The sequence below is a fragment of the Haliotis rufescens genome, unplaced genomic scaffold (genome assembly GCF_023055435.1).
Source record: "Haliotis rufescens isolate VD_foot unplaced genomic scaffold, xgHalRufe1.0.p SCAF_1, whole genome shotgun sequence".
In the NCBI taxonomy this organism is placed as follows: Eukaryota; Metazoa; Mollusca; class Gastropoda; order Lepetellida; family Haliotidae; genus Haliotis; species Haliotis rufescens.
This window is the reverse complement of record NW_025963779.1, coordinates 33,223,973-33,296,061: the sequence shown is the minus strand read 5'-3', so window position 1 is coordinate 33,296,061 and position 72,089 is coordinate 33,223,973. Positions and strand designations below refer to the sequence as shown.

Sequence of the window (72,089 nt, the reverse complement as noted above, 5' to 3'; positions counted from 1 at the left end):
GGAAGATGCCCCATCATATGACGTTGTTAAACACTGGCATCGCCAGTTCAAGTGTGGTCGGACATCTGTGGAAACAGCTGCCATTCCTGGTCGCCCCTATTCGGCCATTGATGAGGACACTATCCATCAAGTGGAGACCGGCATTTTGGCAGACCGACGTATAACTGTTCGCCAGTTAGCACAAGATGTCAAGATCAGTGTAGGGTCTGTGGAAAAAATCATCCATGACAATTTGAACATGCATAAGGTGTCTGCACGATGGATTCCCAGGTTGCTCACACCTTTCCAAAAGCAGGAATGAGTCAATTGCTCAAAGGATATTTTGGACATGTGCCAAAATAAACAGGCAAACTTTTTTGACAGACTTATCACACAGGATGAAACATGGGTCCATCACTATGATCCTGAGACTAAAGTTCAGTCGATGTAATGGAAGCATGTGGAGTCACCACCCCCAAAGAAGGCACGTGTCCAACCCTCTGCAGGCACGGTGTTTTTGGACCAGCACGGAGTAGTGATGATGGATTTCTTGGAAAAGGGTACCACAATTACAGGAGCATATTATGCTTCACTGCTGCGGAAATTGCGGGACGCTATCAAGCTTAAGAGGCTTGGCATGCTGACCAAGGGTGTCCGTCTCCTGCAAGACAATGCTCCAGTACACAACTCTCATGTTGCCCAGACAGAAGCGCGGTCCTGTGGCTATGAAATCCTTCCACATCCTCCTTACTCTCCTGACCTTGCACCATCTGACTTCCACCTCTTTCCAACCATGAAGTCATTTTTGAAGGGAAAACGTTTCACAGATGATGAAACACTGATTTCTGAAGTCATGTCCTGGTTTGAGACGCAAAATGAGGGCTTTTACAAGCGAGGTCTCCATAGTTGCATAAAACGATGGGAGAAGTGTGTAACTCTTGGTGGTTCCTATGTGGAGAAAGACAAATACCTATGCCAAGTTTCATTCCACTAGGTCCATCGGAAGTGGGTCAGGAGAAATCTTTAATGAACACCCCTCGTATATCTATTCCATGCGATGTCATGTATGGTTTGGTGAAAATTGTAATTTTCTCTTCCCTCTATCTTGAACAATGCTTCTCAAGAGTATTCAAGAAAGAGATTTAACCACTCACTTTAACAGTATTTGGTGTCGGGATAGTACGATTGGGTTAGTACTCAGATTAGAGTTCACTTATATAAATACTCTGAACAGACTTATTCAAAAGGACTGGATGCCTCAGGCGCAGCAATATTAAATATTTTTTTTGATGGGACGTGCTGTGATTGTTTTGATGTGACCTTTACACGATATTCGACTTTTTCCAAGGACGACATGTTGGTCACATGGCCGCGAAACTGACGTTTATAAGTGTGTGAATGACACATTTTGACGTTCATACATTTTTCATGAGACATGAAATGACGTAAACACTGACGGACGACTTCTACAACCCATGGACATTCCCCAGCATGAATAGTTGCAGGAGACTTGTTTCTGATCATTTAGAACCTTTAATTTTGGCCATAGCAATTAAGCATACATTAGGATAAATCAGAGAGTGCCCGTCAAGAATACCCTCGCTCCTAGTGAACAAAGTGAAGAAATGCACACCAGACCATGGATTCGATCCGTGTCTATACTGACAAGTAACAGTAAGTCTTTACAGCAAACTACAAAATTACCTTAGTATCTATTTGAAACTCTATAATCACCTTTCACGGATCCGCCAAATGTTCAATGATGACTGGCACGTGTATACGTCACAGGTTAATGAACAACTTCAAAAATCTCTCCCGTGAACATTTTCGTGTCGGCCATTTTGACGTCCTCTACTTGATGTAAATGTATTACTACGCGCTGTCACTGTGGCCGACTTACTGAGGTAGTTCTCAACAGACCTGTTTCATGTAATGATGATATTGTTTGAATCTATTTGCTGTAACCAACCTACAAAAGCTGTTCTTGTAAGGCAAGTTGAGCATATATAACCTCTCCTTTTGTGGAACTATCTTACTCTGCGTTATAGTTTGTTGTCCGTGTAAACATTAAGTCACGCATACTAAATGACTTTTTACATCAATCGAGATATAAAATAGTGATATATAAAATTATAAGCATAATCTTTTACTTTGTTCATTACAGTATTAAACCTTAATAGAGTGAGGGCCAAACTCTGTATTCGCGTCGTCTCCAGCTCCGACTTTCAGGCAACTGAAAGTCAATTCTTAAATGGAGAAAATAATAATCATAATAAATGGTGAACATGGAACACGTGAGCTCCGTCTGCATTGAATGAATTCGTGTCAGCGTTCTCGAGCATCTTCTGTCGTCCTTGTGAGACCTGTAATACATGCATGACATCAGCGTTTCCACATTGAGCAATGTCTTGACCCTACTGACCCGACGTCTCTAGCAATTAACCCAAATAACGTGTTTCAGTTTCTTTAGATAATGTCTGCTTACCATGAACATGCCAGGTGTAAACGTTGTTCACATGGTTACGACAAGACCCAGCGGGCACATGACATTGTTTCAGTGTTTCATTTGGTTGATCTGAGGTTAATACGTTTAACGCTATGACTTAAACATTAATTTTACTTTACATATATATTTTCTCTCTGCAGTTGGTTAAACGCTTGTCTGGAAATACTCCTAACTGGTTGGGCTTACCTGGATGGAGAATGACGAGATCTCGTGATATCGCGAAAATTGAAACTACTAGGCCCGGTAACTACGCATAGAAGATGGAGATCACCCTGCGGGAATCGGACAGACCACTAGTGACATCGGACTCTCATAAAAAACATGCATGGAACGGGTCTCCGGTGTGGAGAAATTGACACGATATGAAGCGGGGACCTCAGTCAGCGCCCTCTAGTATATAAGCAGATGCAATTCAGACTTGCAGTAGAGTTTGGGAGTCAAGTTGAACATTACAACTTTCAAATCAACCAACAATCAACGTCATTTCTACGTTGAATGCGTTTCATTGTTTTAACATTGATATCGGATGTTGTTTCCACGTCGACATTTGAACATCATCACAACTTTGAAATCCAACCAAACATCAATGTCACTTCAACAGTGAAGAGCAGTATTTTTTCAACATTGATATCGGATTTTGAGTCAACGTCGACATTTCAACATCATCAATGTCACTTCAACAGTGAAGAGCAGTATTATTTCAACAGTGATATCGGATTTTAATTTAATGTCTACATTTTAACTTCATTTAAACTTTCACGTCCAACCACAATTCAATGTCCTTTCAACATTGCAGCTCCATATTGTTTCAACATTGATATATAATGATGATCCAATGTCGACATTTCCACATCATCACAACGTTCAAATCGACCAATAACCACTCTTATTTCAACGTTGATGGGGCATTGACCCAACATTGATTCAACATTGTCGTGCCGACTGGGGATATTCTATGGAGGACAAATTCTTTATTCTTTAATGATGCGACATTCCGGTATAGATCATTGTACCGTTGTGAAGCAAGACTAAAGTAGGACAGCACAGTACCGACTATATACATCCAATAAGGATTAACAAAAATAATAAAACGGTTGTAAGAACACAAATAACAAACGATATAGCTGATTAATATTGTAACCCAAAGAATGAACTGTTCTGATCTTGCTTGATAACAGTGCACGGGTTTGTACCGAAACGTCGCATCATTATGGGAATAAGGAAGTTGTCATCCATAAAATATCTTGTCTTCACTGTTACACTGCAAACACGAAAACGTCGTTTTTTTCCGTATATGGTCATTGGACGGAAAAACGACTAAAAATTCATTAAAATTGATTAATTGGTGAGCGTCTAGAAAGTGTGCAGAAAAGGGTCGAGTTTTTCAAGCGTAAAATGGACGGAAAAACGATGCTTTTTGCTCCGCCTTGTACAACTGTTAACGGCCAATCAGATGGCGCTGGTCCCCCGACGCACGTGATTCCTAAGGCTTCCTTTCGAAAGCTTTAGGGTTCGTATTTCTGGCAAGCCTTGCTCTAGTATCTGTCGCGCGGAGTGCAGCGAGATTTGCTGATAAGCCAGTTTTAGGATATGTAACATGTTAATGGAATTCAGGCACGCGCCAAGATGTCAAACCAAACAATGTTACCAAGTTTATTGTGGTAACATATCCCTCGGCTATGAACAGTTACCCCTATCGGATAATGGGTTGTGTTTCATTTGGTTATAATAATAACTAATTTTTTAATGTGAAGTTTACAAGATATGCGGCTAGGACGAGAGGTCGGTCACGTGACTGTATTCTTGAAATGGCGTAAACACTGACTACTTCCACATTCCTGGGGAAAACCATTGGAATTCCCTGGTACGAATTCATACAGAAGCGTGGTTGCATGCCCGTTTAAGGATACCCTCGCTACAATCCATCCCAGAGAAAAAAACAAACGAAAAAAACATCCAAACTATCGTAGTGACAATCTACAGCAATCTATGAATTTACCTTAGTATCTATTTGACACATCTTTACAATCACCTTTCAACGATCGGCCAATTGATCAGTGATGACAAAGGCTTGAAATAGCCACAGATTAATTAACAACTTCGGGAATATCTCCCGTCACGTTTATCGTGTCGGCCATTTTGACGTATTGTACTTGATGTAAATGTATTACGGCGCTCTGTCATTGTAATTGACTTACTGACGTAATTCTGAAAAATATCTTCTCATCTAATGAGGATATTGTTTGGAATATATTTCTTGTAAGCATACTAAAACATGGGGGGGGGGGGGGGGGAACTATTTTATTCCGGGATGGCCTATTAAAGTTAGCAGTAAGTCAAGGCACCATGCGTGTATATGATCTGTTATTATATGTGTTTAAATTACGGTTTGGGGCGTTAATAAAATACACTGACGCAGGTATATTCTATTCAAATCAATTGGATAATTGAATATGCTTTCTTTTACATATTACATAACAGCACTGCACAACATTTGAACAGTTGCAGTAACACACTATGCGTATATATATACGGTAATCGCATTAAACACCATTTTCAACTCTACAGTATTTCAGTATTTCAGTTATATCACGGTGTACAGACTGGTGTGGGATTAAAATCCGAATTGGTTCAGGCCATCCAACGGGTGTTCGGGAAAAGCTGAGCGTACCCTGCCACACAAGTGGCACCCGTCACAAACACATGCAAGGACAAGTCAATTGTTCACCTGAACAAAGCACGGAAACACACAATGATGCCCGTCCTCACTTTTACCGAGCATGTAAATTATATTGTCCGTCAAAAACATGGACGAGTATAAACAATATGTTCATTCACGTAATACATGTCATACATTTTGACAAAATTATTAGCATTATTGTTAATCACAACGTATAGACTCGGCATGCAGTTGAACTCATCACCCATCCCATTATTGATAATACTTCTTGAAGATCTATGAAATCAGAAGCTGCAACACTTTATCTTTTAATTGGCATGTCAGACTTCTATTTCATAACTCAGTTATATTTGCACGGATCATCATGGAAGGGACATTGTCGCGTTGTCGCATTGTCGCATTGACGCCCTTACAAAAACAAGCAAAACGTGTCAAAATTAACAAAAGCGCGACAATTGGCCATTTGTCGCATTGTCGCGTGTTTGCATTGTCGCTCTTTGAATAATCCTTTTCTTTATTTTACAAAAGGGCGACGATGCCGTAACGCGACATTTTCAAGGTCAAAATATGTCTCGTTGTCGCATTGTCGCCCCATCACAAATGTGTATAAAAGGCGTAAAGTTTAGTTAATGTTACAGTTAGGAAGCGGTGACCAAGTTACATCTGTCGTAGAAGTTCAACCTGATACATGTAAGTCTTGAAATGAAAACACAAGTCCGTCCGCGAGTCCATAACGTTTTATTGTGAGCTCTTCTCTAAAAGTGCTTAGTGTTCGACTCCCATTTCCAAACACGTAGTACCTCATCAACAATCCACATACCTCTAGTGCAGTGGTCTTCCGGAAGATCTTACTCTTGACCGCATTAGACAACTGACGAGAGCACGCCTGACCTGTGACCTCGTTGCAATCCTCATGAGGTGTTTGCCGAAGGGAGAGGGGTAGGAAATGTGTGCTCCAGCCCAGCGCAGAGCTCGCGACACACTGTATACTGAATGTTGTATACAGTATATTGCAGTTGATATACTGTATACTGCATGTGATACTTATTAGCGGAAATGTTACAACTTTCAAGATTCAAGATTCAATTTGCATTTATTTCATATACAACAGACCGCCGTCATATATCACTGGAATACTGCTGAGAGCGGCGTTAAAACAATTTGTTTTCATAATGGAGCGCTGCAGTCATTTAAAATAGAACCGTAAACATATGTAGTACCAGAGACCATATAATAGATTATATGGTCTCTGGTAGTACCAACTCACTCACTCTGTTTCGAATATTCAGCAGAAAATATATTATTAACCAGGTCTTTCGGAAGAGATATCAGATTTTTATAAGCAGTCACAGGGATGATAAAGGACCCCTCGCTGATTAGGTTCTTGTTTACTTAAAAGCAGAGTTGGCCATGTTAGATGATATAACCAAAATCCAGGAGCTCCGGCGGGGGGCAATCTGGTCTTGTTAGTGTATGGTATGAGCTGTGGCGTTGACCCAAGAGAATAATGTAAAAAATGAGACCAACTCAAGTCTATAATGATTGGGAAAGTCTAGATTTCCACAGCCCTAGCCTGAAATTAAGAATTGTTCTAGGCTTCATTTTAATTGTATTATGTTCATTTTGTAGACATGGATGGACCAGCCAGGAGAGAAATTGATGGAATATTAATATCACATGTTACCACTAAATCCAGTAAAATTCATCACACAATAATATATTAGTATTTGACATTACGGCATTTGATTATTAGGGCATGATCATGTACATGTTCACTGTAGTAATGTACACACCAGTCAACTTGATTATAATTTTTATTATAGTGTAGCGCGGCATCAACGATTACTTTATGATATCCTCACTTGTCATCGATGTATTGACATCGAACAATGGACGACAATTCGAAATTTTTATAAATAGCTTCAATAGGAACAGCGCCGGTGTCGGTACAACTTTCCTAGTTAAAAATATGTCTCTACAAAATATAGTCTGAAGCAGCCAAGAACAATATTTTTTTATTAATGCTTACTTTCATGGATACAATTGAGGCAATCTAGGCTTACCAAATCGTTCTAGACTTGAGCTGGATTCCTTTTAAATTTATTCTCTATGGTCTGGGAGACGAACGGGCGTCAGTATCGCATGGAGAACTGGGACAGCCTGAATCAGTGTAATCGGATATGTTGTGGAGTTTCGGTTTTGGGCTGTTTGCTGAATAGAACAAGGGCTCACGAACAAGGGCACAATGTAGAGATTAAATCATTACCACCTCTCTTTATATCAGATATGTTATTGTGATTTGAAATCTCTTTTGGAGAATTGCGAGTTATGTATACTCTGTATTCTTTCGTCATGGTAGCATATATATTTTCTATGTTGCTTTTTGAATTATCCACGAATAATGATAACTAACAATGTAAACCTCTCTTTGGAGATATACAATAATACGACTGAAGGGCATATCTGAAAATTGGTACTTATCGATAAATATTTCTTTCTTAAATACTACCCGTTACAGGCATTCTGATCATTATATTATACTTTGTACAGTTTAAAAGTCAAATAATGGCAAATTGTGTATCTTTCTACATTTTGAATTAATTATAATTTCTGCAAAAAAACCTGAGCATCAGATAGTGATATAAACGAATATGATCTATACTGTGATCAATGAATTATCAATTTCGTATTATGAATTAGATAAACAGAAATATGATAGTAAAACAAATTATTTTAATCTGTTCGTGTGAGTAGGTAACGAGAGATCTAGGCAACTCACTAACGTAGCCATTTGTGAAAAATGAAATATTAAAAGTTTAGGGGGTTGAACATGTACATTGAATGACAGGGAAGAAAGCAACGCAATAATTAAATTATGAATCAAATTATGTTATAAATATAACAGAAAATATAGAAATATGAGTTTAATTTATCATTGTTGGAATGTGTTTAATAATAGAATTTGTTTGTTTGTTGTTTAACGCCGCACTCAGCAATATACCAGCTATATGACGGTGGTTCGTAAATAATCCAGTCTGGACCAGACAATCCAGTTATTGACATCAAGAGCACCGATCTACGCAATTGGGATACGATGACATGCATGAACCAAGTCAGCGAGCCTGACCACCCGATTACGTTAGTCGCCTTAGTACAAGCATGGGTTGTTGAAGGCCTATTCTAACCCGGATCTTCACGGGTATGTTTTCAATAATAAGGTACAATGAAATTCTGTATATGTCCATAATAAGTGTGTATAAGTAAATGGATAATATATCCATACACGCCAATTAAATGGCTGCATATGGTTCTTTGATGAACTTTTTTACAAGTCTATATTTCAAGACATGTATTTGATATTCATTATAACTCCACAATAGCTACACAATGGCGACAAAACGGTACCAGCATCACAGATATCTATATAATTACTTTTAAGTTAAATCATGTATCTAAATAGTAAATTAGAAGGATTAAAAATATACACTTCCGACATTTTTCGGGTTTTTTTTCGTTTGGAGAGAGGAGTAGTGACAGTAGTGACTGGTATCTGATGGGTGCAACAGGTGTCGAGTGGCTGTCTCAGATGGCTCTAATTTCGTTTCTCTAAAGATCACGACGGCGATACAGACCGTGATGTAGTTTGTCTCACAGTCCCTGAACCATATTATTTTCCCTTCCGCCCAGGCCTTACTGCAATGCTGTAGCCCCAAATGAAACAAGCCTAGATGTTCAACGGGTTCAGGCTGAAATTTCCATCTCACTTGGGCTCCTTTTAAATTTAAATATAGTTTCTCGTTTTAACCAAAATAATGTATTTTCAGAGACTAAGCGTTTGTCTAACCGTGAAGTACAACTATCCAAAAGATCCCATGCATGTCTATATTTCTTCAGACCAACTCTTCATGGTCATATCTATATGTATCAAAAGACAAATGAATTAAATATTACAGCACTGGTGAATAGTTTATATGCGCATGTAAGCGTCGATCTATAATATCCTTTGCGCAAAATACATATATACTGATGAATTAACGTAGTAACACTACGCAAATATATGCCCAGATGTATACATAAGTTTCATCTCGTGATCTTTATTCGTGCTTTTAGCCCTTTTTCTACATTATATTATGGGGTGTTACATCACACCAGAAAGCCAGGTCCAAATTCAAGTCATAATGTCATGGTCCGTCTTGTATGTTGGAAACCAATATCGCAACATGGCTGAACGTGGTATTTACCCGATTACTCACATAATTATTCTATTTTCTTCGCGCACGTTCTACAATCATCTACGATCACTATCTATAAGGAGGTATATCTATATTCATCCAAATGTACATACATATATGTCCACATACATATGTATTAAGCAAGTCCCACATTCTTACTTAAAAGATAAATGCTAAGCATTTCCTCTGTATGTATTTATATATGTAAAAATCGTTTTTATGTCAACGCTGATGCAGTGAACGTACCACAGACCTGATGCTAGAATAACATCTAATCTCTAAAATGAACATATTTTACAGAAAAAACCCAGTTGTTAAACAATAGTTATAAAGTATAACAAAAAAGGAGCCAAGAGACTTTCTTCATTTTGCCAAATTTTGGGCTGTATTGGACATATTTGTTTCGGGGTCTGTATGACAGACACACTTATTCTTTAAAGTATAAAGATAAGTACATGTAATTATAGATGTGGTATATATTCAAATATGTTTGTGATTAACCCGACCTTGAAAAAATATTGAAGGGTGAGTGGTAACTATTTATGTTATTATTTCGAATTAGAATGATAGCACATCAGAAAAGCATGGCACTTTAATATACGTATCCTGTTAGCCCAATAGTGTTTTAAGTAAGAGCAACATGTATATCGAGAGTATAGGTTTGGTGCGTGACTTACCCCACATTACTGTCAGAAAGTGTGCATGCTCTGTTTATCGGGAATAAATGACGATTCATGCGGGTAAATACGATCTACTTCAGAACTAGTATAGATTACTTTAGGTTAGGAGGAAATGTAAGCAAGCTTCGTGCTCAGGGGGTTGTTTGGGCGGGCTTAAAGGATTCGGGTCTTGGCTTGGTCTTTGTATAGGACGTGTAGCTGGCAAATCCAGGTTTGACGTATCAATGACCAAAATGATGTCTGATGCAATTCTCTATTTTGAGTTGTACCGTGTGTTTCCGTGCCTTTTCGGGTGAACAATTGGCTTGGCTTTACATGTGTTTGTAGCGGGTGCCACTAGTGGATCGGGATGAGCTCGCCTTTTTGCGAGCACCCAGTGTCATCATTTTATAAGGTAAATAATGAAACATGCATGCTCCTGGTGTTGTCGGAATCGTGCAGTTGGCGCTACTTTTGGCAAGGGTTTCTTGAGATGATGGAACGGCTTATGTCGTTTTTGTCAACTGATATAATCAACTCTGATATAATGTCAGGGTATATGGTCATGTAATTAAGAAACAAACCGCAAGTGGGAGTTGTTTATTGTACGATAAACAACGACCACGACTCGTTTATTTCTTATATGAGATATCAACATTACGTACGACCGCGGCAATGCCAGATAAATCCATTTTATGAACAGAAGGGTTTGAATTTGGTCTTTCCCGCATATTCTCACAATTTTCTCGTCTGTACCTTTTCACCCAATACCGATTAACATTTCGCTCTCACTTTCTGATGCGTTTGTTCGGGCATTGCATTTATCTACCTTCCCCTGCTACATCTATAAGGAACAACTCACTGGACACTTCCCTCTCACAAATAACATCAAAGTTACGACGTCCTCAAGTTGCGAGTGCATGTTCGAATCTCCATAAATGATAGAGCAAGGTTTTATCGTGAAATAAATATCGCTTCCTTCTTCTTTGTTCTTTGCGATTTATCGCGTAGCTGTCATATATCATCAAATGTCAATTTCTCATTGCTTTATCATGAGGTATCCGTGTCATAACCAATCATGTAGCAATAGCAAACACAAATATAGTTGACTTCGACATAGAATAGTGTCATGATATATAATTATCCTTTGGTGTGCAATATTTCCGGTTGATAAATCTAACATATGCTTACTTTTAAGAATAGCGACTATACATTTTTATATTACTTTATAAGGTCTCTGTAACATATGCAAAACAAAACAAAATTAATAATACAACTGAACCTAAATGTATGTTGTAATATCCTTAAGTTTGCTGAGTGCGGCATGAGACCATAAACAAAACATAATATCTTTCAGAATTATGTTAATAATGTCGATGCTAAAAAATAATCTCAACAATATCCATACCTCTTTCTCTATGTTTAATGTGAAACATAATAACTCTTTTTAATGATCTGAAGGAATAATAATGACAATAATATCAAAATAATATCATCATTATTTATGTTACTTATCCTCAACTGAAGTAGTCCTCAACACTATACGTTCAGAGAAGAAACCAATGAACATATTATCAATGTAACATACATTAATGGAAATTAGATGAACAGTTAATTGAACAAATGATATTATTCGGTCGAACATCTATCAGCCAATACTACATTATTAAATTGTGAGACTACAGTGATTTTTGCAAGGCTACTCTCATAAATGTCATGACGCATTTGAGGCCAGGGTTCTTCTATACTCGCATTAATGTGCTGACTTATTATTGCGTTAATTTCATGATTTACAGTATTCATGAAGAACATTTCACGTGGGACCAACAGAGGGAAATATGACTATCGACTATTTTTTTATATTTAGCTAGCTCAAACGATCTATTGGTTTGATTTATTGTTACTGTATCCACAAAAAAAGTAGGATCCGTTTTTTCCGTTTTTGTTGTTCTTTGTGTAACGCCGCAGGTAGCAATATTCCAGTTATATGACTGTTGTCTATAAATAATCGAGTCTGGACCAGACAATCCAGTGATTGATATCACGACCACCGATCCACGCAATTGAGATACAATGACATGCATCAACCAAGTCAGCGAGCCTGACCACCCGATCCCTTTAGTCGCCTCTTAACAAGCATAGTCGCCTATAACGGCAAGCATGGGTTGCTGTAAATCTATTCTTAACCGGATCTTCAAAGGTCAAGTGGGATTCAACTGATATGTTAAGATGAAATAAAACTGAATTATATGTGCTGTTTACATATCAAATTTGCCAAATTGTTACAAAATGTTTGGCCACAGCAAGGCTACGTATTCACAATTATTGTGGTAGGCACAGTATAACTCATGAGTCTGGACTGAGGGAGGGCCGTATTCCTCCTTGTGGGTCACCTGCTTGGCAAAATGGGACGGGAAAACTGCAGGGGATGAGGGCAGTTAAGTTGATGGTACAGACAGACAACAGAGATCATTTTACAAATGTGAAACCTCATTCCACAAAGAGAGAGGCGAAAGCTGAAACTTGGTGAGATTTACAGAACAAAGGCAGTTATTTCTGATTTCTTACTGACTCTCGAGGATACATTTATTAAAAATTCGTGTGTGCGACACAGCCACCACGCTCCAGTCTTCTTTCATTTGTCATCTGAAATACCATCCCTTCGTGCACTTGTGCTTCCTGCTCAAGTTACCAAACACATCCTGTTTACGTAAACCTGCAAGATATAGAAGAAGAAAGAAGAAGAAAATTGTTTTATTAAAGTGTCACATGCTGCAGTACTAAATATATGGACATATAAACATTTCATTAAAAAACAGCACCCGGCCAGTTGGCCTACGAGACACTAATTACATAATGGTACATTTAAAATATATATAAAAAAAAATTTTAAAAAAGGAAAAATTAGTTGCAACTTTGTATATTACTACACCCACACCCACACCCACACCCACACCCACACCCACACCCACACCGATACACCCACACACACATCCGCATAAAAAAATCCCGCTCAAAGCATTCAAACAGGTAAGCATACAAACAGGTAAGCATACAGGACGCTCACAGCAATCTCATACAGGACACTCACAGCAGTCTCATACAGAACACTCACGGCAATCTCATTCAGAACACTCACAACAATTTCATACAGAACACTCACAACAATCTCATTCAGAACACTCGCAGCAATCTCATACAAAACACTCACGGCAATCTCATACATGTCATACATCTATACACATATGCGTCCATATACACACAACTTAATTCATCAATCGTGTATACTAACCTACATGTATAACCAGCATACATACTAACATACCAACCTACATACATACCTATATCCATCAAACATAAATCAATCCGTATTATACATACACAGGTCCATCCATACCTATGTCCTTTCAAACACACCTCAATCCAAATATACTAACACACATCCATACCTATATCCATTCAAACACACCTCAATCCAAATATACTAACACACATACAACCATACATCCATACCTATATCCATCCATACACATATCGATCCATATATACATACACACATACAACCATACCTATATCCATCCATTCACACCTCAGTCCATATATACATACACACATACAACCATACAAGTGTCGTACTGAATACAGTATGAACATACATTAAATACAACAGATGATATAAATGAGAGGCACTGTGTACTAACGTACATAAACACACCCGCCTACACACCTACGTGCATATATAAGACAATGCATAACATTATGGATGGGATGAAAAGTAATTAAAATTAAAGCTAACAGTTTATATAAAGTTTACGCCGAGGAGAATTTACAATCATACGCAATGTCATATTTCTTATCGCCAGGGATCACAGGTGTGATACCAGTCTCCCTCAAGGAGACGTCTGATTAAACTCTTTGCTTCGTCAATGCTTCGTCTAGCCCAAACCGGTAACTGGTACCACTAGCAACGATACAATGGCGTACAAAGACTTACAATGAGTCAAGCATCCGTCACTCGATTTCCATTTTGATTGATTGTTTGATTGATAGATTGATAGATTGATACATTGTGAGTGAGTGAGTGAGTGAGTGAGTGAGTGAGTGAGTGAGTGCCTGTTTCACTGGTATGTCCGGATCTGGGTACGGGTCACCGGCTTAGCGTCACCGATCTAGGTATATATATGCAGGAAAAGGTCATCCATGCGGATAGCGTAATCTCGATTAATGTATTCAGGAACCTTTCGTGAACAACATTTATTGAAAATGCTACCGAAAAAAAACAAACTTTAAGATTTGGCTTCTGTGGTGGAATCATTCTTATATTTCACATAACCGTTAACGTACTTCTTGAATGTTGTCACGCCATTCATTCAGACAGATCTCGAAGATATGTTAATATCTATGCGAGGACAGCGGATTAGATATCACGAGGCCGGTTCACAATCCGTAAAAGCATGTGATATGCCACGAATAGCCCATTGCATCTGCTGTACAAAGACTTTCTTTTGTACTGTTGTCACAGAGCCACAAACTTAGGTCAATGGATCAGATAAAAGCAGGACTGCTGGAATCGGTTGAGATGAACTTCCGATGACATAAACTCCTACTTGACAACCGCTTTAAGAAAGTGCCGTCATTCATGTACACAACCCTGTGGATGAATGAACGACCTAGCGAGGCCAGTAGCGCCACCTAGTGAGATATAATGGAAGAAGACCAACCGAGAGTTGAATCTTGACATACTCCGGTGCCATCTGCAGAACCTTGGTTAGCAATGGCACAGTGATTCATGAGAGTTTATGTGAGTCGGATTTTACGCCGCCTTAGCAATATTACAGCAATATCACGGCGGGGGATTCCCACATTATGCCTATGATATGCAGAGAATCGAACCTGGACTTTCGGCACAAGGAGCGAACGCTTTTACCACTAGGCAACGCCAGCGGCCTTGATGATATGATCATACCATCACCATCACCATCACCATCACCATCATCACCATCATCATCATCATCATCACCATCATCATCGCCGTCACCATCATTATCATCACCACCACCATCAGCATCAGCATTGCCTACGGTATCGTTATCACAGGTATATACGGTACGTACTCCACACGCACATGACACGCACATTTCAGCGCATTTGAAGCTACTGAGAATGCCCCCTGCAGAGTTCGACGAACATTTTGTGGTAGCGCTCGCGGCGGTGTTGACCAGAGGCTATCAGCAGTATTTCCTGTCCAGGTTATTTAGGTCCGTTGTGTGTGCGTGCGTGCGTACGTGCGTGCGTGTGTGTGTGGGAGGGGGGGGGGGGGGGGGGGGGCGTGGGGTGTGAGAAATGGGGGATAGATGATGGATTTAACAACAAGTAAGGTCATCTTGAGCGGGACGGTTTTCGTAGGATATAGATGGATTAGCATATGAACTATGATTCTCTTTAGGTAGAAAAAGATCCACGATGTTCGACCTGGTAGAAGTGTGTAATCAAACCGCATAGCATTGGTCTTTGATTGACTGTGGCGTCAAAACTCATTCATGTACTTGATCTGAATGTTCATCTTAATTGTTATGGATAGTCACGGAGCCGTGATCCAGAGAACAGGGTGTCATTAGATAAAAGTGAAGTAATAATAGGATTACCAGAAAAACGGGGTATAACACCCAAGCCAATAACCTCCCCTCAGGAACACCAGAGTAAGTCAGTACAAGATTGAAAACTGCCCCATAAGTATATATGACAGGCTAGTCGGGTATTGTTACTTGTATATGTGAAAACAAAGTTATTAAAATTAATAGCAAAACTGATGAAAGTCACCAATAAACGTGTATAAGTGTTATATCGTCACTGCAAAAATAATGAGTGTTGTCTTTCGTAATAACATTCAAATACGTGATATCTGTATTAGCGATATTGTCTACGTTCCACCGGTGAGTAAGCGTTAGCTTTACTATCTCGTAGTATAAATGTTGCAAGAAATTGTATTTCTGATGACATCACGATACAGTTTTTTACGATGCATCACGTCTGCACCAGCGCTTGATAACAGCCTTGTGTTTGAGTGTTTCAGTAGTTTAAATTGCTGTTCTTGATGTTGTTGAATTAACTTTGATACTATGAACAATATAAGGTTATATGAGAGTATGACTTTAGAATGGTAACATGCATTAATTTTTATCTGATATAAATATATATATATATATAATAGGATGACATAAATAGAACAATGAGTAGTACGTCCAGATTAGTGTATAGGCAACATTTAAAAGTAGATGAAAGAACACAATCGTCCGGAATACAATGTATAATTCTAGTGCACTTCCATGGGACTATATAGCATACAATAAGCTTTCGGGTCCCGTTTGGGTCGGTTTGGGTGGCAGCTTAGATACCCATAGAGTAGGTTCATCTCGGAATCTCCCATATAACTGGGGCTCCTCTTCAATTTAAATGGAGTTACTTGTTTCTTTCAAAACTATACAGTTTTAGAGACTAAGCATTAGTCTGAATAGATATCACCAGTTTGGAATTTGAAACCAATCTGTTTACAGTAACAGAACACTGTTTAAGTGTCATGTACAAATGAAAGTGGAATCCCGTCAATTAGGCGGACGAACCTTAAAACTATTAATACACATTAAAATAAGCAATATCGGGAAAATGAATATGCATATACTATCTGGCAATAAACACCAAGATCACCTTCTACAAAAATAAGTTTTAAAAGCCGGTTGATATTCTTTTGCGTATTTGACGATTATATAACTTTCGAAAGTATAAATCCTTTTCCTATACTCAGACGTTCCTGAGCCTTGCGCTTTCCTAATTATTTTGACTAAAATTATTACCGTTATCATTGTATTTGTTAATGGGAAATACGCGCCGATCAAGTACGTGCCAAGTACGTGCCATAAATTAAAGCGACATTGTACGATTCCGAGACTCATCACGAGACTGTGTTTATGAATCGCTGTCAAATAGTGGTGACATATAGTGGAAACAATACGCGAAATCGCGCATGCACAGAACGGAAAATTTGGACAAGGCATTAAGCAATCTGCATGCGCAGAACGATTGATTTCAGTACTTCCGCTAAGCGCTTCGAGTACAGCGTCAAACCTGGGCCTGTAATCTAACACGCGAGAAGTAGGAATACCGGTAGACGCTGTTGCTTGATTGACAATGCCAATCAAGAAAGGGAGGAGCTTGATGATATCGTTCTCTCCCAGTAAATTCCGATGTCAAATAACGACGTTATTTGGACGGAAAAACAATGGTTTGAAAGCGTCCAAATAACGTCGTTTTTCCGTCCAATGACCATATACGGAAAAAAACGACGTTTTCGTGTTTGCAGTGTTACTTACAAACTTCTAAAAATGCCAAACAAACAGTTCGTTGTTCAGTATGTAGTCAGCAATAAAGTTCCTGTGACATTGAATAAGATTTAGTGAAAAGTTAGGTTTTTTTACCAAATCTGAAACAATTTCGGTTTGTTACAGATAAAGGACTCCTGTAAGTGTTCAAATGGTTTAATTTGCTATACTGACTTCAGAAAATGCGTGATTCATAAAATTGGACGAGTTGAAAGAAGCGTTCGTACAATATCCCTTGTATTGCCGATCAATAGTGTACTGATGCAAGCAGATTAACAATGTTATACATGTTTTTGCACATAAATATCAACTTTTGATGAATTAAATTAAACTGACAGCCGCGATCGGCTAAATGATGTTGTTGTTGTTTTTACTCTATTGAATTCTTGTTATAGTAGTAACACCGGTGAATGAATACAATTGTGGCGGTTGGTTGGTTGTTGGTTGTTGGTTTGTTAACGTTGTTTAACGCCGCACTCAGCAACATCCCAGCTATATGACGGCGGTCTGTAAATAATCGAGTCTGGACCAGACAATCCAATGATTGAATGACGGCACTGATGTAATTGTTGACGATATGTCTGTTTACATTTTTAAATTTTGCAACATATTTCACTCGTATGCTGAGTGGCCCTGAAGTTCGACCATATGCCTAAACAAAATACATTTTTAACATTATGCTTAATTATAACACCAATTTGATGTAAATCAGTAAATCAAAAATGATATCTTTCAGAGGAAAATATCGCAAGCGGCCTTAAAATCATTCATCATTCACCGTACACCTACTCCCTTCACGCCCACCCCTCTAAAATACTACAATCCTGATATTTTGAACTAGAATGATTTTTTTTAATTCTAAAAGCGTGCCTGCGCTGTAGTATTTTCTCCTTCCTGGTGTTTCGACTGCATTGAACCTCTCGAAACAACTTCTATGTTAGAATTTTTCCCCAAAATCTTGTTACAATGTAATTGAGATTGCTACAGTCTACCAACTATGGTAAAAGACGAGATACACCAATAACAGTGGAACGTCAGAACGTCAAACCTCAGAATTTATATAAGATTTGGCTACGCTTCTAGTCGATTTTACATCACTAAATAACATTTCTTCGACTATCAATGGTATTAAATTGCTACGCAACTACATCTATGCATCTAGTCATCAATTTCATTGTAAATACTTGGTAACCAATCACATCGTTCATTTTGAATTGACCGTCCAGACATGACATTACAGTAAATCGTATATTTACCTGCACTATCACTGTTTCATTGATATAACATGCGTGTGAAGACGTAGTTTAGAATCTTTGACTTCGGGATTAGTGCATGTTCATCGTAACAATAAACAGTTACAACTACCGGTAGAGCAGGACATGCGTCCCCTTTTTGAGAACACCTGGTGTCGTCACCTATTTTCGGTGATCAATTCATATAATTTTCCTTGCTGTTTTACCCTTGACGCGGTCAAACCAGTATTAAAGAGTTGACAGTTGAAGACTTCTTCTCAGTTCCCAGCACCGTTATATATCTTGACCTTCTATCTTTATCTCGTTAGGGTAAACAATATATGTTTGTTTGTTTGTTGTTTGTTGTTTGTTGTTGTTTAACGCCGCACTCAGCAATAGTCCAGCTATATGATGGCGGTCTGTAAATAATCGAGTCTGGACCAGACAATCCAGTGATCGACATCATGAGCATCGATCCACGCAGTCGGGATACGATGACATGCATCAACCACGTTAGCGAGCCTAACCACCCGATCCTGTTAGTCGCCTCTTACAACAAGCATAGTGGCCTTTTATTTCAAGCATGGGTTGCTGAGGACCTATTCTATCCCGGATCTTCACAGGTCGTGTGTATAATAAACAGCAATAGGGTTTAGTTAGACTTACATATAGTGTATAACTTTTAATTCATTTCTCTCCTCTAAAATTAAAACAAATAGTTTTCCTGATGCTAATTAAAAGAACTGGCTAGATCTGCTTTTATGTCAGTCTACACTGGTTTTGTTTTAATATATATATATTTATAGTGTGTAAGTAAAAATACGTCGTCATGGTTATCGTCTATAACACAACTGACCAAACAATATATAATGCTGAACCAGTTGAGCAGGTTTAGGGCAAACAGTGAGGGAAGGAGTTGGTATTAACGCCGCTTTTAATAATATTCCAGTTATATCACAGCGTGTCAGCTTAATGTGGGAGGAAAGCCCGAAGTGATGCAGGTCTCAGACGTTTACCACTTCGGTGAAACCCATGAGCACGGGTATGGTGTTAACAAACCTAGAAACATAATCGGGGCGAACCGGGATTCGAACCCACAATCATAGGTTTCTGACGTGCCCCTGGGACGCAACTCTGCACAGCGAATCGCGGCGCCTGAGGCGACTTGGCCACCCCTGCCTCCTGAGGGACAAACATTATTCCTTAGTTGTGAACGTTGTATTTGGAAGCTGTTATATGTGGTGTCACGTGGTGTCACGTGGTCCTGTGTACAGGGCACAGGTCATAAACATCAGGTCAAATTCAGCAGCGTTGGTCGTGAATGGAAGTAGGATGGGTGACTGCCCTCGGCAGTCTGGCTCCTGAGAGGGTCTCGGGCTTCGGGCCTGCCCACTCTGAGCACATGTTGCACGTGTGGAGTCTCGTTAGGCAACTGACCTTGTTCGAAATATATCACCAAGCAGGGTACCCGGTAGGGTGAGATCGTAATGTGACTGTTCACCTAACGCCATACAGGCAGCTTGGGTTATATACTCCCCAGGGAGCTGGGAGTGAAAATCCAATGCACATTGATCCATTGATCCATAATAATGTGTTGCCATGAGCATTTAATTTGTGATGAGGCGGTCGGGTAGCCTAGTGGTTAAAGCGTTGGCACGCCACACCGAAGACCCGGGTTCGATTCCCGACATGGGTACAATGTGTGAAGCCCATTTCTGGTGTCCCCCGCCGTGATATTGCTGGATTATTGCTAAAAGCGGCGTAAAACCATACTCACTCACTCACTTTAATTAGTGAATGGAATTTGGCGCATCATAAGTACTGTGACGTCATGTAAGTTTGTAGGCATATTGTTGGATACTTATTGGTGTAAACAGCGACCAGGTTTGCAGTCTCTTGACAATTTTCAAGACAATAAAAAGATACAAGTGTGTTTCATCCGCCTTATCCTCCATATCAAGTCCTTTTAACCATGGCAACGCATCTCCAACCTGTACCCCGTCTAATTACAATGGGGCGTCATGTAGCTAAAATCAAAATACGTTTTACAATGAGATTGTATCGCGTTACATGGGGCTTTTGTTCAGTTGAACTTTCGACTTCACTTAAAATTGGTCAATTATTTGTTATCCAGTGGAGGAGACAGGTGCTTATGGATGTGTTTAAATGTGGACTTTGTCGGGGCATTGTCACGTGGGCTTATTGCAGGTGCTACAGGTCCCGTTGTCCGCGAGGTTACACCAGATTACAGAGACCAACATGTCCGCTTACATGAATCACTGCTATTGAAGTGTCAAGGCGAATAGCTTTACAGATCTAGTCTTTTTCATCGTGATTTTGTTAACAGGACATTTCCGAGGCTCTGAGTAATACCACGGGTTCACATTCAACGCATTTATGCGATAATTTGACTTGAGTGAGTGAGTTGTGTTTTATGCCGCTTTTAGTAATATTCCAGTAATATCACCAGAAATTGGCTTCACACATTGTACCCATGGGGCCATTGTACAATTGGCCATTGAAATTTGACTTTTAGAAAGAAATGTTAAGTGTGCATAAAAGTTTAATATAAATACAAATGATACTGCTTATCAGTAAAAAAAATTAAATTGTTCGAAATGTAACATTTTACTTACTAAGAATCGAACTCTAATTTCATTTTAAAATGTGTAATTAACACTAACGCTGGGGTTTATATTATAACGCCTTTCTAAACATCTGAGCCTGGGACAGTCACGAATGGAAGAATATATCCGGCACGATGATAGCTAGTCGTTGATTATGTTTGTGGTAATCATATTGAAATCCCTATCACAACACAGGGAGATATAAGCACCGACAACAATACACACTGCACACAATACACGGACCGCGGTGTATATTTCACGTCACTCTCGCAGATCAGCTGTCACTCCTCTCTCGTCATGAAATATTCAGAGAGCCCTGAGGCCGGAATCTCGGTCGGTGTTGTGCTCTCTGAATAGGCCTTTGTTTGGTATGTGAACACTATATCAATGTCAACATATTAGTGGTAGGGTAGATTCGAAGTTACCGTTATCCCGAACCCGGTTGCTTTAAACCTGCTGATAGCTCGAACTCATTCGTTGGTCGAGCTGTGCTACCATACAGTACATCCACAAAAGTCCAGTGACGATTCCCCTGTTTAGAACAGGTACAGTAAACTACGGTTATAACGAACACGCTTATAACGAACTGACGGATATAACGAACTTACTTTTTAGGTCTCGACTATTTGCTGTAGTTCTGCTGTATATATGCTTATAACGAACTACGGTTATAACGAACTAAAATAAGTGGTCCCTTTGAGTTCGTTATAACCGTACTTTACTGTATCCTAATCTTATATCCTATTTTGATATCCACTTCCATGGGATATATGTTTTTACAGTGAATGAGATCAGTATCTAAACGAAACGTTTGCCGGAACCTTTCGATAACCACTAAATCTTAATGAAATTGTCGTGTTCCTGTTTGCGTAATGGTTTTATTCAAATAATGGGGATGTTGGATGTTTTCAATTTCCTTGTGTGAATTCACTGCTTTGAAGTTGTAACTTTTTTTACATTCTGCTGGAGATTAAAAGTACATACATCAAGTAAGCGGTTTTTTTACCACCGCCGTTTCATTTACCGTTAATTTCTATTATTCATGTCATGTATTGATCCCGGCGTAAATGAAGGAGACATAGTCGGTCTAAGAAGGTTATTAATTATAATATTTTTGTTTATAACGTTTCGATGATATTACATTCAAATTAGACATCTTTCGATGTATCTATATTGCAAATGTGACGCCTTCGACTTTCGAAGTAAAGGTACGTGGTTTATATCCACTAGTATACCAGATGCGCCAGGCTGTGGACTCCCTGTAGTCTTCGTCAGCGAAGGTTCCTCGGTCTCGTAGCTAAGGCATCCTCATCACTATCGATTAAATGTCTCAGCCTTCAAATTAGATTCACATAACGAATGGCGACCAGGCGTGTTTTGTTGTAGATCACTTTGACATGTTCAGTTAACAGTGTCAAACAAGGAAATATTACCCAGTTCGTTTTGACAGTTTCGTAAACAGGCTGGTTTCCTTTTACGGGAAGTTTATAAAAAGAAAAAACCGATTTGTTATGACTAGCTCTGCTGCACGTCGCCAAAATACTACACAGCCGGGCATAAGAAAATATACGCTTGAAAATTGGATTTCACCAAAGAAATGCAAACGTTATTTGGCTGGAAACAGTCAATGGCAGCTAACACTGTAACACTAAGGTCCAGTATCGCCTGTGGTGCGCTTATGAAATAACAATTTCCTTTTTGTTTCATATTTGTCACCGTCAAACATGGGTGTATACTTTTTTTTGTTCGGCAGGTTGTGTCAGGTTGTCCTGTTTTGATGAAACGACCATTGTCAGTCAGCAGTCCATTACCGTGTTTTCTCACTGTGAGCCGCAAGTGGGAGCAGATAAACCCGAAATTTGATAGTATGAGCATTTATTCTCAAGGAACGATAACTCCGTTACTCACGCGGAAATTCATGGTAGAATAATTTCCAGCACACGTTTCTGTTAAGAACAGATTTAAATGTGAATTGGGTGGACACAACAGCTGCTAAGGATGACGACACAGTAGACAGTGGCCGCCACAAAAGATTACCTGATGTGATCGACCCCTGTTTGTCTGGATTAGTTGATACGAGGGCTGGTCCAAAAGTTCTATGTCTGACTAACTTCCCAACAATGGGCCATGTTTGAGTAGTTCATTGAAAGTGTATTTGGTCTGTTGAGGCCGTTTGTATATTAGTGACGGCCAGTTGAACGTGATAGGGGTCCAAATGGACACAGAAATGGAAAATTACCGAGTACCAAGCAGTCATCAAGTTTTTGACTTTAGAGAAAAGTACTCACCAAGAAATTCACGACCGCACGCCACAAGTGTATGGTGCAAGTGTTCTAGCTATTCCACTGTTAAACATTGGGAAGCTATGTTTAAGGCTGGGAGAACATGCCTTGATGATGACCCTAGATCTGGACGTCCCTCGACTTCCACCAATGAAGATTTAATCAAGGAGATAGAAAAACCTATACTGTCAGAGAGACTTATAACCATTGCTGAACTAGAGGAAGACACAGGTATAAACCATGGATCCACTGAAACTATTATTCATGAACATTTAAGGATGAATAAGATATCTGCTCGTTTGGTTTCTAACTTCTGATCTTAAGGAAAATGAACTGACATTGCCAGAGACAATTTAGAGCTAATTGAGGATGATTTCGTCAAATGCAAAAAGAAATTAGTAACGGGTGATGAAACATGATATTCAACAAAGAAAAGCGGTGAAGAATGCTGACTTGTGGATTTCTACTACTTCATGACAATGCCTCTACTCCCACCTCTCGGCTTGCAAAGGCTGCTGTGCTGCAATGTGGGTTCGTAGTGCTTCCTCACCCTCCACAGTCGCAAGACCTGGCACCAAATGATTTCCCCCTGTTTCCTAAACTGAAAGACTAGTATTGAAAAGGTTCACTATCGATATGAGAAGTGTATTGAAGCAGGAAGATTATATTAAAAATATAATTAAAAACACTTTCACAATTGCTGGTTTTGTTTGCTTTTTGACCAACCATTGTATGACTGACAGGGCTGTCAAAAAACATATTCACAAACACATGTCTAGCTATATTTCAACACACGAATATATGCTCGGGGATTGGTGTGTTAACGCTCTTTAATCTAACAACTATCCCGAAATATTTATGGCTGACCTAAGTCAATTGTGTGCACACGAATATGACACAAATATCCACTTCATGTCTAGCGAGTTTTTACTCGCCATAATCTCCGGGAACGAGGCAGATTCCTCGAGAATAGGGTGACGGTTACTGAATAGAATACAGGTGCCTGAATATTTGATCTGTAGTAAGGAAGTCGGCTGACCCGGTTTTCGATCACACTAACGGTAAAGGGCGTTTCCTGTGGTGTATTTCTATTCATTTTATCGGTGTTGTGAATATGATTTTATCTTCATTTCAATGTGATTGTGATTGTGATAATATTCATGTATCCGTGTATTCTGCGCACTGTTTGGAGTGCTTCAGTGTCATGCTGACCTATATAGCTACTTGTGCATACAAGGAAGGAAGTTATTTTGATATTCTATATTTTCCAACTAACATTAATGAGACATATGTGTATGTGGCATATACTGTACTTTCGTAGTTCGACGTCGAGATCAGCATTGTGTCGACATAGCAGTGTTCGAGACTTCTCTGTCTGATGGCCTTCAGATCGTTTTACATATATTTGGTTTATAGTCGTCAACCTATTCACACTTTATCCTTAAACATTGTACGCCATTTTAATTTTAGGCCAACCGTGGACATTTGCCATGTCTCAACTAAATGGTGACATGAAATGTATGTTGTTTGGATAGTCCTTGCCACGACGGGCTCGAGGCTAGGTTCCACAAAGTGGTCTTAGCGGTCGTTTGCCTGGTATGCAAGAAGGATTTTCAAAATGTCTATAAGACACACTTATTTTTAAACAATCTCATTAAAATCAGATCGTAGTTCTCGCTATCGCTAAACAAAGATCTGAGGACATCCCATTACGGGTCACGTCAGACCGACCTTGCGCGAATTTTGACCGACCAATGGAAGGACTGACAAGAAGTCGACATTAGCAAATCAGAAGGCAGCTTTCTCGTGCTATACGGCACTGATTTCAAATTGGCGTCTACGCTTCGAAACATATTTTGACAAATTCTCGATTAAAAATGTGAAACCTGAACAAAAGAACATTCTGGAATGGCAAATATATGGTCTAGATTGTATGGATTCAGTCGTTAAACCCGTAACTATCGTTCGGAATACCCCATGTTAAAATTTTCGAGAATGCATGATTAGAAATCACATTCCGACTGTCAGTTTCATGATCTGGTAAGCGACGCTCTGATTGGTCGGATGAAAGGTCGTTCTGACGTGACCCCTAATGGGATGTCTAAGATCTGATTTTAATGAGATTGTATTTTTAAATACATTCTAAATTTTATTATCCTTCTCGTCAAAAGTAGCGTGGGAAATTGGTCATGGCCATCTTTGCTAACGCTAACGGACATGAATGACGTTGGTAATTGTCTTCTTAATTTCATAATCTGGAGGCGGAAAAGGGCGAGTGAGTGAGTGAGTGAGTGAGTGAGTTTGGTGTAGCCCCACTTTGAACAGTGTTTTACTGATATCGCAACGTGTTCCCTTGATGTGAGAGGAAAGACCGATGAGGTCTCAAATGCTGACCACTTAGGTGAACCCACGAGCACAGTAATGACGCTGTCTATGACAAGCCTAGAAAAATAATCAGTATGAATCTGAGATTCGAACCAACGATCATAGGTTTCTGGCACACCTAAGGGGCGCAACTCTGAACTGAGAATTACGCCGTCTCGTAAGCTCGGGTACCCCATGCCCCATTCTTGCATATGAACATGATAACGGGTGATAACTTTAAAAGTCACGTGAGTGTCCATATTGAGGATTGCGTGGGTTTAATGTGTGGTCTGGCTGATTGTGTGGCCTCGGCGGCGTGGATCTCGTTTTGTCTCGCCCAGACGCAACTATGTACAGGCCGCGTGATATTAGTAACGTGTTAAAAAGCCACTGAATATACATTAGTATCTGTCAAACCGGACGTTTTTCCCAAATCGATGCCTCTCCAATGCACGGTCCCGAATTGACGACGTTAATTTATCATCAGGTAAATGTTCACTATTCTGGACCACTGGCTTAACTGGACAAAACGTTCGGTCCACAAGTCCGGTTTACACAGATTCCGCTGTACATAAACTGCCGGACAAAAGAAAGTATGTTTGATGGTGGTTAAAAATGAAACAAACAAGAAATGGTTAGTCGATGGTGTTGTATTTGAAAGGGTATCGTAGACCTCATGTTTGCAATGTGTCGGTGACTGTTTTCAGCCTAGTTTTGATAACGTTTGGTCAGACCCATTTTGAAGTGTATGCTTTCTATTACCCGGTAGTTTAAGGATCTGTGTGTAAGGATTGGTTGTGGATAGTTTGGCCTGGTCCTAAATCCGTGCGCATAAATTAACTGTTTAGTAACATACACACATGTTGATCTAGTCTGTCATACAGACCCTGAAACACATATATCCAATACAGCCCAAGTAAGTCTATGATAGTGGGCAAGTCTAGATTATTGCAGTATCTTAAAATTAAGAAATGCTCCTTTTCATTTTTCTTCCTGTTAGTTTAATCGACAATCTCTGAATTTACATACCTCTAGATATAAACTATCACATGCTATAGTTATATTTAGACCATGAGGTTTCTGGTTAGAGTCCATGTACACTCATTTATTCATATTTGAAAGTCCAATTGATAAATGATGTTATAAAATTTAGACTTTATCCTTCAGACCATGTGACAATATTGTTTTCTTTAAATGCCCTACATCATGTCAGAGTTAAAGATGAAAAGATGTCGGAAGAGTCGGAAGCCCAACAACGTTGCAATTGATGTAACCTTACCCCCATTGAAAAGTCCTTCATTTGATGTCTTTTTATCGAGTTTAAGATAATATTGACATATGATTCTCATAGAGGTAATCTATGTCGACACACGATACAGTTGTACTAGACGTTACAGCGTCTTTGCTAACACGCGCATCCATCCTAGGTTCAACAGGCTACCAGAAACAAAAAACACTGTTGGCAATGGAAACACAGTAACTAAGAATTTATCAATCAATCCTCGTAGAACTTATCTGTTAACTTGTAACCACAGACCACACACTTCCTTTTGTCTTTTTCCTTATTTGTTTTATTAAAAAAAGCTGTACCACCAAGCTAGGTAAGACAAACACGGGCGGTTGTGAACGTCTTCCTCCACACAAGGTTATTGTTATTTCCTCCATCAAATAAAACCTGTCAGAGCGGAGCTAATGTGACGCAAAGATTTCACCTGTCAAATATAAAGAGGGGATTGTGATGGGTAATTGTCCCGCCACACGCGGTAACGTCTTCAGTCAGGTGGGCGGATGTGTGTAAGATACGCTGTCACGTGACCTGAAGGGATGGGTGTACGGCAGAGGGTGACACGTGACACGGTCCAGTGGCTGATGTTGAGATACGACCAACTCGACCCACATCACAGAAGGTCCCAGTGACCTTTGAGGCGTAACGTGCCGGCAATTCGAGGTTAACCGGTCTTGATATTAATTACTTGGCCACCGTGAATAACCAACCATGGGTGAGGTGAGGTGAAATTGGGTTTAACGTCGCGTCCAAGATTATTGCACTTATATAGCGACGTGCATGCACGTGTGTGTGTGTGGCTGCCTCTACTAGTCCGGACTGATGCCGATTTATAGTGCTAGCTCACTGAGATACCATGCCGCAGTTTAACATGAATACCCCACTCAGACACAGTATACTGACTCCGAGCCGTCCAGTCCTTGTTTTAGCCCCTTAATGTCGAGCGCCAGACAGGGTAACAACAAGTACCATCTTTTGACGTCTTTTGGTATGACGCGGCCGGGGATCGAACCCCGGACCCCGGACCTTTCGCTCTCCGGGCGGACGCTCTACCACAAGACCACGGAGGCGGCACCAACCACGATAGTAGATAGGGACAGTGGGAATCTCGTTAATCCATTCATGCCCCCCCCCCCCCCCCCCCCGTCAAACTGTAGGCCCGGGTTCAGTGTTACACTAGGTGTGACCCATCATGAGCTACCTGGAATATTGCTGCTGGAGGCGTAAACCGATATGCACTCACTAAAGGCGACTATGCTTGTCGTAAGAGGCGACTAACGGGATCGGGTGGTCAGGCTTGCTTACTTGGTTGATGCATGTAATCGATCCCATTTACGTGGATCGATGCTCATGATATCAATCACTGGATTGTCTGGTCCAGACATGATTATATACAGTCCGCCTTCATATGGCTGGAATATTGCTGAGTGCGGCGTTAAACAACAAACAAACGCGCGGATCGTTGCTCATGCTATCAACCACTACTTTGCCTACCCATCTCCGTTTTTTTCAGCACGCCGTGAAGTTACTTCAATACTGTTGCCTGTGATAGTTTGTGATTGGATTTAGTGCCATTTCTTCCGAAGATAACACAGATTTACGAATTGGAGTTTTTTAAAGAGAAATGTGCTATTTTTATCAATAATATTTGGATAGTTTGCCTTCAAAGCTCCTATTCATTAAGAAGTACATTTATTTGGAGTAAGTGATGCAGTGAGATTTATCATTGAAGGGCCGAGGTTGAATGATCAAAGGTACCAGCTGCTGCCTTCAATAATAATCTTACATTCTTGTGTGAATTCAGAAGGACACAGACGTGTGACGGTCGCATGCACAATGGCTTCGTTCAAATATTATTCCAACCGATCTGAATGCGTACGCGTCCTCTGATATCAGCACAGACATAAAACAACCTTTCTTAAATGTTATTGAATATAAGTCATAAACTGCTGGGCAAAAGAAAGGATACACTTGATAATTGGATTGAGCCAACAGATTACAAGCGTTACCAGGCTGAACAGTCGCCTGTTGTGCGATACGCTTTGATATGATGCATGTATAGCGCCGATGAAACCCGTATAAAATACATCACCATCGAAAAACCATTTCTGTCTTGCCACCACCAAACAAACATGGGTGTATCTCTAACCGAGAAACACGAAACAACTGTATATAGCATACAAGACACATGACATATAAGAGCAGTATAAGGCATACATGACATGAAACAACTGTATATGGCATACAAGACACATGACATACAAGAGCAGTATAAGGCATACATGACATGAAACAACTGTATATGGCATACAAGACACATGACATTTTAGAGCAGTATAAGGCATACATGACATGAAACAACTGTATATAGCATACAAGACACATGACATATAAGAGCAGTATAAGGCATACATGACATGAAACAACTGTATATGGCATACAAGACACATGACATACAAGAGCAGTATAAGGCATACATGACATGAAACAACTGTATATAGCATACAAGACACATGACATTTAAGAGCAGTATAAGGCATACATGACATGAAACAACTGTATATGGCATACAAGACACATGACATTTTAGAGCAGTATAAGGCATACATGACATGAAACAACTGTATATGGCATACAAGACACATGACATTTTAGAGCAGTATAAGGCATACATGACATGAAACAACTGTATATAGCATACAAGACACATGACATATAAGAGCAGTATAAGGCATACATGACATGAAACAACTGTATATGGCATACAAGACACATGACATACAAGAGCAGTATAAGGCATACATGACATGAAACAACTGTATATAGCATACAAGACACATGACATTTAAGAGCAGTATAAGGCATACATGACATGAAACAACTGTATATGGCATACAAGACACATGACATTTTAGAGCAGTATAAGGCATACATGACATGAAACAACTGTATATAGCATGCAAGACACATGACATACAAGAGCAGTATAAGGCATACATGACATGAAACAACTGTATATGGCATACAAGACACATGACATTTTAGAGCAGTATAAGGCATACATGACATGAAACAACTGTATATGGCATACAAGACACATGACATTTTAGAGCAGTATAAGGCATACATGACATGAAACAACTGTATATAGCATACAAGTAATACACAGAACAGCTGTACATAGCATACATGACATGTATACAACAGCTGATAATAAACAAGGAGGAACTGCGACCAAGGCTTCAGAAGCTGATCCTACACTATCACAATGATATTCGCTTCGCTACATACGACCAACCTCACTTCTTTTTCAGTTTATTTTTCACGTTTCAAAACAAGAAACTAGAAATGTGCACAGAAATCAATACCCCATACTGCATCAAGACGCACGCTTGATGTTTTAATCAATTTTGAATGATCATTGGCGTTTCATGGGGCGTGTCTCAAAAGCATCATGTCTCTGATAGACGAGGACACCAAAGGTAGGGGAATTTGGGAGGGGGGGGGGGGGGGGGGGGGATTTGGGGGTAGGGGTGGCGTGAAGTTGATATGTTGCGTAATGCATACGTAATCTATGGCAAAGACAATAGCAACCTCTCTTGTACAGTACAGACAAAAGCACAATGTTGAACAATAAGACGTTTGGGATGTTCGGCGCATTATTAACGGCAAAAGGAGACAGAAGTACAGTCTACGTGCATTCTGCACATGACGCCAGCTTTAACCAGGAACAACAACACACGAAGACAACCAGATCAACATCGCTATCTAACATGTTACAGGAACTTGTACTTTCATCATTACCAGGACGTTAAGACCCTTGAACACTTCATACTACATTTACTAGATCAAAATAGACAGTCAATCAATATATCAATAATATAGACGGGATACATTACAAATGTATATTACAGTCTATACTAGTACATGGTGCATTTGCTGGAAAATATAGACCATAATAGGTCGCCATAGACCATCGCATATTTTCAAGGGTACGATAGTACATCGACCGATTGATGCACTGTACCTATCGGCTTCCCAAACACATTTTGCAAAATGACGACTATGACATCCTATTTTCCCAGGTCACTGTGGACCTTCAACAATTAATTATACATAACACTTTTTCCATGTTTTGTGTCCATCCGGGGAATTCCCGGGGACAATTCTGGACAGCTGGGCTGTGAGTTGAAACACTGGTGATAGTTGTTGACAAATGTATTCGTGGGGTCAGACGTTACCATCACCCATTGCACTCGGAAATCACATGCAGACATTAAAAGGATCCGTGTTTGTGTAGCTACATTGACAGCATCAGTACACATGATGTTAGGCTCGTGTATTGCAAGACGCTTTCTACACGATATATACTACTAGAAAAGTTTAACTCTCCTGAATAATATGACATGCATGGTGCAAGCGTGACAATCTAGTCCACAATAATCGAAAAGTATTTCCTTTCCGTGTGTGTGTGTGTGTGTGTTTGTGTGTGTGTATGTGTGTGTGTGTGTGTGTGTGTGTGTGTTTGTGTGTTAGTGTATGTGTGTGTGTGTTGATGTGTGTGTTTGTGTGTGTGTATGTGTTGTTTGTGTGTGTGTTTGTGTGTGTATGTTGGTGTGTGTGTTTGTGTGTGTGTGTGTGTGTGTGTGTGTGTGTGTGTGTGTGTGTGTGTGTGTGTGCTTGCTATGGAGCCTTGCTTTCGAGGTTTCAACTTGATATTACCTTCTCATATGTGATTTGAAGTCTAATTTTAAAGTTTTTACATAGTATACATGTGTACTTACGTGCATAAACAAGTGAGTCTGGATCGCCGAGGTTTCCACTTATACGTGTGTGTGTATCTCTCTCTCTCTCTCTCTCTCTCTCTCTCTCTCTCTCTCTCTCTCTCTCTCTGTCTCTCTCTCTTCTCTCTCTCATATACACTTAAAAGTTGGTTTTGTCTAGTACACAATAATCGAAAATTATTTCTTTAAAAACATAGTCATGTGTAAACAAGTCTCTCTCTCTCTCTCTCTCTCTCTCTCTCTTTCTCTCTCTCTCTCTCTCTCTCTCTCTCTCTCTCTCTCTCTCTCTCTCTCTCTCTCTCTCTCATAGCATAGTCTCCCCACTCCGCAAACTTAAAGTCCAATACACAACCTGTTGTAGGATACTCATTGATCTGATGCATGTAAAATAGTCTATGATTCCCACATCAAATACGTCCCCACCAAATATGGGAGTAGACCTTCTTTTATCCAGCAGTCTATAAAAAAGTGTATTAGAATCCTAAGCTGGCAGACACCAATATCAATAATGGACAATGCCCATTCGGAAAGTCACTCCAACTGATATAAGAGATTATACCTGTAAATATTTCAATAGACGTTGATTCTGGAAACCTAAGTTGGCGCCGACAATACTATAATCGCATCTATATGCAAAAGGCGTCCATCGACATCAATGCATTGCTGGTATTCACGTCTATTGATTTTAAGATACAGTGTCACCTTGAAATGATTTATGTCGGTGTGAAACATGTCTTCGCTTGTACAGGCGGGAGTTTTTACAATGCTTGTCACAGCATCAAATATAGAGATTTACTGTCCACAATATGTTCCCTGAGTATTAAGCCTACAAACTAGACCACTAAACTATAATGTTCTGTGTTTTCAACACACTGAAACCTACACAAGTTATCGTACACTTGAATAGTGTCTCCGTTTTCCGTCTTTTCTCGGACGTGGATATCAACAGGCTTTAAAACACCGATTAATCTGTCTTTATTCCATATGAAATTGAATTAGAAGAAATGTCGACTTCTCTGCTATGACAGATTCAAAGCCAATTCGCAAGACTCTCTTAAACGCCAAAGCGTTGCAAGACTAAGCCAGGGATTCCAGATTGATTGGAAACGTGAGGAAAATACCCGAATATACCACGCGATATACGATATTCGGCATTCCACTGACTTACAGAAAGCAGTAAAACCAAAATTAAATTAATCTAAGTGCAAACTAGAATATCACCATCAAATCAATACACTATTGGAAAATACTATCGACGCTGCAGAAACGAACGTTGCCGCGCCAGTTACCCCTTTATCAGAACATCAATCAGCTATTTACTTTGGTCACAGGCTTTCGTCGCAGGACTTTTCGGAATGATTTTGAAAAGGAAAATCGAAATAGCTTCCTAAAAAAACTTGATAGATACCAAATTAAACTCTTCCGCATCCCTATCCGCCTCTCTTTCGTTTCTCTATCGATACTTTTGATTATCTTATGCACGAGAAAAGTCTATACGTCTAGTCATTACACGGATACATATATTTTTCATCAGTTTATAATTTTCGCCCGTTTAGTTGATGTTTCGGGGCGACAGTTAACGCTATCAAAGACTAACCCCCTGAAATCGACAACAGTTACATACGGGCGATTTGTCGGCTTTCCTCGTCAATAGAGTCACCCTTGTCACTCGTCTTCCAAGAAATCCATGGCATCGGGACACCAACAAAGCGAATAACTTCATATATACCGATATGCATTGACTTGACAAATAAACATACCGTGGGATTCTGTAGTTAATTAGTTTTAGTATACTAATATACGTACATCTAGCGAGAACCGCCTCCGTAGTATAGTGGATAGAGCACCAGCCCGGAGAGTAGTCGGTGGTTCGATACCCTGGCTGCGTCGTCCTAAAAGACATTAAGAGGTGGTAACTGTTGTTTCCTTGCATGTTTTTAGGCATTAGGGGGTCAAACAGAGATTGGGTGGCAGAATTGTATTCATATTAAACTGCAGCATGGTATCTCTGTGGGCTAGCACTACAGAAACCAGCATACGTCTGGACTACTACAAGCAGCCACACATGTACGTCGATCTGTAAATGCAATAATGTTGAACGCGAAGTTCAACCCAAATTCACCACATCTCACAAATAAGAGTGAGTGAGGATGGTTTTACGCCGCTTTTAGCAATATTCCAGCAATATCATGGCGGGGGACACCAGTAATGGGCTTCACACCTTGATTCCCATGTCGGGAATCGAACCCGGGTCTTCGGAGTGAGGAGCGAACGCTTTAACAATTAGCCTACCCGACCACCCCCACAAATAAGAAGGTAATATAAGGTAGGTGTGTGTGTGTGTGTGTGTGTGTGTGTGTGTGTGTGTGTGTGTGTGTGTCCTTGCTATGGAGCCTTCCTTTCGAGGTTTCAACTTGATATTACCTTCTTATATGTGAGGTGAAGTCAAATTTTAAAGTTTTACCATGATAGTATACACGTGTACTTGCGTGCATAAACAAGTGAGTCTGGATTGTCGAGGTTTCCACTTATACATGTGTGTGTATCTCTCTCTCTCTCTCTCTCTCTCTCTCTCTCTCTCTCTCTCTCTCTCCCTCACTCTCTCTCTCTCTCTCATTGCTAATTATAATGCAGCATTGCACTTAACATCTGAATATATGACTAAAATATTTTAGCGCAATTAAAACCAAATCATGATGTGAATAATGGTTAGTAACTTAACGCCGCTATGAACACAGTTTCAGCAATATCACAGTGTGTCAGCTGAATAAGGGTGAATTTATAGCTCCAGGCGACAGACGGTAGGCATACCCACTTCGGCAAGACTCACCACCAAGAGTATGGTGTTGACAGACGAAGGATCGGGGTCAGAGCGAAACGCGGATTCGAACCCTCAGCCATGTCTATATGACCTGGCACGTCTGAAGGATGCAGCATTACAAAGCGGAGTGCAGTGCATTAGATGACTAGGCTACCGCGCCGGTCTTCAGTTACGCGTGTGAATTAAGTGCACGATATGACCTAATTATTTTTCTTGGGAACCACATTAAAAAGAAGTATGGCTGTTTATTGGCTGCGCTTTCACTCGCGACTTTTCTAACAAAAAATAAGGCCATCGACAAAAAATTCCAAAGATTGCCCTTGAAGAATGAGCCCTCTCAGCGTGATAATGAGCAAGAACACGGGATGATAAGCCAATACGTTTTACGCCAATGAGTGCAGCGAATAAGCAATGATAGCCCCCAGCTGAACAAGGAAATGTCACTGGCTCGCCTCGGTTACTTCTGGAGCGCTTTCTGTTTCGAATAATTTATGATAGTTGGAGAACTGCTCGACAAAGTAACCCATCATATTATATTATGCACATTTAGACCGAACGCTCATAAATATTTACCGATTGGTTTCAAAGAGCACACAATCGTTCACATTACGAGTTTGGGCTAATCCCATTTTGCTGATGTCGATGAGCTAAAAATAGCGATGAACCGCTCCACGCGACAGAAAGACAGACGACAGTGCACAGGCCCCTAGTAAACAATTGGAAGCGGCGAGAGCACGACGAGAGCCCCGCGTGTGTGTTTGAAGGGGACTGTCTTGTTGGATGGACACACGAGGATAATGTTCTTGTGTAGGATATGGTTATAGTACTCTTCAATAGACAGAGTTTGCGTTCTGCTGGCAGAGCCAGCTCACTAAACGTGCGAGGCGTGTTGACAAAGCCCCGGTACAGCACACCTGTTTGGCTGTAATAGGAGACATCATTTTAGCCAGTGTCAAGCCGTATGTTTGTCCACAACAGGGATCAGGGATACAGAAGGAGTAAGACGCCATGATGGACCTTCAGGACCCATTTTACCGCCAGTTATTCTGGATTTTCATATATGTCACAGGTATGTAACGTCTGGAGTTGTCGCGTTATAACGGGGGAGTGATCGTCGTGCGGGGGAACTGTGTCTCACTGAATAATTTCCCGCATACGCAAGTCGGTTTCCACACAGTGTACCGCACTTGCATACTTATTAAGGATGATCAGTAAATTGATTTTATTTAAAAATGGGAGTTTAATTGATTTGACAAATATTATGTTAACCGTCGGTGCAGCATCTTTTCAATTCTGACCCAAGACCGCTATATGATATTGGACGTTAAACTGTAAAATGATGATCCATTATTAACAAAAAATGTATAAACTTTTGGTATCAGAATCGGTATGTGTCGTTTGACAGAGCATTTTGATTCTTTTATGTCTGGCAAATAATAGTGGGTCAATGCCAAGGGGCATTGATTTCATTACACGCAATTGCAGTGAAACATCTGTGACGTCAAGGGGCTTAAACCTGAAAATTAGAGCGTGTGAGTGTCTATTTTCTGATGTCTATCCCCAGTTAGGAGAAATACTTGTCATTGACCCTACATTTCTCCCCAGCGATCCTCATCTATTGATTTTAGGCTCGTAAATTCAAGGGAGGTCTTACCCCTGTAAATCCATGGTCCCTGACCTCGCTATAACGCTTACTGTCATTCTCAAACCTATCCTATGCTACCCACGCAGACTAATACAATTCGACTATATTGTGGTGTTATAGGAAATAACTCGTCCCTATGACCAGTAATCATGCTCCCTATTTCTGTATTATGAACAATATATTCCCTTATTTTTCAATATCGACCGAGAAATGTTGATAGGAAGTCACTTAAACCAAACACAGACCTTCGGCATGTCTGTAAAATACGTTTAGTGCCCACGGTGTCTCATCGAGATGTATAAAGCAGTACGTGTCTGAACTACCCTGCTAATGGAACGACTTAATGCGATTGTATCCTACTTTTTCATGATGCTGAATCACTAGATAATCTGCCATTGCTCTTCCTTATTGATTGTCACGCCCATTCACAAACATGTGCTATTACACACATTCAGGTGAGTTTATGTTTACAGAAAATATTGTATTACAAATTTCTAACAAGTATGCACATGGCTGGAACAGTTTACTGTATTGGATATAATCTGTATTTAGTGTAGACCCATTTATTCGTCATTTTTGTATCACCCACGAACGAATAGGCGAAATGTCTGTACTAGTAATTATAAAAAAAGATGTGTGTAAGTATATTGCCCATCCACCATGAATATTATGTCAATAGCCTGGTTATAGTCGAACATTTGCTTATACCGCTTAGGAATTAGATAACAGACTAATATATTTCCAGAGTTGTGATATTTTCAAACTATTCATTACGATAATTATCTCACTATATGTGGCCTACAGTGTTTGCTCTCACAATCCTCGTGGAGTGTGACGTCACAATTCAAAGGCGTCTATCCATCAACAGTGTCACACAAAGAAACATTGATGCCTGTGCGTGTTACATCAAGACCAGTCGATCATTGTCACGATAACACTGTTCACGCAGTTGACACAACCTTAAGACGGTTGCATAATCATTACTTATGCAACTGCGTCATTTCAAGCACAGCGCTTGTATGCTTAAAACAGAAAAAAACCCATTATACCAGACGATTCTATTCCCTTTGAATCGCCTGGATTAACCGGTTTCCGGATAAACAAGCATGTGTTTAGAGTAATGTCCCTTTATTATACACTGAACCATAAAAGATTAGGGATCATGCACATTTTGGGGATATTCTTGGAGTGAATACTAAGCAAACAATTTATTTGAAAAAATATCCTCCAAAATATTCATGATCCCCAGCCTTTTTGATTCAGTATACAAACGTCCTCCGCAACATCGCCCAGAAAAAGCCGGGGGTGGGGTGATCCAGACAAACGAGGTTTCACTGTATATAAGACAACATCCTTGGTCTAATGGAAGGGAGAGCGGAAGGTCGGGGGTTCGATCTCCGGCCGCGTCATACCAAACGACGTTAAAAGATGGTACTTGTTGTTACCTTGCCTGGCGTTCGGTATTGAGGAGCGAGGACAAGAACTGGTGGATTCGGAGTCAGTATATTGTATCTGAGTGGGGAATTCATGTTAAACTGTGGCATGGTATCTCAGTTGACAAGCTCTATAACATCGCAATGAGTCAGGACTAGTACAAGCAAGCACACACACACACACACACACACACACACACACACACACACACACACACACACACGCACGCTCATGCACTTCGTTTTATAAGTGCGATAATATTGAACGCGACGCTAAACCCCATTTCACATCACATCACTGTATATAACTGTCTCGATACGCCAGACACATACTAGACACGTTGTTCAGCTATCTGCACATGTCCATACTTTCGGGCGAAACATTATATACCTTTCCTGGTTGAACATTGTACTTCACATGCGTGAGTTATAATGGCGAAATGCGATGGGATAATCAGCTGTTTTGTGTTCCATCGGAACGATGAGTATCTCTGTAAAGGAGAGACGGACAACTTATTATCCGTCATATGATATGAGTAAATTACATTTCAGTATTGTAACAACTGCGCGTTATTTCAACTGTCTGTCATACACATGTATAATACATGCTGGTCCCATCTACGACCTGTCCAACTCCGTAGGTATGCTGACACCCTTTATCTAAGTCCATACACGCCTCATTATGTAAACAAAGAATATAAGTGCCAATTACTCGCATCAACCAGACTATAAATAGTATATCGCCATTGACTATCAAGTCCTTAAGACACACTCCAGTGATAAAAATCTCTATGGTCGGCATTTGTCATATGTTTAATGCCCGGGGGTAGTGGTAGGTGTTTACTTGATACATTAAATATGAATCTTTGTCAAGTTAGTTCAATATGATTCATTGTCATATGGGTTCTAAGAAGCCATGAGACGTATTTGATTAGTGGGCAGTGCATTTGTATCCGGCATACAGAGTCGGTAGTCGGCCGCCCTATAGGTATGTCATTGTGCTTCCTGTACAGAAGTCGATGTCGAACACCAGGTCGTATTATTAAGAAAAGAGAGATTTTTTTGTATCAGTGTTGACTAGGATATGAGCCTTTTCTGTGTGATGTTAAGTTACAAGCTTCTTGTTCCCTTTGAAGCTTATTTTCCTATGGACCCATGGATGTGAATGAGAAAGATAGATCTGTCATTCCGCAACTGACTCTCCGAGTTCCAACGACTGTCAGTCTTCAAAAAGTAAATTTGAAAACGGCTTTTTACAATATGTAAAGGGAATTAACTCCCTTTTTAAAGATCGCAATTCCGTTTTCAGTAAACGCGAATGCCACTTCCAGTGTGGTTATCCGTCTGAACAGTGTAATGATTGGCAGCTAGAGATATAGATAATGTATTAACATATGACCTTCTATACACATTAAACTATGGCAAGTCAGTGTTTGAAACACGTGATTAGTGACGAAACAGGTTAAGTGATGCACAAACGTCGCGATGCTATATGTTTCTCTAACAAATTGTTCACCATACTCTTTCTTCACTTGTTATATATCTTGAAACACCTAATATTTGACATTTAAAGACTACGCTCTAAAATACGCGATCAGACTGAGTAATGGATTTCACATGACAAACCAGTTTGAAAACGGCTTGAAAAAGTCCACTTAGCCTTATTTCAGAAAGGTTAGTCCAGATACAGAACAGTTCGTGTCGTGTATCGTTGGATATGAAAACACGCCGCACCTGTGTCCATGAGTCTTTTCAGCCTATTATTAGTGCTATTATTAATTCTCAAAAATACACCCCGTGGGGACTGTGGGTTAGAATAGGTCCCCAGCAACATATGCTGGTCGTAAGAGACAACGAAATGGATCCGTGGTCAGGCTCAGTGACTTGGCGTGTCATCTGAACCCGAAGGCATGGATCGTTGCTCACAGTATCACTCAATTGATGATCTGGTCCAAACTCGATCGTTTTACAGGCCGCCGTCATATAGCTGGAATATTGCAGAGTGCGGCGTTAAACAACAAAACAACAGTCTAAACAGTGCATTGTCTAGAACAGTGGTTGACCTGATGGGTAGTTCGTCTGCACGTCAACTATGTATGTTAGTTAGATACAACCGTTGCAGCTCTTCCCTCCCGCACCCAATGTTAATACTGCACTGCGGTGTAGCCTAAAATCCTATTGTCACTCACTCACTCACTCACTAGAGACACGTTGAAGACTATTCCTCTCAAATTGTACGTTCTCCTTCCTTGTGAATGTTTAAACATTTGAAGAGTGTTGTTCATATTTGCCTCGCTTGTGCCTCTATACTTTTTCATCGAAATCATCACAGCGTTGACATCAATGGTTTTTTATCATTCTTCCCCACCAGACTTGATGAAATTCCGGAAACGGAAGTGACTTCTCGCACCTGCATCCTGTGTAAGGAAGTTTCTGCTTCCAGTGTGCTATGTAAAAAGGTTTTGGTAATTAGCAATCATCAACTACACGCTACGGGGACTTTTTACCCACCGTTCCCTTTATTCTCAGCCTGAAACACTGCAGGACCAGACCACCGAGGACTTAAGCATACGATCGCGCAATGCAGTTTTCTGTAAATTAGTTTCGCACTTTTATGTCAAGTCACAAAGAACTTTCGATCTACCAGCTGTGCTTGATTAAAAGGGACAATCTTTTATGAAAAAAGAAATACATTAGAAAAAGAGTGATTTATTTTATGATTCTATCAAATCACATGTGATCAAACAATGCGCCACAAAATGGCAGGAGAAGTAGAGTTCAGGGGACTGTGGTTTAGTTTCAGCTGAAGACGGCTTCAATAAAACATTGCATGCAGAGCTGCCATTTTTCCTGATTTTCATTTTTGGCTTTTGTGTGATTCCGATGAAGTGTGTGACCAGATTACGCGTAACCCCAAACCTTTGTACAATAGACACTTACATTACGGAACTGAGTTGGGAGAAACGATTGCGCATGGAGATAAGCCGTATTTGCATGACGATCACCTATCACGTGTGGTCGGAGTGGGTCGCACGAGCTAGCACGTGAATAATGCATATATATGTTGATATAGTATACTGGTGTTGTATTTCCATTGTTTGTGCGTGGGAAAGACTATTTATGCTGTTTGTGAGGGATATATATTTTGCCTTTGTGTGGGGGTGTTGAAATCTGTCTCGCAGCAACAGGTGAACAGGGAAACAGGTTTTATGTCGATTTGGCGTTTTGAAACATGCGTGAATATGGATTTAACATTATTGCTGTGGCAGCTCAATGTGGGATGGAAGTGTGTCGCAGGTCGAAGAACTGAAACCACTTAGTAGAAACCCACGGATTCGGCACATGTACACAACCCGTGCTAGCTCCTTGAAACAAGGATCCTTTAGCACAACGGGTAAGGTGTTGTCTTCACCCGAACTCTGCACAGACTATATACCCAGTTCGTCAACTTAATAGCTTTGTGGGTAAACCCATTGCTTACTGCGTTGACTCGTGACCTGGGCCAGTGGTCGAAATAAGCGCCTGCCCGCAGGCTCGTGACAAGTAGATTTTGTGTTGGGCCTGCAGTTTCAAATTTGGGTGGGTCCTTATTGCCTGCAGTAGATTTAAATGCGATTTATTTGTCACAATGAGCTGCAGTCTTTTATATGATGGCCTCCAGAGTTAAGCCTGCAGCTTCTAAAGTCCGTGGGTCCATAATGGCAACCAGGAATTTTTTTCTATTTCAAACACTGACGTGGGCCCTCTTTAAAATCTCAGTTTTTGCATATCACTGCTTCAATGTTTCATATCCTGATTCAATGTTAAGTTTGTCGTGAACATTGAGACAATCCTACTAAGTTGTGTTAATTATATGGACTTATTGCTCGTTGTCAATGCAACTCATGCTCCAAAAGGGCTGGTGGGTTAATCTAGTGGTTAAGGCGTTCGTTCGTCACGCCGAAGACAATGTGGGAACCCCATTTGTGAGTATTGCTAAACGCGGCGTGAAAAATACACACTCTCTCATTCAATGCACCTCGTGCTCAAGAAAAGGTGGTGGGGTAGCCTAGTAGTTAAAGCGTTCGCTCATCAAGACCCGGTTCGATTCTCAAACATGGGTACCATGTGGGGACCCCCCCCCCCCCCCCCCCCCCACACACACACACACACACCGATGAAACACCTATCCCACAGCTGTCATTGTCGACACTGTGTAGATACACTATGTCCGTGATGATAGACTGCATTCGATATTCGGCCTCTTAATTAAGCGTCCCCATGCACACGGTGCAGTAGAGCATGTTCACTCGTCACGGTTACAGTGTATTATATGCTGGAAGCAATGCCGGCTGGTCCAGCAGGAATTGGTTCGCGAAATTTACATCCCTCGACAGCTGTCGGTTCATCATGACACACGCATTGATGAATCAATTTCATTAGTACCTGGCCAGGCTGTTCGTGCTTTATGTCAGCTTGACAGGTCCGGGCAGTTTGCTGCAGGGCTGTCACTCACCTTGTCAATAACACCAGCCTATGTCATTGTTGACCGTTCGCAATAACTCTTAGGGTCTTTTTTTCTACAGCTAGAGCACCGACGTTTTATACACCATTTTATGGCATAATTCTGAGGTATTCTATTCTAATATCTATGCGAGATAAAATGTTTTTACCCCTTCATTCCTGCACAGAATTTACAAGTTAAGTAAGCAATTATCTTCGATCTCTTCCGACATAATGACATCGCAAAAGGTCCACGAGGAAGGTCACACCTGTGATTCATCCACGCGCAGATTGCACAAGATATTGAACCTTGCCACATGCTTGAATCGAAGTTTCTGTGTCACCAGATGTCATTCATTAACTGCTTACCTTCTGTCATGTGACGTGTCTTTGCCACAGCCTATCTCACTAACAAGATAGCGTATTTTTTATAATATTCTGGTGTTGTGGTTAAGCTTAATATGTAAAGTTTTTAAGCTCGCAAAATATTTTTTAGTATATGTGATAGTATACTATTCAACGTTTGTTAGGGATAATTCTATTTCAAAATACACATGCCATATTATGAGAATCAATTTTGTGTATCACCGAAGGATAAAAAAATACCCCTTTCTTAAGTGGAGTAGTATACATATATTATATTATGTATATCATGTATTGCTTTGACTACCAAGTGCACACGCAATACACCAGCTCTCAATGAACACGTGTGTGCTTGTGCGGTGTCTGTTTTTTTCGTTTTGGCACTAAATTGTAATAAATACCTAATTAATCGCGTGTGATGTGATGTATTATTGGCAAATGTGATATAAGTCAGTAATAACGGTGTCTGTGAAACTGCCTGCTCCTGATACGATCAATGCATTTGTGTCACTTACGCAGTAAGATACGCACCTTGATGCCAAACCAAACAGCTCAACAAATGAAGACTCTGATTTGGTAAGGTTGTCAAGATGGCACCTTCAATTACCTATGATCCTAGATTACAGTAATCCACAATTGTAACAATGTGATAGGAACACCGACAGTATCGAAGTGAGACAATTGCCTTGGGGTATTTTGTCTGGGGAATTAAGTTCCACAGGGCATATCTATCCGACGCACCTGGTTCTTATCACTGATTAATAAGACGTTATTGACAGGTCGGTTAGCGATGGACAATGGAACTGTATAGACCGTGACGGGGTTTTGTTTCTCGGGACACTTGATCTGTATACAATCTGGGGTCAAGAGGTGTTATTTCTCGTAATGAATCAAGGTAGGCTTCTAATTCTTTTGTGGACCTCGCGCGGTATGAATTGATTATATTACCCAGATGTGGTTAGGAAGAACAAGATACATGAAAGTATTTGAAAGCAATATATTGACCGACCTGCAGCAGTAATTATGGCACGATAAAGGCAATCTTTACCTCCTCTACCTGGAGAAAATCGATTAGATACCTTGTCCATCTGAACAATACTTGCACGTTGGGTATGTGTTTGGGACATCGGGTTTATGTGGGGATAACGGAGGATGGGGGGAGTGTCTTCTTAAAGATTATTCTGTTCCAACATCAACGTATGATAAGATATTTGTAAGTATTGATTCATGCCCACAATTTGCAAGTTAAGCACTTCTGATAATCAGCTTAGATCTTTCCCGAAATATTGACATCTCAAAAAGTCGCTTTGTGTGCTCTGGATGTCTTATGTCTTGGTTCTGTTCACTTGTCAAAGTCGTCGAACGATTTTACACAGACTGCATGTGTACTTGGACGCGGATTCACGGGGAAGGACGCAGCTGTGAGTCAGCTGATTCACGCAGGTTGTACCAGATATTGTACCTTGCCACATGCTTGACGTTTTTATGTCACTTGATGTCACTAAGTCATGCGGCGTGCATTGTCCACAGCCTTGTCTTACTATCGAGATAAAATATCTTTTAAAAATATTCTTCAACAAACTCGTGAAATAGTATTTTCTCATCAGTGACATTGACGGTTCTGATCGACCTTTTTCAATTCCACAAGAACATTACTACAATGATCTGATGGACCAGAAACACCGTCCCTAAAAGTGAGTGAGTGAGTGAGTTGGGTTTCCCGCCGCTTTTAACATTATTCCAGTTTTATCACGGCGTGTCAGCTTAATGTGGGAGGAAAGCCCGAAGTGATGCAGGTCTCGGACGTTTACCACTTCGATGAAACCCAGGTGCACGGGTATGCTGCTGACAAACCTAGAAACATAATCGGGGCGGACCGGGATTCGAACCCACAAGCATAGGTTTCTGGTGTGCCCAACGGATGCAACTTTGCACAGCGAATCGCGGCGCCTTAGACGCCTGCGTGGGTCCCCCGTGCCCCCGTCCGTAAAAGGAAAGTGATGCCATAGTTAAGCTGCATGTGTGGTAGGACCACCCAAAAGATAACAAGTCTTTGGGTGTTTTTTCTTCTTCTGTCGACTTAAAACTCAAACTCGAAGGAACTCAGAAAAAAACGCCGATTAGGAAAGATAACCGAGAGTTATGAGTCGTTCTTTGCAAGGCTCATGTGTTCTATGATATCGCGGTGAATGTCGAGGAAGCATTTTTATCACTCCTTTCTTTAAAAATTAGTTCAACAAGGGTGCTACGTGAAATATTACAAAATAATTCTGGGGTTTCTTTTTGCAAATGACCTGGGATTATTTTAAACTTATTCCTGCACTAGACACTGAAAACCAACCAGTCTTGTTTCGCATTGGAAATATTAGGGGAAGGATATATATCCCTGTTACGTGTAAATCGGGCATGCGATTCTAGAGATGTAAGTAATGGAGAAATCACGAGTGCAACTCTGATATCTCCCACTTAAACCATGCTATGATTGTTACATATTTCTCTGTGATTTTGCTTGGTGACCTATAGTTGCGACACGTTTACTTTCACAAAAAGTACGTTCAGAATGGCTGGTGAATTCCTGGCTCAGAATCAACTACAACAACAACAATGCGTCATCACAATGGTTAAATGTTAAGAGCATGATGAATAAATACCATGATATATATCAATAACATTTAGTCACATTCTCAGCAATGGAATATTGTCATGCGTGTATATGTTCCGTTATGTGATGTCCCTCATCTCTTCCGTGTTGAAGCTTTCATTGAGACGGAATAGGACTTACTGTGGCCCTATCTCGGCGACACATCAGTTGAGATTAGCTGGAACCTGTGTTCACAATCAGATGTGAAAGTCCTTCCTTGAAAATATTAATACGGGCAATAATTCATACGCTATGCGATGTGATTGATAGGGCACTTATTTCAGAGCTTCTCTCAGGGAATTGTTTATACATGATATGCCAGGCGCCTATACTCGTCACAATATGGCTGAAATATTGCCGATGTGACGTAAAGCATAGACTCACTCACTCACTCACCATGCGCCTATGAATTATGTACTCTAGTAATAAGGGTAAACCAAGGTAGAACTTTAATGTCAGGTTGCGGGGATGTAGGAATAAACATGATTCGTACGTTCTCCCCTTACGCCAGAGAACCCCGTGTACCTGTCTATAACATGGAGTGAGTGAGTGAGCTGGGTTAACGCCGCTCTGAACAGTATTCCAGTTATATCACGGTCGTTCAGCTTCTTGTAACAGGAAAGCCCGAAGTGATGCAAGTCTTAGACGTTTACCATGTGCACTTGATACTCCACAAGCAAATCTAGAAATATAATCGGTCTGAAACGGGATTCGAACCCATGATCAGGGCACAGCGAATTGCGGCGCCTTAGACGACTGAGCCGCCCGTGCCACCTTATAACATGGAAGTGTAATATTGTTTCCAACAACACAGAAACGGGTAGTCTAAATAATGTTTAATTATTTCCAGATAACAAAAACAAGCTGTTTGTTTCACCGTTGTTTATTTTGTATAATAACAAACAATGGCCTATGAACCATACTGTTAATTTCACACTTGTTTGACAGCCAAGTGAACTCATTTGTTGCGCTTGGTGATATTCATCCCCAGGCAGCACACACAAAGGCCTGAGCGTTGCGTCAAGTCAGTAAACTGTGTCTGAGTGGGTATTCACATTAAACTGCACCATGGTATCTCAGTGGGCAAGCACTATAACATCGGCATCAGACTGGCGCACGCACGCACGCACGCACGCATGCACGTCGCTATATAAGTGCAATAAACCCGATTTCACCTCACCTCACCTCACCTCACCTCAATTTTCACCGTATTCTCAGCAATGTAATATTCTCATACGTGTTTATGTTCCGTTATGTGATGTCCCTTATCTCTTCCATGTTGAAGTTCATTGAGACAGAATAAGACTTACTGCGGCCCTATCTCGGCCACACATCAGTTGAGATTAGCTGGACCCTGTGTTCACAATCAGATGTGAAGGTCCTTCAGCCACAATCAGATGTGAAGGTCCTTCAGCCGGACCAGATTGCGCTCACTCATCCACGAATGGTGTTTTCATCAACAGGCAAACTGGTTCTTTCATGGACGTTTTGCCAACCAAATCACGGTGACGGCTCACTGACCTCGAGATAAGGAAAATGACCTATTGGTGATTTATTATTGTGATATACTTCGGTCAGACCGTCTACGTTCTCCAACTTTATCCTGCCTGGTCTATACGACTCAATAGTATCCTATAATTATTTTGTTAAGTAGTGCCCATGGTCCTTGCAGTCATCAATGTAGATCAGTGCTCCAGGCTAAACTTTCAAACAAATATGCTCTTTCACTGTTATATAGGACCCTCAGGAGGCCTATAGATAGGCATGAAAGCCCCAGAAACAGTCACGCGAGGGAGAAGCGGAATGAGTGTGACCAAAAGCTTTAGTAGAGTTATGGAATCTTTATTTCCTTATTATAGGCAGACTAAACAAGAGCTATCGAGGCACCAAACACCCTTTTCATCCAGCGGACGTTTTGTGTTTATGTCCCCCACCATTTCAAATGCTCAGTCCGTCATGGGTGGAGCTGTTGATCGAACGACATGCATTGCTTCTATGGGCAGGCGACACTAGAGCTGTTAACGGAGAGCCAAACACATTTCAGTAAAGGAAATCCTCCAGACAAATATATCTTTGCAAGACCTGAGAAAATTATTTTAGTGAACACGCGCGCACGCGCACGCACGCACACACGCACACACACACGTGTGTCATAGCGCAGTAAACCTGTACCAGATCTGGAAGCAGTGGCCTCACACAGCGGAGACATAACACGCAGAAGTAATAAATCACTGCGTTTCTTCTTACACTGATCCAAAGACAATTCTCTTAAGCTAAACTCAACTAAGAATACGTTTGTCTATGCACGACAAGGTCATAATTATCCGTTAGCCTGATCTCACCTCATTGCCCCTCAAGCCACACAGTATACTGGTACTCGTATATTCTGCTAAAATACCACACGCAGACATGTAAGTGTATTCCCTGTCCGACATGTTATCTAGAACGGATATCGGAGCGCTGTCTCATGTGCCCGAGATCTTGGCTGGAGATATTATCGCCTATTTGCAAGGCCTTGTTATCGTGAATTAAGCTTTACTAACATTAAGGTCGTATACTCTTTTAAATCTTACCTGTGCCCTTAGCTCTTACTGTAATGATCGAATGAAAGCTGCTCTGCATTCTACAACGGCAGCTGGCTCACATCTGCTGAAGTTATATTCTTTTACGTTTTGTTTTTGTATATCTACTTTCATCGTATATGTGAATTGAGTATGTCAGTGAAGACCTCGGGGCGATCCTCGAAGATATGTTAAGGCAAACCAGTATATTCGCGGTAGGCGTCAAGTTAACTGATTGTCGTTTAAGGGGGTGACCAGCAGAAATAGTAGATGACCTGCTATTATATATAGCCAGAGACCATATAATAGATTATTATGGTCTCTGATATAGCCAAGTGGACAGGCTACAAACTATACTCACACTTACCCCATGTTGTAGTTTATTGTAGTGTTCTGTATGTAGTGATGAAGTACTGTAACATTTTTCTGAAAATATAAGACTGATATTTCACTCTGGGGAAATAACTCCGTATTTCATGCCGTAACTAATTTCAGTCCATTACACTATGGTTTCCAGTTTATAATCAGTAAGATGATCCATACTAGAGTCATAATAAATTGAACTCTTAACCTTTCTTGTCAAATTATATGTTTGTCTCATCGAGTTACAAAAAAAGTTTACATTTACCCTCGTTTTGTAACTCAAAATGTAAGCGTTGTCAGGTCACTCAGTAATATACATATGCTATTTGAGAAGAAACCAAATATCTTCTATACCTACTGCTCGAGATTTGATAGGGATAATAAGATATAATTGAAATATGCCCTTGATATATGAGAATCATTTTAGTCTATCATGGAAAGATTAAAAAAACATACCCATCAGTGAGTGAGTTAATATTTAACGTCGCATCGGCATAATGTCAGCCATATAGCGATTTATCCATATCCAAAGTGGATAGTATAAATATATGTCTAGTATTCCACAGTTAAGTAAACAGTGACAGGGAGAAATATTTAATATCGCCCGACATTGTCATGTTTTATGGAGGGCCTGTATCGGATTACCCAGCTGATCAGTAGATAGTATTTGGCCCAAATCTAACCCTGGCCATGCGTGTAACTGGACTGGTGATAACTGAAATTTACTTAGACATTGTACATCTACATCTACACCCCAAGCTCCTAAACCTTCATGTATACGTACATTGGGCAAATATGGTGACAACATAAGTGTACAGATGCATGTATATTTACTCAACCGTGTATATTTGCATTCATTTGTAAATATGTTCGTGAATGATAGTCGTCGACCGAGAAATGCACGTCATACAGTGAGTGTGTTATAACTGTTCAAAGTCAATTGTAAAACACAAACAGGACGCTATGCAAGTTGCATTTACTGTCTGTATACATGCAGTATATATAGTTTTGAATATCTGCATTTCACCGATGGACCTATGACAGTAATATCACACAACCTTTCAAATCCAAAAATACCCCAGTCGTCATTTATAACGGGAATGTAAATCAGCTAAGATTATACCTATAGCTTGAGGTCGAATATTTCTGAAATTGATTTCATATCCACGACAGCGTAAATTGAAACACAACAGCCTGGAGAATCTTTCAGTTTTTGCCAGGTGTTATTCTTATACAACCATGTGGCCATGTGGCCATTGGCATGACCGTGTGTGGAGCAAGGCGTTGTGGGGATTAGTCAGGTCTGGTTGCCTCATATTACTGCACCGTGTTGCGTAAGGCGTGGCAGCAGTGTGTGAATAGTCGCGTTACCCACTGTGGCAAAGGGGACAACGTTTGCCTTTAGACTGTACAGACATAGTCATGTGTTGCTGTCTTTGCTGAGAAGGCATACGTGTTGTCGACGCTTTGTTTAAATGAAAAAAATAGAAGGTCAACATATAACTGACTGCGCGGCCAGAGAACATTCCCTGAGAAGACAGCCCAAACTTACCGACAGTTAGCTTGACATTTTCAAACCTTCTTAGAGTATATGAGACTATTTTGAATCAGTAAACCAAAACCGGCCGAAAGATTAATTAAATTATTTCATCAAAGGTATTATTTTATAATGCGCACCCGAGGTCGAATTTCTTGAGTAAGTTGAATATTTTCATGATAGCTTTGTTTTCTGTGCATTTGTCCCTTGACGCGAAATAGGGCGATGGTGTAGTCTAGTGGTTAAAGCGTTCGCTTGTCACACCGAAGGCCCGGGTTCGTGTCCTCGCGTGGGTTCAATGTGTGAAGCCCATGTCTGGTGCCCATGATATTGCTGAAATAATAGCTGGTATATTGCTAAAAGCGGCGTGAAACCATACTCACTCACTCACTCACTCACTTAAGGTGAATTATTATTCAGGTTACGCTGGCTGATTCCCCTGTATGTCTGGGCACGACCTACTGCATCGTACTGACAACAGCTGTACATTTACGTTTCACATACATGTACAATAAGTAACGAATACGTACTGAAGTGTCAGTTGGGTAGCAGCGTGAACAAGGCGTTGGTTCACACATCAACCATAGTGTCAGGTCAGACAGTATGTTTCAGATCGACGTAGTGAAAGCCAAAATCAACACCCTGCTTCGTAGCTTTCAAAAAAACGATATGTGGTTAAAATGCCAGAACGGAAGGCGCCGAAATAAACTGTTTCCTTTAGTTGTCAGGAACTGGTAGTACTGGTCCAATTTTCAGATTTCTAATGATTGTGGTCAAACTCGAACCAAACTGGTAAGCGACTACGACTTTTTGGATTCTTTTCCACATTAAGGTGACTCTAAAATAAAACTGAAACATTGTTTTCATCTCGACGTTTGGTCTCCCATTCACTCACTCACCAACTGTCTCCCCTTCGCAACCTAATATGACATGACCACGACCAGCTGAGCCGATTGCTGAGGTTAGACATCAATAGCTGTCATGAATCCTAGCACTACCCATGCTCAGCTGTTCTGACAGATGATTGTAATTTGGTATGTTTTACAACAGACATGTATACTGGAGACCAACGAAGCCCAGAATCTCCGCGGAACCTAGACAATGAGGGAACCCAGTAGTTAGGGTTATTATCCCCCTCCATGAAGGAGGGTGGGGGTATAGTGACGGAGTTCGTCCGTCGTTCCGTGTTTCATTCGGTTCGCTTCTCAAAGGGGAGTTCTTTTCTCAAAAACTATATAAGTTAGAGAAATGAGATTTTACACAATGATGATACTTGTCATGATTTTAAAGGAGTTCGAAAATTGGTACCGTAAATGATTTCTTACAGAGTTATTGCCCTTGCTCCATACTTTTCAACTTAGGGCAAAATGTCTGCAATGGGGACAAGTTTTCTCAGAAATGAATCTTTGCATGCTTATCTATGAGATACTTGTCAAGACTTGGTTCGAAATCGGAGCCGTAAGTTATTTTTTTAAAGAGTTACCTCCCTTGCTACATGTTTTTAGATTTTGAGTGCAAACACAGTTACGGCCCTTGATCCATGTTATTGCATATTGCATATATAGTGTCTGCATTGGGACATGTTTTCTCAGAAACTACTGAGGTTAGCTTATCTAAGAGATACTTGTCAGACTGAGTTCGAGAATTGATGCCATAAATTATTTTTTCCAGAGATGAGGCCTTTTGTGTGTATTAATTCCACACTTTATTATTTTTTTCTGATGACATAAAGCGACCCTAGTGCCTATCTCTCCTTGTGGCATTATGGGACTCATTGTTTTTGCAGTTTATGTTCACTACTATATGAATAAACAAAATTCTAATGTGCCCTATGGCAAGGGATAGCGATAACGCTGTTTTCTTGTTTGATAGTGATAAGCATGTGTTTACGAATCCCTGTCATAAAGTGATTATACCAGGTGTTCGCGAAGAGGTGAACGTATCCTGCCACATCTATGGCACCTCCCATAAACACATGCAAAGGAAAGTCATTTGTTTTACCTGAAGAAACTTGTCCATAAGGTACATAATAAGTCATTGCACCAGACATGTCAGACATATTTGTTGTCACTGTTGTCAATTTGGAAATGTCAACCACATAAAACCAAAGAAATGTTCAAGTGTGACCAAATGTTTCACCCTGGAAACAAAAGGGATGCAAGACTATCATATCACCTGATTTATTAACAAGTTATGCTTGTCGTACGTGGTAGGCGACTAACTAGATCGGGTGGTCAGGTTCACTGACTTTTTTATGCACATCATCGTATCCCTAATTGTGTAGACCGATGATCATTATGTCGATCACTGGATTGTCTGGTCCAGACTCGGATTACTTACAGATCGCAATTATATAGCTGGAATATGGCTGAGCGCGGCGTTAAACAACAAACAAATGAACAAAACCTTATTTATTAAGTACACTGTTGGAGGGCAGACAATATGAATTTATCATTAATTGCTAAGTTCTTGGCCAATTCCTAATAACATTGAGTTATGCTTTTGTCCGTTAGTGACGTTAAAGCATCCAAACTACTCCAGTGTAACTTAGTCTTCAATATTGGGGCAGTGGTTAACCCCAACCTAATTTAATCAACCGTTTACATGGCGTCGTAATGTTATCATATTCGAGACAGTATTGATTCGCGACATATTGTGTTGAATTAGAATGGCCCTACTAGGTGCATAACTGCGTCAGCTGCAAACGTTTATCTCGAAAGATAGGGAACTTAATGTCAGTGAAATAGTCCTCATTACGTAAGCGTCTAGCGATTGGCGGAACACAGGCGGCTGAACGGACCAGTTTGGTCTGTTCTGTAAGAGGACTGTCCTGAAATTACGTCACGTAATCAACCACGACAGATAGTGGTTGAACCACGGTTACTCCACGAGTCCTAGAAAGACATCATAGGACCTTTTACTCTGAACAAAGATAATTGCAGCAACCGCGCTCGTGCCTGACCCATGCCTGACACGTCATCATTTGCGTGCAGTATTTGCATGGTGAATCATTTTAAATGTAGGAGTCGGTTGTGATCAGGGATTTATAGATCTAGAAATCTATGTTTTAGGCATGTCCTACACAGGACCAGAAGTGACAAATTTGTTTCGGCATCCGTCAAACTTTATTAAGGGCTGTTTTCTTCTGGCAGTATATTCCTGTTTGTCCTGGGGCACGGGTGGCCCAGTCGTCTATGGCGTCGCAATTCGCTGTGCAAAGTTGCGTCCTTTGGGCACAACAGGAACCTATTATTTTTGGTTCGAATCCTGGTTCGGCCCTACTATGTTCCTAGGTTGTCAGCACCATACCCGTGCCCGTGGGTTTCATCGATGTGGTAAACGTCTGAGACCTGCATCACTTCGGGCTTTCCTCCCTCATTAAGCTGACACGCTGTGATATAACTGGAATACTGTTCAAAGCGGCGTTTAAACCACCTCACTCACACAGTCTTGTACAAAAGTTTAACAAATGTTTTTTTGTACACATTTCACTCGGAAGAAATTTCTTAGTAAATATTCGCCATGCAGAGGGTAGTCCTATAACTAACAAGGCCCGCTCGTTCGATGTTCACATGTTTATATTTGGTTTGCCAATATCATGCATATGAACAGTGGGGTTATTGTATGGGAGTGAGGAATTGTATAGATACTGTGACTCAAAATAATGTTGTGTCTTATCCCCACCCTAGCCCCACCCGCAAATACACTTACGCAATAGCTATATATTAAAAGCGTAAGAGACCATTACTGTGATACATGCTAATCGCAGTTTCAGGAATGGGTAAATATGGATGCTGACTTTTCGTCATAAGTAGGTAGGCACATACATGTACATCGGTAGAATGTCAATAACCGCCATAACACTTATCACGTAACTTTGTACGTTAAGGCTCCTGTATTATCTTGCTTTTATAGGTCAAGATAAGATCGTGTCAACATTGTGGTCTTTGAATCAATATTTCAAACTATATGGTCACGATGACATCTACATATTGTCTATCTAGATAGTTCATATTATAAATTTTTTCCTGTGAAGGGCGAGTATTTTTATCAGAGATATCAATAGGATATCACAAATGGCTGATATAGAACGTGTACGACTCTATGGTATAACAATAAATCAAATATTGAAGTTGGCTTTAATGTCTCTTTACAGGGTCAGTGAAATACGACCTCACTCAGGCTGATAACACGTGTTTGCATTTTTCTCGCGTGACATTACGAGATTGTCGTGTTAATTGCGTGAGGGTAAGGCGGGGTATGTGAGGTATGTGTGTCATATGTTAAGTAACCACTCACCCACGCTCGGGGTCTGCCGGCCCTCCTACCTCTGGATGGGAATGTCACCTTTACTGACAACAAAACACATTCTACACATGCCTTGTCTCCCGTTGCAAGAAACCTAATTACATGTACTGGAGAACTGCTTCAAAACTTGTCATAATTTCTGCTGACAGTGCCGTTACGTGCTGTTTTGACAACGCAATGTATGGCGTGGTGTATTGTGTCGCCAGTGTTTATACTGCTGAAGGCGTCACCAATCGCCTTACGGGTCCAAGGCTATGACGGACCCTCTGTATGCATTGCATGAAATATATAATGAGAAAGTTGCAACGAGTTTTACTGAATGAATTCTATTTAGACGTCAACGTGTAGCTAATGTTACAGACGAAGATCGTTTCAAAAAATGTCTTATGTTCAGTGCTAGGTCAAGTTGCATAATGCATCGATCAATTTAAGTTCACACAACTGTACTTGAAGGACGTTGGGACATTGATCATAATACCAACCACTGGTTTGTCTCGTCCAGACTCGATTATGTACTGGCCGCCGTGATATATGAAAATTGTTGACTGCGGCGAAAACGCGTTTGACATATCCTTGTTTAACGAAACAACCGGAGAATATAAAATGTAATCTGAAGCGCAGCAATTCACGGTGAATATCTAGTTTCGTCACTTGTTGTGCAAGGATTTGATGATTACGGGTTCGAATCCCAGATTGTGATCAGCACTGTACCAGTTTTCGTGTGTTTCTTAAGAGCATTGAAAATATTTGACATACTGTTCAAACGACATTAACATCCAATATATGTGTTCGCAATGTTTCCTTGAATCGTTGTCTGGTGAATTCGCTGTGAGATGGTATTGCAGTGCAGGTACTGATCAGCCTGAAGTACATAATTGACACAGCACATCCATGGAGAATGTCGATAACATTACAGTGGAAGGTGTCCGTGATATGTCTCTTCTGGCTGGCGTGCTTTATTTACGCAGTCTTCAATTTGAAGTGATATATGTGAACCTAATATCCATGACATTATGCCCTAGCAATTTAATCATTTAGGTTTAGATAAATTCAGCTGTTTACCACACATGCGTTTTTCAGTGAGCTTATTTATCTCGAACACTCGTTTTCACTGCTGTAATGGCCATTGTCAGTGTCAGAAGGAACTATTTGCAATGTTCCGCCAACACAAAAACACTAGGCATGTATTATGTTGATACAGCATGTGTTCTAGTCGCATCCGACAACAGCACTCTCTCACGAACAGACCTTGTGTCAATACATTGCCCGACGCAGAACACTGCAGGTAGTGTCATCATAGACCAGCTCTCAACATATGCTGTGCGTTGCGTCGATTTAATTACGTCTTATCCTCAGCTATTTAGTGATCTCATGTACGGAGCTCAGTCTTAAGACCAGGTTCTTGTCAAATCAATACGCTTCACACGTCTGTCCAACCCCAACAAACATACCCTTTGGCGTAAAGTAGATGCGTTGATAATGTCTTTTCCGTGCACCTTTGTCCTCTTAGTTTCTCAAGTGTAGGCAAGGAATGTAAGATTTAGCATGCTGTGCATTTACTTCTATGTTATGTACCTCCAAGGGAATGGATTCTGTTTCAACTTGGTATGATTATAACCGATCCAGTATGTTGTGACTTGTGTATGGACGCCAGTGGTTTTGAATTAAGGTTTCTCAGACTGTGAAATTGAGTAGCCATATGAGACGCTCTTTGCTATAAAGCCAAGAATACATTCGCGATTATTGATTTTACAAACATCACTTCGTTATTTACAACTCGGTGTGTTAATAACATGAAATGTACAAATTATTTCTCATTATCCTTCAGACGTAGTTAGAGAAACATTGATCCCAGAATTCCGCAATGATTCTAAAATATTGCACCCCTCTGGCCACGAGGTCATCGTTTCTTGACCTAGCAACAGTTCATCACAGTCTGAAGTTGGCTGGCTGCCCGAATACTCTATTTGCTTGCAGCATCAATATAGGCCAAGCTGTACTCAGACTGACCTTCAAGATGACCACCAGGCGAGAGATTCGATCGTCAAGGTCAATATCGCTACTGGCATGGTTTCCAGGTCCTCTAAGGAAATAACACACGCATCTAGTCTTTAATTCAACTCACGGGACGCCAAATCGACTACGAGGCCCTGTTGGGTGATTCGCTGTCTTCATTGGGAGAATGCAGTATCATGTCGAGATGGTGTGTTGCCGTGTATTGCACTCGAGAACGTCCATGACGCGGCTGAGTCCCTATTCTTCAAATTCGGTGAACACCAATCATAGAGATGATATTTGCTTTGGGTTGCTTAAATGACTTGCCTCCTTCTAGCTTAGATGAAACAGTCTGATTTGAGAGCGTGGGTAAATCAATGGAACTCACAGATTTGCGGAATCAGTTTTGGATACAGGAGTTGAAAAGCGTCAGTGCCTGGGTGTAATGCTTTTAGTAAACCTAGCATGAACACGAACTGTTGCTGTCGTCGTCAATTGAATTACCGCCCATGGCCGACACCAAATATAGCCGAGTGAGGAGACGACATCATGAAACGCGTGCAGAAATGGTTTATCGGAGGTACACAGATATAGAACGGGTTCTAAGCTCCTTGTAACGTACGTGTATCAAGTCTCCAGTCCTATTTAATTTTTTTCTATATTTTCTTCAACCCAGATGCCTTTGACACGGAATTTAGCTTAAGCATGCTTCCATGAACATGCACATTAGCATTGTAAATTGTCTTTCGACTAGACATTACATAACTCCCGTCCTTCGAAATTGCCTCCGATGTATTGATTGGAATGTGCAAATTCGCTATCGATAATGCGTTTCACAGCCAAACGTTTTTGACGAAAGCGATTTTATCGCAATCCCTGGCGCCTTAAGTGTCTCTATGTACAATTGGAATGTAAAATGGCTTTAAGAAAAGTTAGGACACGCTATTTCAATAAATGAGCTGTTCTATTATTAGTTGTATGTTGTACCTTCGACAACAAACATTGGTAACGTTGGTAACATTTTGCTCCACTTTATTTTTAGAGATTTCATCAAGTTTCTGAAAACCTTTGCTTTTCATATGATTTAGTGCTCTCATATTCTTGATTAAAAGCGAATGATATCAAATGATAGATTCTTATTCTATATTACCCTATGTTATACAGACGTGTGTACACATTATTTCAATAATCATACAGGAGTTCGTGTGGAAGTGTCCAGGCAGGCCAGGCAGATACGTGATCCTTGCTACGAATAATATATAATCTACCCACTTGCTTAACACGTACGTCAGTGTCTAGACAGAGACTGAAAATGAACACTCGTTGAGTATGTGAGTGAGAGGTCATGGCTGACTAGTGGTTGACTAGGATTAAGCCCTTACATGTAATGATATTGATTGGTGAAGGTGAGGTGAAATTGTGATTAACGTAATTAATCCAAGATTATTGCACTTATAAGGCGACGTGCATGGGTGTGTGTGTGTGTGTGTGTGTCTGTGTCTGTGTCTGTGTCTGTGTCTGTGTCTGCTTGTACTAGTCCAGACTGATGCCGATTTATAGTGCTAGCCCACTGAGATACCGTGCCGCAGTTTAACATGAATACCACACTTAGACACAGTATACTGACTCCGAGCCGACCAGTCCTTGTTTTAGCCCCTTAATGCCGAGCTCCAGACAGGGTAACAACAAGTACCATCTTTTAACGTCTTTTGGTATGACGCGGCCGGGGACCGAACCCCGGACCTTCCGCTCTCCGGGCGGACGCTCTACCACTAGACCACGGAGGCGGTCGAAACTGCTTGGAGTAATTACCTCGGTCACGGTGTCTAAAAGGACAGTTATCAAAACTTTCATATGTCTTATGCAATATGCATTTATCTTCATCCTCATGGTGACATCCTCATTGAAACCGAAAATAATATCATTAGCATCAACTGAGTCCGTCATCTTACTCTCAATCTGCTATTTGTAACAGCCTTGAGTGTAATAATGGTCTGTACTGACAGCCTTGGTAATGATTCACACCGTCGTCACATTACTCACGACGAGCCAAGGACCGTTCCGTATACTAGTTTAAGACGACCGTAACTGAGAGAGACAAACATGGATTTCCATCACTAAGAGGGCTGACATTGCAACTCGATAGTCGGCTCTTACAGTTATGCTATGGGTATTGGCGATATACCCTGTCCAAGAATCCACACGGGATCATCCGACTGTGGAGTAAAGTCACTTAAAGATGTGATGGTTTATTAGCCAGATAGATGATCATAATTAACTCTTCTAGATATGTAGATTCCACGGTTATGTGAAATTAAGCCAATCAATGGACCTGTTGCATGGCCAATTCCTGCGTCGCTCGTGTGTGCTAGTGAGAAAATGTCAAAACACGACAGATAAGGAAGACAAATGGCATATTGAACAGGGGCATTAATACAATGACATTAATCAGACATATTAGGCAATATAGAAATTCACTATCATGCTACTCCTCATGATATCATGTCTTAATCTCATGGCATCAACACTGATGCTATAGACGTGAGCCATAACCTTGCGTAAAGAAATCGAGCTGGCAGATATCGATCAAATGAACGCAAAAGAGCTATATTTCTGAGGCTGGTCTCAATTCTGCTATTATCAGCATATATAACAATCTATTAGCCATCTATAACCCGATTTACAGCTGAATTATCCGTCAGTCATTAGCATTATTGCTGGTCAATTTCATGTCCATTTCTTGCCTGGACGCTTGGTGTGGACGGAGGAGAGAAATTAGCAACATCAACGCCAGAACAGTTAATCAGATAATTGACACAACTACTACTACAGTAGGTTGAGCGATATGAAAGCATTAAGTCTGATCCCCAAAGGAATACGCACCAGACTAACTGCGATCCTTTTAAAGAGCACGCGCTAGTATCGAGGGACTAGATTCATTTTATACTGCTACCTGACAAATCAAGTGCCAAGCTTAGATCCGAGACAGTCATTGATGCTTTGCTCGCGATATTTATTATATGTGTCTGGAAACGTTTGCTGAAGCATCTGCATTCGTTAACCTAATATGCTCATTATTCGGGGCGGAGTAGTGATTAGTGAGTAATCAGTTATCGTGTAGTACATCTAGGATGGTGAGTTGAAGGACATGTACATTGGGCACATAGGGTACAAGAGGGTACATGTGTGGCTTTGGTTGCGGTGGTCAAGACGTACGTTGGGTACATGTGGATGGGTGGTGGCCGAGGAGCAGATGAGTGAATGCGGCCCGAGGTAATGGTGGCCGTAGGAAAGGGAGTATATGTGGTTTAAGTGTTGATCAAGACGTTACATGTGGTCTGGGTGGTGGAGGTGGTGGTCAAGACACAGATGCGTCACAAGTGATCTGAGGTAATGGTTGCCAATACGTAGAAAGTGGGGTACATGTGGTGTGAGTGTTGATCAAGACGTGTGTTCTGGGTCGTGGTCAAGGTGCTGACTGGTCAAGTCGCAAGTATAAGAGTGGTCGTTACGTCCATGTCGCCTCCAGCTAATAGTACTGGGACATTTTACCATCTTGGTCGCTCCATGTCCGTTCAGTGGACATTTACAGAACACGCATTTTAATCTTGGGACAAATAACTTTCTTCTTATCACTGTTCCCTTGACAGAAAACGTGTGTTCACCTTGATGACATAATGCAAATTATATTGGTAAATCTATTGTTTTCTGTTTGTTTGCAGGTGCGTTGCTTTCGTGTGCACATTGTCAAGGTAATTCTCAAGAAGAGGATGAGGGTGGCTGGAAGTCGTATGTGTCGAAATACGGTAAAGAGTACCCATCACTTAACAACAAACTAAACGTTGATGCCTTTGTTGGCAGTAGGAACCCAGATTCCTTTCGAAATATTGAGCTGGAGTTTAAAAAACTGAACGCTGACTCAACAAGTCTTAAAGAACATTTCCAGGAGTTAGGCGCCAATGCTTCGAAAGCTCTTAAAACTGTTGACGACATGGATGAATATTTAGACAGATGGAAGGCAATATTGTATCTACTTCAGAAGGTGTATGATCCTACCGTCAATGGAACCCTTCCTATTGATAAAATGAGAAAATCTGCAGCAGGACAAATGAAAGCTATGTTCAAAAGTGCTCACAAAAACCTACCGGCCTTGTTTGAACTGATCGACTCACAAATTCGAGGCACAGACGACCCAGAAGACGACAGTCTCTTGAGAAAGTATGTGGCAAAGAAAATCGAGGACATGACATCAACTTCAGAAAGTCCTATTAGCCTGAATCAAGCAGTGAATGACACCCTGGCGTTCTTAAGCCAACTGATGAAGCTTCAGGTCCGAGGGGCCCTGCTGTATGACATGACGTGTTCCCCAGATGACATCCCCTGCAGACAAAGGATTGTCACAATGGAACGAGACCTTCTGGCTCAGAACAATCACCTTAAAATGTGTTCCCCGATGTTGATGACAACTTTGTTCCATAAAAAAGTTGCGAAAGACTTGTTCCTGTCGAAACCACTGACAAATGAAATATTGTATAATATTGAGTCACAAACGTTATCCAGCCAACAAGGGAAAGTGGACCTGGCCTCCGCGGATGTGAAGGGCACCGCAGTGAAGTGTGCCAGAAGGAACCCAGTCGATAATGATCGTGCTACATGGACGTTTGAATCAGCCCTTCCCTTTGGGAAACTTGGATATTTTATCCGCGGAAAGAATGAGTGTTATGTTGGTTTTGATAGATCTTTTCTGAAATACATCCAGGATGAAATGAACGACCGCAATGCTGCTGGAGCTGAAGACGATGAGGTCCTGTTGTGTAGTCATGCCCTGAGACCCCAGGACAGAAACACGCAGACATTTACCATTGAGCCGTCGGTGGCCAACTTTTCATCTCTGTACAGGCTCAAGAACGTGCTGACCAAGAAGTATCTGATGACATCCAGAACCAATGTATTACTCAGTGATGATGTCAAGCATAGCTACGTGGTCAACCTCATCCTTAAGGATTGTGATAGACAAGAACTAGGGTGTAATTGGGACATCACAGAGACACTACCCAATTGCATTGGTAATGCTTTATTCTTATTTTATTGAAAAAATAATCCCGAGATAAACTGTCTATGTCTGTTATATACTACTCAGCATTTGCTAAGGACCGACATAGTCATCTTAAGTCAGAGGTGTGGTACTTAGCAAACGTTAGGTTGTATATTTGATATAGGATTATTTACAGTGTCCAATACGATGTGGTGGGTATCCACTATTCCATACTTGTCATAAGAACCAAGTTACATAAGGATCTGAGGGTTATAACTTGTGAGGAACCTGATTGTTGCTGTATCATCAAATGGGACGAAAAACCATGGGTTGATGAGTAGAAGGGGCGGTGGGTAGCCAAGTGGTTAAAGCGTTTCCTCGTCACACCAAAAGCCTAGGCTCGATACCCCACACGGGTACAATGTGTGAAGCCCATTTCTGGTGTCCCCCAGCCTTAATGTTGCTGGAATATTGCTAAAAGCGGCGTAAAACAACGTGCACACACATTTGTACTTCCTTTTTTTATTTCTTTGTGATAATGCAATTGATACCATTCAATGGTTGACCATGCTGGATATACAAAAAACAACTGTGTTGTTGTGGTTCCACCCAAAAGAGCCCCAGCTATAATGTCTGTTGAAAATGTATGACAACAAACTGTTCAGAGAAAACGGGACGGGGGTGGTTTTGTATTATTGCTGTACAAGTGACCATGCACAGTCGCTAACTACTGTCTTCTCCCTGGTTGGAACAACCTCTGGAGTAACACCTTTTCATATTGTGAGAGCTAAAATTGTGGCAATTCTTGTTTTATTGATAGCATGAATGCATGTCTCAATACCATAAAGGAGTGGTGGGTAGTCTAGCGGTCAAAGCGTTCGCTCTTCACACCGAAGGACGGGTTCGATTACACACCTTGGTACAATGTGTGAAGCCCATTTCTGGTATCCCCTGTCGTGATATTGCTGGAACATTGCTGAAAGCGGCGCAAATCCGAACCCCACACAGTTCTTATAGAATGCTCGAATCTGTAGAATACATTTGAAGTAGCAGTACCCCCCGGGGAAACAATCTGCTTCTTTCCAAGTATCTCTGCAACCTAGGGTGGTTATGGGGTCACCGCATCGCCTAGAAACATAATGTAACTTTTTCTGACTTTGTGTTTGTTTGTTGTTTCAGAGAACACATCTGACAGCTTCGCATACACGTTAATATTAAAACTGTACGTGCTTATAATGGGGGTACTCTTCATCATGCTCATTGCGTCGCTTGTGGTCGTCTGCTTATACCGGAAACAGATCCGCAGAGAGTACCTCCAATACCGAAGAGTCAATACACAAGACGTGATTATCCCCCCTTCTTACAGATTTCCCAGCCGGACATGACGTTAGTGATGAATTTCATTTGACGTCATCGTGAAATCCATGGAAGATTCAGGTTATGCATCTCCTAAACTCAAAGTTTCCTGTGTCTAAAAACACGCAAAAAATATGGACATAAAATGAACCATGAACAAGTTTCAGATGTCGTCGATTTGGGATCGGATTTAGCACAGTGTGGCCCAATCGATGGCATTTATAATTCCACGGAGGTCAGTGTATGGATGAATTCATCGGATAAATGTGTTCATTTCATGAAATCCATGACATGTTATGCCATGAAACGCCAAGTTTATTAGAATCTCTAAACTGTCTCTCACACTCCTCCGACTCCAGAAATAAAGGCTGGAAACGAACCCTTTGGGTTTTAAGGACCACGGATATGTTGGAGTATTGGGTTAAGGAGGCGGTCACTTATGGATAGTGATGTGTTTGGAATAGCGTGCGGCAGATCAGCTCACACCTGACGTTGATGGACCATTTCAAGATGGCGGATTTCCATGACTTCTCAGAAGGATGCCAAACATTGCACCCAAAGCGGAAAACACATTATAAGTTATGTCATAATGATCGCATGTTCTAGAATTTGACATAATGTTTGTAATATCTTTACGTGTAGTTATGACCAATGAGCTCCAATTGACCCTATCTTTCGATTAGATATCAACAATAACGTCCTGTCTGGACACTAGTATAGCTGAATTTCATTAGAGGTATTAATTTTAACCTTAATTCCAGCAGTTCAGTCTCATTGTATGAGATACGATTCTACTGTATGAGTTCAAATGAAACCAGAAATGAAAAAAGAAAGAAATTAGCTCGCTTGCAACAGCAAGTCAAATACAAATGTAATCAAATTATAGTGAACGACCGAGTTTCAGTTTTCTGTGAAACTTCCACCAAGTACTCCCAGTGGCGTTGCATTCATTTCTCTGTGATCGTTGGCGTACAAATATAAACTGCCACTTAGGTTCAGTTGTCAGGGGACCAGTAGTCATCGCTTTTACTTCCCAAGGAATCCAGTTCAAACAGAATATCCGAGCGGTGCCTAACACTTTGTCTTCTGTAAAGACCAGGGACGAAATAAATATTTCAGTTTCCGCTGAGTAAAATGAAATTAAAGACGCTATACTACACCCCACGGGCAAACGCGGTATATGTTATCTCACTGGCCTGACTGGTAAGTTGAAATTAATGCGATTGCTTCGGGATTTGTAGCCAATAGCTGTTGCGGCAACTTTCACCTCACATGACGTTATTATTCACCATTCTTCTGGTTTATGAATACCACACGCCGCCAATTAACGGAAGTACAAAGCAGCGTTAAACCCAACAATGCAGTGTGCCCTCCGTTCCCGACTCTGTCATGGCCATGTTTTTGCCCCACCCTCCCTTTTCACTATTCCGCCATCCCTATCGGACCTCCAATCATTCTGGTGTTGTCTGTCCACCTGTCCATCTGTCTTCTCTATGTTATCAAACCTCTGTCTGTTTAATTGTGGGGCGGTCGGGTAGCCTAGTAGTTAAAGCGTTCGCTCGACACGCCGGAGACCCGGGTTCGATTCCCGACATGGGTACAATGTGTGAAGCCCATTTCTGGTGTCCCCCGTCGTGATATTGCTGGAATATTGCTAAAAGCGGCGTAAAAGCAAACTCACTCACTGTTTAATTGTACATCTACGACTTTGCTGTATCGCTGTCCGTCACTGGATATATACCTAAATGCTCTGTTATCGGTTTGCTGTCGGTCAGTTTATCAATTACGTGTTTTTTTTTATATCTCAACCAGTTTTCTGTAAAATCGTATGCCTAAATATGTATCTCAATTGATAAACATAATCTTACTCGAATGTCATCTGATATGAAATATGTCAACGAGAGTCGCTAAAAGTATCAAACCGTTATCAGTGAGTGTGGTCATATTGTATGTCAAAAGACAGGAGGGTGACATTCTGTTTATCATCCAACATTCTTCCAACATTTCCAGTTTGTAAACAGTAATAGAAAGTAAGAAGCAGTGTCTTAAATGTAGAAAGTACAGCTGCAGCTTCAGTGGCGGAGAGATTCGTGATGTCATTTGATGAAGTATCAAATGTCTGCAAAACATTGTGAAGCAGTTACATTCCAGCGATATCTCCTAGTGATTTTACCCAAGCGATATATCCTGTTGGGGCCATTCTTGGGTGATCAAGTCTCTTTCTATTTACTGTCTATTTATCTATCATCTGTCTGTGGAGAAATTCTTTTGAAAAGTCCATTACCCTTGAGATAGTAGAATAGTGGAAAGGACAGAGTGCGAAATCAGGTTCCGCTGGAAGCGCTCGGTAAATCTATCACGTCAGTCAGTGGAAGTTCCTGTAATAAATCACATCATCCATCATGTTATGAATACACATGGTATACAAAAGGCGCCACGATACATTTTAACCGTATTTTTGTTCCGTTGCCGGAACATTAGACACAGATGTTTGGTACCCTTACTAAGATACTGCTCAACTGTTTACCTGCTATACCTGATATTATTTACATAATACGTAATCAGTTTAGCTTAATTGATTTGTTATCAAATCGCTATCAAAAGTTGTGTCGTGAACTAAATATCATGGCACACCTAATGTGCATGTCATTGCAGTGTGTATGACTAACTTTAGTCAAGTGCATAAACACCAACCCTATGTATTATAAAGTAATTCAATATGGTGATAGTGCCCGATCGGGGCTCTAAGAAAGTTTAGTGACCACCCGATCGAGCTTTGTTTTTAACATTCAGCTGTAGCTTCAAATTTACATGTATTTTTTTCATCAGCTTAGAGTATATGCTAGTCATCCCTTGATGTGCCAATTTGTCTTGGTGCGATGCAGTCCCCAAAGATCAGCATAAATCGAAGACAGACACTTTTATACTACACGTCATGCACACCCTCCTTACATCACTACCCGCTATTGTGTATATTGTATATAAGTCATTCATGTACATATAGCGAACGTTTCCTTGCACAAATTTCATTGTGCATATTGTTGGTGTATATAGAACGTCTATGAATATTGTCCCATGTAGAATATACTATTTAAACTTTTTTTTGTCCATTTATAGGGTTTATTTATAGTATTAATATTATATCAATTATTATAAGGGGGAAGTAAAAAACGAAACCACCAGTCGTATATTTATTAACACATTATAATAAGGCTTTGTTTGTGCAAGTATGCTTAACAGAGTAACCTCCCTTCTATTTAGTTTCTCGAAAGGGGATGGAAGACATTTGAAGCCAATCATCTTATAGATATTACCTTGTAATTTACTTAGGTGTTAGGCAGCATTAATTATTCTCTTTCGTAAGCTCCAGCATATATTTAAGTGTGAATATGGTTTAGATTTTGAAACTTTGTGATCTTTTTTAACATATTTCCCCGATGAACGGTGAAACCATCCCCTTTATTCGTGGTAGGGTGATGGTAACGAGTGTTGCAGCGTTAATTGTTTATGGTATTGAGCTCTTGATGTCATATTTGATATTCATGTGGCTTTTGTCGTTTGACGTCATTCATAAGTTACATAATCTTCACGTGTAATTTTATCGTTAACCCACTTGTTACTTCCTCAATGTTGTGTGTGATACCAGCATACATGCTAGTGCCCAGTCTGGGAATACAGCACAAATGTTGCCCAATGCCAGTTATATCATCTTACATTAACATACTAGCTACTGATTGGTCAAGGAGCGGGACATTATGTCCACGTAGCCTGCTCTTGAAGCCCGCTGAGAATGCAATCGGAACGCATCTTAGATAACTTGCATATCTCGAATAAGAATTGTTGAGTTGAAATGAAATGAATTTTTATCCGAATGCATTGGGTAAGGGGAAATTACTCGGTTTGTTTGCCTCGTCTGTTACGTGAAACTACGAACATAATTATATTCCGGACCTGTATGAATGAATGTCGGTTAGATAAATAAATTGTCAGCGATCCCTCTAGGCATATGATTGATTTACCCTTCTCGAATCACATGGACTTACACACAGGGTACATCACACTGTACACCCTCGTGATCGGTTGACAGTTTGACAACAGAAACATATAAACGAGCGAACAGATAGATCTCTTTATGTCTATTCTCAGAAGCGTCCATCAGACAATATTCCGAAATATTTCCAATTGTATTTCGTCTTTGTAGTTTAGTTTTATTTAAAATATTTATTTTAGACAAATGAAAAAATCGCTTGCAAGGCATGTACATACTAAAAAAAACTATCAAAGGAAACAAACTACCGGTTTTAAAAATTAGTCTTAATATATGGAGTTATGTAGTGCGATGGAAGAGCTAGACAGTTTTATCTAGGTTTTTGGTCATCAACATTCATATAGTTGATAAAGAATTGCATCACGACTTCAGGTATACTTCCATGATCTCAACTAAGTATACATTTACACCAAAACTATTCAGTTGTAGTTTTAGTTGTATTATATACGCCAAACCTCTATTTTTGTACTCAACTCTTTATTTCTCTGTGTACAAATTTACTTCCATCAACTATTAAATATTTGTAACATATTCCATGTTTGTTTTTTGTAGTAAGGATTTGTCACACCAACACTACATACAGAAGTACGTCACACCAACACTACATGCAGAAGTACGTCTCATCAACACTACATGCAGAAGTACGTCACACCAACACTACATGCAGTGGTACGTCACACCAACACTACATGCAGAAGTACGTCTCATCAACACTACATGCAGAAGTACGTCACACCAACACTACATGCAGTGGTACGTCACACCAACACTACATGCAGAAGTACGTCACATCAACACTACATACAGAAGTACGTCACATCAACACTTCATGCAGAGCTACGTCACACCACCATAACATGCAGAGCTACGTCACATCAACACTACATGCAGAAGTACGTCACACCAACACTACATGCAGAAGTACGTCACACCAACACTACATACAGAGGTACGCCACTCCAACACTTCATGCATAAGAACGTCACACCAACACTACATGCAGAGGTACGTCGCATCAACGCTACATGCAGAAGTACGTCACATCAACACTACATGCAGAAGTACGCCACACCAACACTACATGCAGACGTACGTCACGCTAACACTACATGCAGAAGTACGTCTCATCAACACTACATGCAGAAGTACGTCACACCAAAACTACATGCAGTGGTACGCCGCACCAACACTACATGCAGAAGTACGTCACATCAACACTACATGCAGAAGTACGTCACATCAACACTACATACAGAATTACGTCACATCAACACTTCATGCATAGCTACGTCACACCACCATAACATGCAGAGCTACGTCACACCACCATAACATGCAGAAGTACGTCACATTAACACTACATGCAGAAGTACCCCACACCAACACTACATGCAGAAGTGCGTCACACCAACACTACATGCAGAAGAACGTCACACCAACACTTCATGCAGAAATACGTCACATCAACACATCATACAGAAGTACGTCACATCAACACTACATGCAGAGCTACGTCACACCACCATAACATGCAGAGCTACGTCACACCACCATAACATGCAGAAGTACGTCACACTAACACTACATGCAGTGGTACGTCACACCAAAACTACATGCATAAGAACGTCACACCAACACTACATGCAGAGGTACGTCACATCAACGCTACATGCAGACGTACGTCACATCAACACTACATGCAGAAGTACGCCACACCAACACTACATGCAGACGTACGTCACACTAACACTACATGCATAAGTACGTCACACCAAAACTACATGCAGAAGTACGTCACATCAACACTACATGCAGAAGTTCGTCACACAAACACCACATACTGGATGTACGTCACGCCAACACTACATGCAGAAGCCGCCACACCAACACTACATGCAGAAGTACCCCACACCAACACTACAATTAGCGGCACGTCACACCAATACTTCATGCATAAGAACGTCACACCACCATAACATGCAGAAGTACGTCACACTAACACTACATGCAGTGGTACGTCACACCAAAACTACATGCATAAGAACGTCACACCAACACTACATGCAGAGGTACGTCACATCAACGCTACATGCAGACGTACGTCACATCAACACTACATGCAGAAGTACGCCACACCAACACTACATGCAGACGTACGTCACACTAACACTACATGCATAAGTACGTCACACCAAAACTACATGCAGAAGTACGTCACATCAACACTACATGCAGAAGTTCGTCACACAAACACCACATACTGGATGTACGTCACGCCAACACTACATGCAGAAGCCGCCACACCAACACTACATGCAGAAGTACCCCACACCAACACTACAATTAGCGGCACGTCACACCAATACTTCATGCATAAGAACGTCACACCAACACTACATGCAGAAGTACGTCACACCAACAATACATGCAGATGTACGTCACACTAACACTTCATGTTGAAGTACATCACACCAACACTACATACTGGATGTACGTTACACCAACACTACATGCAGAAGTACGCCACACCAACACTACATGCAGAAGTACGTCACATCAACACTACATGCAGAAGTACGTCACACCAACACTACATGCAGAAGAACGTCACACAAACACTTCATGCAGAATTACGTCACACAAACACTACATACAGAAGTACGTCACACCAACACTACATGCAGAAGTACGCCACACCAACACTACATGCAGAAGTACGTCACACCAACACTACATGCAGAGGCACGTCACACCAACACTACATGCAGAAGTACGTCACACCAACACTACATGCAGAAGAACGTCACACAAACACTTCATGCAGAATTACGTCACACAAACACTACATACAGAAGTACGTCACACCAACACTACACGCAGAGGCACGTCACACCAACACTACATGCAGAAGTACGCCACACCAACACTACATGCAGAAGTACCCCACACCAACAATACATGCAGAGGCACGCCACACCAACACTACATGCAGAAGTGTTCCACACCAACACTACATGCAGAGGTACGTCACACCAACACTACATACAGAAGTAGGTCACATCCACATCAAATTTCGGGGACAATTATACTCTGAGTGACACCACATACAAGGCAAGATTTGTTATCTGTTGTCACGGGATTTCAGGAAACTACGCAGGTTAGATCCGGTATTAATTAACCCTCTGGCTGCCACATTAAAATAGCCTGTGTACAATCGCTGCACTGGGTTCCCTTTCGTAGTGACGTTGTGAAAACTGCACAACTTAGCCTAAAAGCGACGTAACGTAACAACGGCAAAACCCACAATTTTCAAATTTCACACTATAAAGGTTGAAGCATATCCCTAACTGACTATGTAAAGATTACACAAAAACGAAATTAATTGTGTGTAACTAAATTAATAATTTAGAAAATAACTATTGAGTATCACCGATACAATTTAAGATTTACTAATAGCATGAATGATGAAAACATAGCAAGACGCATAACTATATTTTGAAATGTTTCTTTTTTGTTTTGTTTTGTAAGTACGTAAAAGCTAATTTCATAGTTAAGGTTACACATTAAAAATGATATCAGTATCTTTTAAATAAACGACAGATTTCAGGGCTATAATTTTATGCACTTATCATAAACATTTTCTTAAACAAATTCTTAATCGACGATTTCGCTGGCTAATTTCCAGGAACCACGTGGTATTCGGGAAGCAAACGCGATTGTATATGATGTTTTTGCATTTCAAGGACATAAGGAAGAGATTGTATGAATGTCAACTTCTTTATTATAAGGAAAACGACTTTTCGGAGTGTATTCTTACTCCTTCATCACTTAAAAAAGGTATATGGGACAGGGAACATGTATATATTATGTACCTTTTAGAACAACAAATATGATCAGATAACAAAGGAGGAAACTTAACAAGGGAAGCCAACAGATAACTGTCGCTGATAGGTGATTAGCAATCGACAAATGGAAGCCAACACTTAATCTACAATTTGGAATGAACGTTGGAATGCTTTGGAAATATCGCTCATTCCAAACTTTCCAAAGCTTGGAAAGATCGATCTTTCCAGAAAATCCAAAATTGGAATGGCAACATTTCCAAACATATTTCCAACACAGGAAATGTTTGGAATGACTTGGAATTGTTTGGAATTGTTTGGAAATATGGTTAGAAGGAACAAGTTAAAATATGTTTTATCAGTAATTTGAACAATAAAAAGACTATGAATTATTTATTGAGTTTAAACTATATATAATAAATAATAAATTTATCTCAAACATTCACTACTTGTCTGTCTAGCGAGGGGCTTTTACAGTCGCATTCTCCCTAAGGTGAGAGAGAGACTCGCACTTGACTCGAAAAGACACTTACTTACTTACTTATATTGGAGATGTAACGTGCGCTTTCCGACTGCAAGCGCATGTCGCACACGGGCCCGGTCAGGCCATTTAATGTGTTTCTAAAAAGGGGAAATTTTGAGATTTGGAAAGAATGCAAAGAGTGGGTGGGGGACGAACCAAGGGAGCTGTGTGTGTTGGGTGGTTGTTAGATAAGGTAGTTTTGGTTTTATTATTTTATTTGGGGTTTAAATGCGACTAATTATTCCTGTTTTAATTAGGTATAAACCTAAGGCTTTGAATTTTTCTAATTTATTTTGTGGATTTAGGATTTATTCTAGTGTAAGTGCGGTTTTAAGATTTAGGGTGGTCTGTAGTGTTGTTCGGTGTGTTTGGTAGTGTGTGCAGTGAATGAGTACGTGTTCTGGTGTTTCTTGTTGTTTGCAATGTGGGCAGTTTCCTGTTGTGTGTAGATTAGCTATTTTCCGGTGATTATTTAGTTTGGTGTGGCCTGTTTGTAGTTTAGTAATTATTCTGTCGATTTTTTTGGATGGGTGTAGTATTTTTGGTTTATTTAGGGGTTTTTTTTAGTACTTTCCTGATTTGGCTATTTAAGTTTTGGTATATATTTTGCCATTTTTTGTTGATTTTTTGTTTAGTGAGACTTTTGATTTCTGATTTTGAGCTGGGTAAGTTTAAGCTTATTTCTGGGAGTTTAAGGGATAATTTTGCTGCTTTATCTGCCTTTTCATTTCCAAAGATTCCTACGTGGGCGGGGTCCAAATGAACTCTATTTGTTTACCTGCCCTAGTTAAGTTGTTTGAGCTATGGAGTATTTGATTAGTTTGGGGTGGTTTTTAGTGTTTTTATTTTTGAGGGCTTGTAGTCCACTGAGGGAGTCGGTTAGGATGAGGATTTTTGTTGTTTTTTAGATTGCTGATTGTGTGGTGTCGAGACAACTAATAGGTCTCAAGATTAAGTATTCGGCTGGATGGCAGCTGCCATTTAATTACAAAACAGACAGTCGTCTAGACGGCTCACATGTAAGTGCGCCGACATGTGCCTAAGATCATAAAATGGACAATCTTTGTTAACATCTAATTTATTGTTGTCTCACGCCAGAGCTGTGAATAATTCTGTTCATTGAACAATTG

General features: G+C 40.5%; 1 protein-coding gene across 1 annotated transcript; it reads left to right on the top strand.

The window, feature by feature from the left end:
* The first annotated feature begins 35,313 nt into the window (after positions 1-35,313).
* On the top strand, positions 35,314-67,125 carry LOC124139432. The gene is made up of 3 exons (XM_046506475.2): positions 35,314-35,896; positions 59,878-61,221; positions 62,370-67,125. The coding sequence occupies exons 1-3, from the start codon at positions 35,836-35,838 to the stop codon at positions 62,573-62,575; spliced, it is 1,611 nt and encodes a 536-aa protein (XP_046362431.2). The 5' UTR covers positions 35,314-35,835; the 3' UTR covers positions 62,576-67,125.
* The last annotated feature ends 4,964 nt before the right edge of the window (positions 67,126-72,089 follow it).

Coding starts and splice junctions, on each gene's coding strand:
- LOC124139432 (XM_046506475.2), top strand. CDS start 35,836: ATGATGGACCTTCAGGACCCATTTTACCGCCAGTTATTCTGGATTTTC. Junction 35,897..59,877: donor GATTTTCATATATGTCACAG/GTATGTAACGTC, acceptor GTTTGTTTGCAG/GTGCGTTGCTTTCGTGTGCA. Junction 61,222..62,369: donor GACACTACCCAATTGCATTG/GTAATGCTTTAT, acceptor TTGTTGTTTCAG/AGAACACATCTGACAGCTTC.